The sequence below is a fragment of the Solanum pennellii genome, chromosome 10 (assembly GCF_001406875.1).
Source record: "Solanum pennellii chromosome 10, SPENNV200".
Lineage (NCBI taxonomy): Eukaryota > Viridiplantae > Streptophyta > Magnoliopsida > Solanales > Solanaceae > Solanum > Solanum pennellii.
Window position 1 is genome coordinate 24,911,481 of NC_028646.1, and position 61,003 is coordinate 24,972,483.

A 61,003-nucleotide genomic window follows, 5' to 3' on the forward strand; every position below is an offset into this window, starting at 1 on the left:
TATATATATATATATATATATATTGTGTATGTTTTTATTTCCATATATTGAGTTGTCATCTTATGAGGTGCGTAGAGCGAAGGTAAGTTCATCCTTATTCCATTTCAAGAGTTATAGTTGTGTTTAGCATTCAAAGTCGCAGACTCAAACATTAAACGTACTGATGCCAGTTCTCCTGCATCATTTTATGATGCAGACATAGCTAACCAGGATCAGCACACAACACTTCATTGATCCTGATTAGCTCCAACGTCAGTGGTGAGCCTCATTACATTCCGGAGGACATTATTTTCATTTTCTTTACCAATTTAATTTTTAGGATGTTGTGGGGTCTGTCCCAACATCCATATCAGTCGTTTAGAGGCTTCGGAGACAGTTAGTAGTTCAATTTGGAGTCTACTTTATTTATTGAGACTTAAGTGCCATTTTGGCAAGAATAATACATGAAGTATTTCCTTTAAACATGCTTGATTTCTTGATTCAGTTGAGTTTAGCCTTTGGATGAGTTAAGTAAGCCAGGCCAAGGTTTCGCTTGGTGGCTAGCAATCGTCTTGCATTGCCGACCACATCCAGGGTGTAGGCTCAGGCTGTAAAAAACTTGGTAACAGAGCATAGAGTTCAAGAGTCCTAGGGAGTCTATAAAGTTGTGTCTGTAGAGACTTAGTCATCGCTGTGAAATGCTCCACATCAAGATTAGGTGGCTACAACATTTAATAATGTTTCACTTCTTTCTTATTCTTTTCATGCATTAGAGTTTATCTCTAAATCTCTCTGTCTAATTCGTTCTTACACATATTTTCAGATTCATCATGCCTACATGAAGAGCAGTCATAGGTCGACCAGCCCAAAGAAAGGTTAAGGAACAAGAGGTCCCAAATGCACCAGATGTGCAACCCGAAGTAGAGGTTACCAACGGCAAATTTTGGGAAGCTATCCGGATGTTATGTCGAGTAGTAACTAACCAAGTCAGGCAACAAAAAGAAGCTCGACAAGAAGGGGATGACACCTCGAGGGTTAGTGAGTTTCTTATAATGAATCCTTCTAGCTTCAGCGGATGAAGTACTACTGAGGATCTAGAAAATTTATTGAACAGTTGAAGAAAGTGGTTGAAGTAATGAATGTGGTTGATTTTTAGAGGGCTTGGTTCGACCAATGGAAAGAAGGCAGAGATGAGGATGCACCATATCCATGATGGGATTGCTTTGAAGAATCTTTCTTAGGGAGGTTCTTTCCACGAGAACTGAAGGAAGTAAAGGTCTGGGAGTTCCTCACTTCCATGAGTGTTCATTAATATGGGTTGAAGTTCACCCAACTGTCTCGCTATGCTCCGGAAATGGGGAAGTATATGAGGAGCAGAATGAGATTGTTTGTTGCTAGTTTGGGTCGAGCTTCAAGCAAAGAAGGTAGGGCTGCCATGTTGATAGGTGACATGGACATATATAGGCTTATGGTTTATGTGCAACAAGTTAAGAGGAGAAGATGAGGGACAGAGAGGAGTACCGAACCAAGAACGCAAAGATATGGAATGAGTCATGCCAACAAAAAGGTTGTTCATGTCGACAAAAATTTTAGAAACCAAAGGGGTATGAACCATCATCTTCTAATGCACCTGCACCAAGAAACCAAGGTGATTACTGTAGTCAAAAATCACAAAACTTCAAGGCTAGACCGGCTCAATCTTAAGGTATTGTGGCTCAACGAGGAAGTAGGGATCATGCATGTACTAAGTGTGGTAGAAACCACCCAGGAAATTGTCGTGATGGCTAGACAGGCTGTTACAAGTGTGGTCAAGAAGGTCACTTCATGAGCGAGTGCCCCAAGAATAAGAAAGGTAGTGGAAATCCGAGCAATGGAGCTCAATCTTCATCAGTTGCTCCACCTGACATGGTTGACCCTAGAGGAGACACTTCTTGTACCGGCGAAGGGACAAACCCTCTATATGCAATCACTAGCCACCAATTGCAAGAGAACTCTCTAGATGTTATTGCGGGCATGATCGAAGTCTTTACTTTTGATGTTTATGATTTATTAGACCCAGAATCAGGTTTATCCTTTGTAAATCCTTATGTTGCAAATTAGTTTGAAATTATTCTCAAAAGTCTTTGTTAAGCCTTTTGTGTTTCTACACCTATTGGGGAGTCTTTTCTAGTGGAAAGAGTATACCGTGATTGTCATATTTCCATCAATCACAAGAAAACCATGGTTGATCTAGCAGAATTGGACATGGTATATTTTGATGTCATTCTAGTTATGGACTGGCTCCATGCCTATGATGCATCAATAGATTGAAGAATTCATGTTGTCAAGTTTCAAATTCCAAACAAGTCATTCATAGAGTGGATTAGTAGTTTAGCAGTGCCTAAGGGTCGTTTCATTTCGTACCTTAAGGCGAGGAAAATTAGTTTCTAAGGGGTGTATCTATCACTTAATGCGAGTTAATGACTCAAGTATTTAGGTATTTTCCCTTCATACAGTTCTTATAGTCAGTGAGTTTCAAGAAGTCTCTCCTGATGATCTACCCGGAGTTCCTCCAAAAGAGAGATAGATTTTGGCATAAATATCCTCCCGAATACTCCTCCTATCTCTGTTCCGCCATACAAAATCGCAACAGCGGAGTTAAAAGAGCAATTGAATGATTAGTTAGATAAAGGGTTCATTCGACCAAGTGTATCACATTGGGGCGCTCTTGTCTTGTTTGTTAGAAAGAATGATTGGTCCATTAGGATGTGTATAGACTATTGTCGGTGTAATAAGATGACCATCAAGAATAAATATCCTCTTCCAAGGATAGATGATCTCTTTAATAAACTTCAGGGTGCTTCTTGTTTTTCCAAGATTGAGATCAGATCAAGCTATCATCAGTTGAAAGTTAGGGAATTTGATATTCCATAGACAACTTTAAGAATGAGATATGGGGATTACAAATTTTTGATTATGTCCTTTGGATTGACAAATGCACCTGCAACATTCACAGACCTTATAAATAGACTCTTCAAACCTTATATAGATCTGTTTGTCATTGTCTTCATTGACGACATGCTGGTTTATTCAACGAATGAATAAAATAATGCTAGTCACCTAAGGGTTGTTCTTCGGAATTCGAGAGATAAGAAGCTAGATGCCAAGTTCTCGAAGTGTTAGTTTTGGCTTAAGTATGTGGAATTCTTGGGCCACAGAGTTTCTTGTGATGGGATCAGTGTTGACAATGAGAAGATAGAAGTAGTTCAGAGTTGGTCTAGACCCACATCTCCAATAGATATAAGGAGTTTTTTTGACTTGGATTGCTAGTATAAGACATTTGTTGATGGATTCTCATCTATCTCTTATCCTTTGACCAAGTTAACTCAAAAGACAGTCAAGTTTTAATGGTCTAAATCTTGTGAGAACAACTTTCAATAGTTGAAAAAGAGATTGACCACCGCTCTGGCCTTGACCTTACCAGAGGGTACCCAAGGTTTTGTAGTGTAGTGTGATGCATCAAGAGTCGGGTTGGGCTGTGTCTTAATGCAGAATGGTAATGTTATAGGTTATGCCTCTAGACAATTGAAGTTTCATTAGAAGAATTATCCAACTAATGACTTAGAATTGGCTGCAGTAGTATTTTATTTTAAGATATGGCGCCGTTAATTGTACAATGTCCATGTTGATGTATTCACTTATTACAAGATCCTCCAATATGTGTTCACCCAAAAAGAGCTCAACTCAGATAGAGAAGATGGTTGGAATTACGCAAGGCTTATGACATGCGTATTCTTTACCACCAAGGTAAGGCTAATGTGGTTTTTGATGCCTTAAGCAGGATGTCCATGGGAAGTACTTCCCATGTCGAAGAAGTAAAGAGAGAGTTAGATAAAGATGTGCATACACTTGCACATTTGGGAGTCAGACTTATGGATTTCAAGAAAGGAGTCATAGTGGTGACCAATGGGGCTGAATTATCATTAGTGTCAAAGTTAAAGAGAAGTAAGACTATTACCCTATTTTGCTTGTTTTGAAGGCAAGTGTCCATAAGCAAAACGATATTGACTTTTGAACAAGGTGAAGATGGTGTGCGGAAGTACCATGGTAGATTATGTGTCCCTAAGGTTGATGGACTTGAAGAGAGGATCTTGGAGGCGGCAAATAGCTCCAGATATTCCATTCATCCGGGTTCCACCAAGATGTACCATGATTTGAGAGAGGTCTATTGGTGGAAAGGTATCAAGAACGATATTGCTGAGTTTGTTGCGAAGTGTTCAGATTGTCAACAATTTAATGTGGAGAACCAAAGGCCTCGAGGTTTAGCTCAGAATATAGAAATTCCAGAATGGAAGTGGGAGATGATTAATATGGACTTCATCACAGGCTTGGCAAGATATTGAAGGCAACATGATTCTATTGGGTGATTGTTGACAGAAAGACAAAGCAGCCCATTTCTTGCTAATAAAGACTACCTATTTGGCCGAGGATTACGCTAAGTTGTACCTTTAAGAAGTTATAAGACTTCATGGTGTTCCGGTCTCCATTATTTTAAATAGAGGTGCAAAATTTACTACACAATTCTGGAAATCTTTCTTGAAAGGTTTGGGTTCAAAGGTGAATTTGAGTAATGTTTTTCATCCTCAGAAAGATTGAGAAGCAGAGCGTAGTATCCAGACCTTAGAATATGTTGAAAGCTTGTGTGATCGACTTTAACGGAAATTGGTATGATCATATACCTCTCATGGAGTTTGCTTATAACAACAATTACCATTCGAGCATCCAAATGGCTCCATATGAAGCTCTTTATAGGAGGACATGCAGTTCTCCTATCGAGTGGTTTAAAATTGGGGAAGCAGGGTCGATAGGACCAACTCAAGTTCACCAAGCTATGTATAAGGTGAAAGTGATCCAACAAATACTGAAGACAGCACAAATTCGCCAAAAGTCCTACACAGATGTTCAGAGAAGGCCATTAGAGTTTTAGGTGGACGATTGGGTGTATCTTACGGTTTCACCCATGAAAGGTGTTATGAGTTTTGGTAAGAAGGGGAAACTTATTCCTCGGTATATATGACCTTATAGTATCTCTAAGAAAGTGTGCAATATGGCATATGAGTTGGAGCTACCCCAGCAGTTAGTGGAGGTTCATCCGGTATTCCATAATTCTATGTTGAAGAAGTGATTGGTTATCCTTAATTGATAGTACCAACTGAGATTAATGGGATTAAGTATAACCAATCCTATGAAGAAATTCTGGTTCAGATTTTGATCCTCAAGTTTGCAAGTTGAGTACAAAGAAAGTTAATTCAGTCAAGGTTCTTTGAAGGAACCAATTTGTTGAAGAAGTGACTTAGGAAGCTGAGGAGCTTATGAAGAATATATATCCACATATGTTTGAATCCGAAGAGAATGCAGGTCAAGTTACTAAATTCTCTTCTTAGCAATTTATAAGGCTATGTATAAGAATGTTATTACTTGCTTTTTTTTTAGTGTTGAAACGATGTTCTACCCATAGCTTAGTAAAAGAGTTCTCATTCGAGGACGAATATTCCCATTGGGGACATATTGTAACATCTTGCAACTTGAATTATCAATGAATAAGCAATAAAACCAAGAATAATCATTTTTAGAAATAAGTAGGGAATATGGAAAATTTCAATCTTTCAAAAGTGAGATTTATCATTTCCAAACGACCATAACTTCCAGCTCTGGAAGAGTTCGGATGCGTTCTTTATATGGTTGGAAATTACATGTGAAGATCTTTCTAGAACCACGAAGTTTGTACAATTCCGATGTCGTATGAAGGAGATATGCCTTGATGAAGTTAGGCTATTGGACAGAGGGAAGTCCAATCCGGAATTTAGTCAGGGAAAATTTCTCTTTTCACCCTAGTATTTCCTAATTCATTTTAAGGGTTATTTAGGGGTAAATACAAACTCCCAAATAAGTTATACAAAAATTAAGAACGCTTAGGGCTGGGATGAAAAGAGAAAAGAAGAGGAACATCAAGAATTGTCCAAGAAATGCCAAGATCATTGCGTGGATTTCGTTGTGTGTGTTCCCTATAGAGGTATGCGAGATCATTCGGTGTTGGGTCCTTTAACCCACAACCCAATTTGATTCAATACAGAAAATTAGAGTTTATTTGAATAAAAATCTTGAATTTCTTGATGGAAAGTTGTGAAGTTCTTGTTAGTTGAATTTTAGTTGATCTCTGCTTGGTTTGATTCATGTTTCTGGACTGTTTTCGGGTATAATATATTTGTTAATGATGTATTTAGGTATCCTATGTTTTTAGGCTGGGATCCATCGATTTTTAGGAGGTTTAGAGATGAAAATGGAGAAGAAAAGTTGGAGGTCCGTCAGATAGCCCTTAGGGTGCTGCTAGGGGTGGGCATAAAAACCGGAAAACCGAAACACCGAACCGAACCGAAATATTTCGGTTCGGTATTCGGTACGCAATTTACAAAAACCGAAAAAACCGAATAAAAAAACCGAACTGAACCGAAATACCGAATGCCCACCCCTAGGTGCTGCGCCTGCTAGAGCCCCTTAAGGCAGGATCTAACAAACATCACCTGGTTCTCCGCACCAGCCATAGAGCCCCAGACTACGGTATGTCCAACGGGCCATGGGACCCGCACCTCATAGAGCGCTAAGACCGCGTGGAGACCCCGTTCTTTCCGTATCTTTTTGTATTAGTTCCTAAGTTATGTACCTTGTAACACATCGTAAGTCCAAGACCTAGTCTAGAGCCTCACATGAGTGTCTAAGGTTTGTAACACTATTTTAAGGTCAATAATAAAGTATAAAAGCCATTTAGGATGTTTCAGAGTCTAAAATTCACGGAACAACCATGCCATCCGGAGACTATTTCAAAAGATTCTAGTGTGTTTTAGCCTATTTCATAGAGTTTTAGGAGTCCGAATTTTATGAAATTTGTTTAAAGGGTTTCTAACACATATTATAATATTTTTAGGGTCAAAACGTCAAGGTACGATTTCCTAAAAGCCACCTTAAGGGTCCTTGAGGAGGACCTTTTCATTTTGACCCAAACGTGCCAATTGAGGCAATGCAGGCAGTAGCCATCAATGGTTGCAAGCGATGAGGCGTGGCCTGATCGATGGGGCATTGATGCCTCCGTCGATGGTCACTTAACCATTTTCATTAAAAGTACAAATCACAAACTCTCCTACAAAAACTACGGACATGCAGGACAGTTGGTCCAAAGCCACGTCGACTAACCTACGGATAGTAGGTCGAGGTTCGTAGGTCAACCTCTAAATTTACTGTATTAAAGACTTATTTAAATTAAATTAGTTAGTTACGGGTTTCATTAGTTATTAAGGGGTAATTAATTAGGTTAGTTAATTAACAATATACCTAAAGCCTAAACACAACTTAACACCCTCAAATTCCCAAACCCAAATTGCTCTTCCTTCTGTCTACTTTCTCTCTCTCTCTCTCTCTCTCCTAAATAAACTCCATAGAATACCAAACCCTAAGGGTTATAAGGCAGCAAGAAGTGTGATTTTCTCTATCAACTTCATCAATTAACAAGGTATGGGAACTCTTCACCTTTGGGATTCCTTTCCCCGAAGGGTTCTTCCAAATTTAGTTTTCAAAAAGATGATTTCATATGGATTTCTTTCAAATACGAATTTTATTTTCTAAATACTATTTTTTATGGTTTATTTTTGTTATTATGATTATATTATGTTGTATTATTGTTCAATTGCTGTAGATCGTTATTTCTAACCTAGTATTGTGGAAAAGGGGATGAATTGACCCCAATTCCTTAACCCTAGGTTATTAACTAGAGTAGAATTGAATTGTAATGATGTAGTTGACCTAGCTATTATTGTGCTAATTACTATTGATTGATGATATTAGACCTGTTATTGGAAGGAATTGGTTCGTTGATTGTAAGACCATGATAATGGATTTTGAAGGAGATTGGGGGGTAAGTCTTGATATCCTAAACATTTACTTCAATTATGATGGCTTTTACTTGGTGATGAAGTTGAATTTAAGTATGTCTTATAATTGCATTAAGTATGTGTGATATGATGATGTAATTTAAATGTCTTTATTATGTGATTGTGAGATTATGCTTAAGTTGTAATGATATAAGGTTGATTATGAAGTATCTATGTGCCTTACGATGATAAAATGATGTTAATGTGCAAATCTAACCTATGAGGGTTGTAATGTAAGTTGTTCTCATGCAATTCTTATTGAGATAACTATACAAAGAGCTATTCTCCTATGATCTAAACTAAGTTGTGACTGTTAAAGTAATACATTTTCAAAAGGGACTCTAGCTTAGCACCGAGTGAAATAGTAGTGAGGAGTGTCCCTTCCCAAGTAGGAAGGTAGGTTCACTATTGTACTCATGAGATTAGAGACTATAATTCCAAATGCATAAAGAGGGTCCCAAGAAATATCTCCTAGTTCTTGAACTATGTTGCCCCCATAAGAATACTAGCTTGTGGTTCCACCTATAATGATATGTTCATGTCTTCGTACTACTTTAGAAAGTAGTACACCTTCTTCCCGCGTAGAGTTTCATGACACCAGATTCTACCTTTAGCCCTTGTGTTCTATGTAGGTTAATTCAAATGTTCCCGAAAGTAAAATAAAATAATAAAGTGAACTCAAACAAGGATGACTTAAGGGGTTGGACTTAGTCTAGGTAGGGGTATGGAAATCTACCAATACATTGCACTAGTTGGCCTTGAGGGAAGTCTTAGGAGGATGTTATTATGTTCTTATGCTCTTATTAAGTGAATGATATGCATGTGTTGACTTTACATCTTGATGATACTTTATTATATTAGTTTCACTTATGAACATGCTATTGGTCTATATTGCTAATTATAATTATGACTACTCTTGATGCTATGTTATGTGATGTTAGGCATTGCTTATGGTCCTTTATTGGGTTTACTTAGTTGAGTAAAGTTATGGGGCTTGACTTGATAATTGCACTTGTAGACTTGATAGTAGGTTATGAGTAAGGGTCTTGTCTATGGTTTATGTTATGAACTCTTATACATGTTTTGTTGTCGTAACATGATGTTGGAGTTGCTTTGGCTATGGTCCTAATATACTATTGAACAAGTTGACTTGATTCTTCTTGATGATGTTGGTCTTGTGTTGAATATGTTATGGTCTTAATGAATATATGATTATTGTTTATATGTTTTTTCTTGACTGTACATAAGGCTTTTCAAAGTAGCTTGGCTTGGTTTTGGAACAAATGCCCTTTTTAGCATGATTTCTATATTGTGTGTGTATGTGTTTCCGTAGTTAGTACAAGTGATATATTAACCCCTATTTCTCAATTTTTTTCCAAACATTTTAGGTTCCAGTTGTTGAGGGGTGCGAGACCAATTTGCAAGGAAGGTTGGGTCATTTCTCCAAGTGTGGGTATGTCCTCAAGATCCGAGGATGATGGCTTTTCTCCTTCTATCTATGTGACTTGATATAGTCCAAAGACATTCGTTTCACTCTTATTGTTCAAGACATTGTTGTAAGCCGTAAGTGGCAATTATAAATTTTTGTAAGTACTATGCCCGAATTTCTCTATTTCGACTTAGATGGTTTTTTATGAGACATCTCTATTAGACTTTATGTTGTATAATGTATATATGAAATAAAAGTAGACACGTATGTAGTGCTTCCTGTGTAAGGAGTCTATGTAAACTCCCTATATATATATATATATATATAATGTGTAAGAGAGAGGTCTATGTAAACCTCCCTTTTAGATGTAGATGAAAACTTTTTAATTTTGTGCAATTTAACCTATGATACGTTATAACGAATGCTAAGAGGCTAATATAAATCCTTTCCTAGGATGACGATGCCAGTTACGAGGGGGTTCTCCCCGGATGTGAAAAACTTTGTATCAGAGCATGAGGTTTAATATCCATATGATCGATGTCTCACTAAACCACGTCTATGTAGATTCTTATTCGTAATTGTGAATCATGCCACACTTATGAATGAGAGACTATATTTTGCTTAGAAAATTCTCATCTTTCTAGTAATCCTATGTCATGCCTCTAGAGTCTATTTTATGTGTTCTTTTCACCTAAGCCTTTTATTGTAATTATAGGTATGAATACTCAAAGGGCAGCGGCATGAAGGGGTGAGGAAGGGANAAGTATATGAGAAGTTTTAAACTTTCCTTAGTTTAACCTATAAAATGTAATGACGAATGCTAAGAGGTTAGTATAACACCTCTAGGAGGACGACGACACCAGTTACTTCTAGGGGATGCTCCCCTGATGTGACATACCTTTCATTACTAGTTGATTCCAACACTCTAGAGTACATCCAAACATCATGAAATCATCCATAAACATGAGATAATGTTCCTTCGATCCATAATTCAATTCAAAGGAAGCTAAGATCAAAGTCAAAGAAGTTAAGAGAAAAGTTAAAAATTTGAGAAGCAACTAATAGTGAGTTCTAAAAAATTTTCAAAGAGTGTAACACAATCTTTTTAAATTTGATTTAAGGCTCAAGTTACAAGTCAAGAAAGAGAAAAGAGTTGAGTTAAATTCTCAAAAGCTATTAGGGAACTAAGTATTCCCCAATAGTTAATGCTTCAAGTTAATTAAAGAGCAAGAGTTGAGTTGGTTTCTCTAAAGTTGTAAGGGGGACTATGTATTCCTTAAAGGTTGACAAATATTTCACATTTAAGTAACAAGGAAAATAAGAAGTTCCAAAAGAGTTTTGAACTAAAGAGGGGAAGATTGATTCCAAAAGAAATTTATAAACCTAGAGTGTTTAGTAAATTATCTCAACCCAGAGGAAGGGAGTTTAATTAAAAGTATGAGCTAAAGTATATTTTGGAATTAGTGTTGAGCAACGATATGGGGATAAAGGTTTCACATTAACTTATGTCTCCATGTAAACCTTGTAACCATCATGGGTATTAATGGTTCATACTTTTTAGATGATCACGTGAGTTTAGCCAGTGGATCCACTAGGTTTAGGATGTTCTATGCGACGGCAAAGTATAGGAGAGATCGGGAAGCATGGACGAGATGATGTATCATCACTTAGGCTCATAGTGGTGGTTGACGGCTAGAGATACTACCACATAAACTCTATTACTTTCGTATATAAGTAAAGTTGAGTTTATTATATTTTTATCTTTAATGAACTATGAGTTTGCACTATTTTTACAATATATATATATATATATATATATATAGATATATAGGTATATAGATATTTAAGTAACACGAAAACTAAGAACTTCCAAAAGAGTTTTGAACTAAAGAGGGGAAGATTGATTAAAAAAGGAGCTTATAAAGCTTAAGCGTTCAGTAAATTATCTCAACCCAAAGGAAGTAAGTTTTATATATATATATTGCATATGTTTTAATTGCCATATATTGAGTTGTCTTCTTATAAGTTCAGTAGAGCCAAGGTAAGTTAATCCTTACTCCATTTCAAGCTTTATAGTTGTGTTAAGCAGTCCAACTCGCATACTCGAACATTAAGTATACTGATGCCAGTTGGCCTACATCGTTTTATGATGCAGATACAGGTAACCAAGATTAGCACACTAACACTTCAGTTATCCAGATTGAGCTCCAGAATCAATGGTGAGCCTCCTTGCATTCCACAGGACATCCTTTTCATTTGCTTTACTAGTTTATATTTATTGATGTTGGTGGGTCTATCCCAACATCCATTTCAGTCATTTTAAAGGCTTCATAGATAGTTAGTAGTTATTTTTGGAGTCTATTTTACTTGTTGAGACTTAAGTGCCATTTTGGCCAGAATATTATATGAAGTATCTCTTTTAAACATGCTTTATTTTTTTATTAAGTTGAGTTTAGTCTTCCACGGAGTTAAGTAAGCCAGGCCAAGGGTTCACTTAGGGGCCAACATTGGTCTTCGAGTGTCGACCACCTCCAGGATGTAGGCTATAGGCGTGACAATGTGTCCACTATTAGTCAATGGACTAGGTCCCTGGATACTATAAGAAGAGTAATTCAAGCACAAGTAGTAAAGTAAACAACACAAGAAGTTTACGTGGAAACACCCATGCTCAAGGGCGGTGAAAACCACGAGCTATCCTCAAAGGATATCAAATCAACTCTATACTGAAATGGAGCAACGATTCAGATAACAACTTCTTGCAACCTAGGAATTTACCTCCAAATCCCTTCCCCTCAGTGTAGCAACTCTACTACAAAGAAAGCAACTAAGAATTAACTCTATTACACATTAAGACACCTAAGACTAGATGAATTAGACTTCAACTAAGTAACAACAATGTTTCCCAGTAAACCATATAATTGTAGATGATTTAGACTTCAACTTAGCAACAATAATTATGCCCACTAAACCAGCTACCCTTAACTAACTTAGAATTTTTGTATGAACTTAACAAATATATAATTACTTTGTATCACATGAATCGATTTATAAGATAACTAGTGAAGTTCAAATCCTAAAACAACTAAGACACATGCAGCTCTATGAGGTCCCTGTTTCTCTTGGGGAAGATATTTCTCGAAAGAGTGATATTTGGTTGAGTTCATGAATTTTTCAGGAATGCAAAAATTGAGGTTGTCTTTTCAGAAAAGCCTTATATCTAATACAAACAACCTTGGGAGACATGCTATTGACAGAGGATTTTGTCCCACTCGGGAGCTTTGCACCAACCTCACTAACTTTCTGTACTTTTTCAAGTTTTCATTTATTCACATATTGGAAAAAATGACCACGTCCCCTTACAAGATACCTTTGTTTGTGAAATCATCAAAACTATAGATAACATCATTTCCCCCTTTTTGATAATGACAAACACACACTTCCATATCAATGGTAGTGACTTTCTCCCTTCCCTCTGTACTTTCTCCCTCTGACATGTACATGTGTTCCCCCTGCGAACTAGCAAACTTTCTATAATATGCAATCGATATTTCCCCCTTTTTAAATCATAAAAATGAGAAGTTATAAACTAGGAGTAAAAGTAAGCCTGCAAAGCAAAATCATAGCCTATGGAAACACTTCATATCAGAAAAATATAATGATGGAATTAATCAAAATAAAATAGAAATCCATTTCATTGCATAAGATAAAACATTCAATACATCAAAAATAAACTGCTAAAGAGAACCCAGGGATACTACCCACACAAGAACTAAGGAGAAGACAAGAAGGCGAATATGAGGAGGAGGTCTTTGGAGCGAGGGATTTGACTACAAGAGTAAGTCAATCACTGACAACGTGATGAGCCTTGATAAACTTCTCTTGAAAATCATCGTTCTGAGCCAAGAGAATTGCCTTCTTCATCCTCAATTCATTGAATTATGTTGTACCAGGTCCCTAGGTCTTTTTGTTTTTTGCCCAATTAAGCCTTCAATAAGACAACCTTCTCATACCTTTTGTTTACAAGCGTGGTCATTTCCTCCAGTTCATGCTTGAATTGAATTTGTTCCACCACTAACTAAGTCATCTTGCTCATTTTCTGCCTTCCATGCATTCACATTCAACCAATGTGTTTAGGGAGAAGGACTATTTTTCTGTACCTATGATACATTCTCCCTAGGTAACCCCTAATGCTTGAAAACCTTGGTAAGAAAGTAATCATACCCCATGCCATCCTTTCCTTCCTCAGTTATCACTGTTTGTGCATTTGCTCTAGCATGTGAACTAGAAGATTTAGGGAATTAATCTTGGACAAAGCTTCCATGAGAAACAAATCAGCACTAGAGGCAACAATTCTGTTTTCAAATTGTGGAAGAATCACCTTATTGACAAACTCAAACAAAAATTGATAGTCCAACTTTAAGAGTTCTTTGGAAATACTTGCACACTTCATCTTTGGGATTTTGTCCCACTCATTGGCAAAGCTTTTGGTAAAAACCTTTCTCACCATGAATTTGATCCTTTCTATACGCACCTTTAAGATTTCTCCTATTATTTCTTCATTCAGATGATGAATTTACTCCCCAATTTGAGTTATTAATCATCCATCGTTATCGAACTCGACAATGTAATATAAATCCCTCATTTGTTCCTCATGCATTATTGAGGATGAATTCATGTACTAGTGAGTCCAAGATTGAATTTCAACTATATAACCTTGGTTGCTTATACAAGGATTGGTGAGGATCTCAAAATCAAACACTTCTTCACTCAAGACCTTTTGCAATATAAGATTATCCTCTGTCTCTTTCTTAGTGACCTTCTTTTCATCTTTTTCTTTCCTTCTTTTAGAACCTAGTACCTTTGAAACCTTGGACACCAATTCTTCTATGAGTTCCTCGGTGTCCGATAAATTTTCCCTTCTCCATTCAGAGACTTTCTTCTCATTCTTCTTCTTTGATTCCTTACCTTTACCCTTTTTCGAACAATCTCCACATTTCACCCTCCATTTTCTTGATTTTGGGGTTTTCTTCTTATTTTCTTGAGCCTTATTGTTTCTCTTTTCTACAATGGATATGACATCTTCCAACATTGTGCCACTTTATGACAATTCATTTGAGACTTCTACAACTCCCTCGAGTGGAATCATGATCTCCTCTTAATCAGTCTAGCTTTTCTTTTTTATTTCAGTAGTAATGACTCTGTTTTCCTTGTAATATAAATCTCTCATTTGTTCCTCATGCATTACTAAGGATGAATTCATGAACAAGTGAGTCCAAGACTGAATTTCAACAATATTACCTAGGTTGCTCATACCAGGCTTGGTAAGGATCTCAGGATCAAACACTTCTTCACTCAAGACCTTCTGAAATCTTAGATTATCCATTGTCTCTTTCTTTGTGACATTCTTTTAATCTTTTAGTGTCTTTGTTTTTGAACATGGTCCGTTGGAAACCTTCGAAACAAATTGTACTATGAGTTCCTCAGTGTTCGGCGAATTTTCCCTTCTCCATTTGGAGACTTTCCTATCATTCTTCTTCTCTTATTCCTTACCTTTACCCTTTTTGGAACCATCTCCACATTTCACCCTGCGTTTTCTTGATTATGGGTTTTCTTCTTCTTTTCTTGAGCCTTATTCTTTATCCTTTCTACAGCGGATATGACATCTTCCAACATTGTGTCACTTTCAGACAATTCATTTGAGACTTCTGCAACTCCCTATATTGGAATCATGATCTCCTCTTTATCAGTCTTTCTTTTCCTTCTTATTTCAGTAGTACTGACTTTTTTTCCCTTAATCGCATAACACATAAACTTTTGTGTTGTTGCTTTGGTAGAAGGTTTTCCCTTGTTGTCTCCACTACAACTCTCTCCTTGCCTTTTCTTGTAACATGAAGCATTCTTCTTTGAATGGTCCATCTCAGGGGAATGTCGTTCTCATCAATTTCATCCTCAGCACTGTACCAAAGATGTTGTCTATCTTCAGGAGTTCTATCAAATCTAGGTTCAGTGCTCTCAAGTAAATCCTCTTTGAATCTCCTTCTTCTCTCATTTCTGCCAGACTTTTCAGTAGTACATTCTCCCTTGCATCTAGAATGTTTCATTCAAAATACTTATTCTTTGGAAGATCTCCCTCAAACAAATGTTGTGATAGTACAAATAGAGAAAGACCAGGTTTAGATGAAAGCAGTGGTTTATTTAGATATTGGAGACTCTGAGTGAGAGGACAGGGTTCAATAATGTTGACAGGAGAAATGATCGACATTTTTTTTGGAGAAGGAACAAAAGAAGAATTATAGAAGACTACAATGTCTGTTTTGTTTAAGGAGTTGATTATCTGTTAGATGAAGATGGTGATTGAGACATTGTTCGATAAGATACTCAACAAGAATCGGAGAGAGAGATTGGGATTTTCAGAAATCTTTTGGGAAAGGAGTTTGAAAGTGTAGGAAAATAAAGCGAAAGAAGAAGTACAAAAGAAAGTGCTTATGATTATTAACAGTTCTATGGTTTGTAGGTTAAGAACAAAGAGAAGTTTTAGTGCTTATAATTAGCAAATTGATTTAATAATCGTTTTTAAATATTGAACATGTTGGTCGTACAGTGTGGTGTATTTCTCATTTTTAAGGTGTCATTCAGAGTGTTAATGATGTTGTGCATATTGATTTTATTTTGGTGGTTAATTTTGATTGGTAAATTATTGGGTGAAAATGATCATTTTTAATTAGTGTCATTCAGTTTTTTCTTTTTTTTTTTGGTACATAATGATTGTGTCACATTAATTTTCATTGTTTAAATATTTTCGATTGGTAAGTTATTTGGTGTAATGGATCATTTTTATTTACTAATCATAATTGTCTGTCAGTTTGTTTAGATTCTGATTTTTAAGGTGTTTTTCATAGTGGTGTTTTTTGTACATGATGATGGTGTTCATATTTATTCTTCTTGGTCCATCATTTGGATAACTCAAACATTACTTAATAGTGTAATTTATGAATTTTGTGGTACATATATTGAATAATTACCGGAGAGAACTCTTTAAATCAGTCTATATCAATTTAATACATTGAATTGATCAGACCGATCGATGAGATTGACTTCGAATATGTTTTGATCTTAAATAGGTAGATATGTTGATAGCGATATCGAAGGAGTAATATATGATGCAAACACAAAATATGAAGGATGAATTAATACCATTGTTTCCCAATTAGGTGTTGACGAAAAAAAATTTTAATTTAGAACTAAAATATGTCGTGAATGTGCCATCTCCACCAATGAAGATTCATAACGATATGGGTTATTACAAGGAAAAAACCAGGTAAACCACCAAGCAACGACTGTTAGAAGGGACTCAACGAAGGATAACACAAGAAGAGTAAAGTTACTTGTAGTAAATATGGTATATCAGGGCATACCAAAAAGACTTGTCCCAAATTTACTTATCACAATTAACATTGTTATATTTTAATTATTATTGTGGATGTTTTCTTCCTACAATTATGAATTTCAATAGGACTTATAAAAGCACTTTTATCCAATTTGGTTACTCTTGATTAGTGTATTTATATTAATGATGAATTAATTAACAAATCTTTGGTATTCTCATGTTTGGTATACAGGCTTGGTATTGTCGTGTTTGTCATACAGTGTTGCGTTCTAGGTGACTTAAATAAATGCAACATGTTCAAAAAGTTTGTGATGTAACTAATGAGTGAATGTTAGTGCAGCATTTTCCAAATTCATCAGTGGCCCCCTAAACTTGGCACCAATTTTCACTTAGACACCTCAATTAGACGATGTTCATTTTTGACACCTCATGTAGGGTTCTGTTGTTTCATATTGACATTTTTCTGACAATAAATAAAAAACTAAAGGAGAGTGTATTACACTCGTTAATGACGTGGAAGACAATCAATAAAATAATTATATGTGTTATTTTTAGTTAAAAATAATTACAAAATCTATTTAGTAAAAAAATTTAAAATATTATTCAAAGAAAATTTCTTATTTCATTACACTCAAAATCTCTTCGTGCTTTTTCAAAAAAAATATTGTGTTCTTTTACTATATTTCATGTTTATTCATCTTCTTTCTTTTTAGTATTGTTTTTTTGAAAGAAAAGAGGGAGAGGAAGAAAGAAGGAGAGAATAAAAATGATATATGGTGTTGGTATCCATTTTTTTGTCAAAAAATGGACGGAGGTGATTGTAAATTTAGATAAGTAATACAATGAAGAAGAAGAAAATGACTTAGAAACAAATTTGAATAAAAAATTTGACTTCCATTTAAGGAATTTAAGTTTGAAGAAAAAAGATAGGGGGTGGTGGCTTGAAAAATGGAAAAGAAGAAGAGAAGATAAAATAAAAAATGGCTACATTAAGCCTTTCACGCACTATTGTTGAGTGTATTACACTCACTTTGACATGTCAAAAAAAGTGTCAAAATGACACAACAGAACCCTATATGAGATGTCTAAAATGAACATCGCCTAATTGATGTATCTAAGTGAAAATTGGCGCCAAGTTTTCGGAGCCATCAAAGTATTTGGCCTACAAAAAAATGTTGCATAATTGGTGTGCTCATTGTGAAATAACACAAATATTGATAAAAATTGAATTGAAAACATACTTAGAGTAAATATTTTTTAGTTTGGAAACAAAATTATTACACATCAGTAACATATTTTTTTTGCTATAATTTGGAGTTGTACAAAAAAATGTTAACAATAATGGATGTAGATAATTTGTATAACGTGCCGATTTGGTGTACTTCTGGTGAAATTGGCACAAGTATTTGTAATAATGAGGGGTATGTACTAGATCATATTCTTGTGTAATATACCAACCTGAAACATTGAATACACTTAACACTATTTAAAGTGAAAAGTTTAATTTATATTCGACATCATTAACATAAGAAATTATGTAATAATAATGCTAAAATGTTTAAAATAATTGTTGTACTATAAATACCAAACACGTATACAATTGGCATAGGTGCGTAAACAAAATAAATAAGAAAAATTGGTGTATATAATGATTGATATTCTGTAATGGGAAACTTACATAAATATACTATAATAAAAAAATATTTACCATTTATAGCAATAATATTTTTACCTCACTTGATCACTTTTAATTCATTTATAATACAAGTTTAATACATATTACAAAGAACAATTTATTATTCACATATAATACAAATTTTAATAATGAATAATATATTTATCACACATTTTAATACACTTATAATACAATGTGACAATTTTTTTACCAAACAAACATAATATATTTCAAAAAACAATTATAATTCATATATATTGCATACATAATTCACTTTTAATACATATTACAAATTTAACAAAGCATTGCTATAAATGGTAATAAACAAAAAGTATCGCTAAAATCAGTAATTATTTTTTAAAATGTATTAATTTATGTAATTTTCCTTTAAATTACACCTTCTCTTTGACTGAGAAAGTATTTACGCAAGTTAATAATATTACACCTAATATAAGAATTTGTGACAACAAAAGGTTTTGAATCCCCTTTTCCAACTGTATGAGTAACATCTCTCTTATAGAGACATTTATCAATTTATATATAACTTTTCTTTAAGCAAAAAAGAGGTACTTTCAAAGACATTTCCTCATATTCAACATTATAACACTAATTTGTATTGATATTTCAGATGTTTATGAATAACAACCAAAAATACACTAATAACACAATACAATATAATAATAACAAACATTCGTTACGCATTATATATTATTCACATTTCACAATAAAATAGTAAAATATGTTTTGAATTCAAATGATATAAGAGAATATCAAACAGTGAATTACTTTTTTGTTTTTACGTGACTTGGTAGCAACAAAGCATTTATAAATTTGACCTTTAATGCTTAGGTTCAACGGTCAAATTAAGAAAGTGTGTTGTTGGCAAGTGGGAAGTCAAACCCCATCAACATTGAAATAGTTGATAATTAATCAATAATGCTTCATAATTTCTAAACTCACATAAAAAGTGTTGTACATAAATCATCATATAGTACTATTGCTAAGAATTAACGATCATGGATACAATAATAACTGATTCAGTGTGATTCCCCAATAGAATTTAGAAAGAATATGATATACACAGATTGTTACCCTTAGATTAAGTAAAGGTAGAAGACTCTAATTATATATGAAAATTTATTTTGTTGGTTGACTCAAATTACTTAGAATGGATACTAATTGCAAATTTTTACATCCCATTAAAAGGTATAACTCTTCCCCGCTAATAAAAGATTATCAAAATGCGGAGAACTAGTGGATATAATGAATTATACATTTTGTGTTGATACTAAAATTGACTCTGAATCGTAAGTTTTGTTTTCCCCTTTGAAGTTAACGAAAATAAAAGGAGAACAATTGCATAGACATATAATAGACTAATGCATATCACAAGAAATAAAAACTGACAGAAGAGAGCATAGGATCAAATATCCCTTTGTCATAACCGTTTTAAATGGCTTGCAAAAATATAAACTTCCCAACAACTTTGTAACACCCCAAAAAATTCTAAGATAAAGCACAAACCATTCTTTATTTGCATTTAAAAATCATACTGGGTGATTCTTGAATTGTCCATATGTCTAAAGGTTATTTCTTTGGTCTTCGAATCAATTTGGATATGACTTAAGGTCACAAGAGCCCCCTAGTACAAGTTTGATTTGAAAGCTTTATTATCAATTAATTCTTGACATAAAATTCTACTTAGTTCAACTTGAAACAATTATATCTCATTGCACGTAATGAATTATGTGGTCCATGACCTTAAAATTGAAAACTATCTTTGCAATGCAATAAAGTTTGCCTTATATCGAGTTTGCAGTAAAAAGTTATGGCAAAATTACCAAACTGCCATACAATAGTTTCTTGAGGTTGTGCATGACGGATACTACAAAGTCGTCGGAAAAGTACTGACAGGCAAATTTTGGGACCTAATTCGTACCATCTATCTTACAGGCCGTGAGAACTACGTACTATTGGCCGTCGTTTGGATTTGTAATGGACTTTTGAGGCTTTAAAATTCATTATAAATTCCACGGATGGGATGTACGATCCGTAATCAAACCACAAATGATAGATATTCTAGTAGAAAATCTTCATCTGTTCTTAAGAGGGGTAGTTCAGTCTTTTTTTCACCTCCTCTAAGCGTAAGCCACGGCCCCTTTTCGTAACACCCCAATAAAATTTTTGAACTAAGACTCAAACCATCCTTCGTAGTGAGTGAGATTTTTGCAAGGAATTTAAAATTTCGTGAATCTTAAGGTCACTAGATGTAGCACCTTCAGTTCTAAAAGAACTAAATTGGGAATAAAACAAGTTGAAATTTGGAGAGTTAAGCTAAGTATGAGTTTTGGTTCAACTTCAAACGATCATAATTCCTAGCACAGGATGAGTTAGGTGTGATACAAAATATCTCAGGAAAGATCTTTAAATTATCCTTCCAACTCCACCGAGTTTATTAAGTTTCGCGTTTGGATGAGTGAGATATGACCTTTTGAAGTTAGGATGCCCATTTAAGGAAAGATGGCTAAAAATAGCAAGGGGTATTTTTGTTCTTTTCTTACCCAATCAGATTTAATTTGTTTTTAGTAATAATCATATTACGTTCAGTTTTATAATCCTAGTATACGCCTGCGTTTTTGTTATAAGTTCAAGAAGAGAAAAGAAGACAAAGAAAGGAGAAAAGTGGAGAGGATCAAGCGTTCGTCGAGATTCTTGTGTGTTGTTGCAAATTTCGCCATGGGTATAATCCCTAAGAGGTATATGCTCTTCCATAGTGTTGGATTAGTTCACCCACATACCAAATATTTTATTTTTAGGGCAATTTAATTCTCAAAAGCTGACGGATTTAAGTACGTGAGAGGTGTTCTTGAGGTTTATTATAAATCCTATCTTGTTGGGGTTTTGATGATTTCTTGAGATGAAAGTGATTGTTTGGAGAGTTTTTGAGTGTATTAGTGTGTAATTACATTGGGTAATTTAATCTAAGGAAATTTTGAGAAAAGAAATCTATTTAAAGCGATTTAGAGTAAAAAAATGAGAGGCAAAATTCCTCAAATCTTTGCCTGGGGAGAACTGGCGCGGCGCGCCCCAGATGCACCCAAGGGGATGGGGCAGCGCTCCTGCAGTGCACCCAAATCCAGCTTCTGATTATAAGGGCTGGCTCCCCGCGCGAAACGCGCCAGGGTCGCCTTCCCCCACTCTTTTTCCGCCGGTTTTCCCATTTGAGCTTACTTAAAGTGTATCTTCAGTCCTTTTAATTCTAAGCACTTTAAATTACTTATAAGCAATTCTGAATCATTCATGACATGAATAATAAAATTAAATTAATAATTCAAATTCAGGGTAAAGGTAATATTATGTTTTGAGAGTTCTTCTTTACCTTTTGAGAGAGTCCCTTTGAGTCCTTCCTACAACTTCTAGTAACTTGTTTCAAGACTCAAGCAAGTGAGTATGAGAGTTAGGAGGATTTACTCATGACTCTACAATATCACCTATCTCCTTCATATCATGAACCATAACTCTTGAATTCACAATTCACATTCATGAGACATTTAAGAGTAAAGTTCAAGAAAGCCTCTGAGTTCGATTCTGTATCATTTGAGATCAACTACTATTTGAGATAAGATTTGAAAAATTAAGTAGGAGAACTACAAGAATTTAAAAATTAGGTTGATGTAGTGATGGAGACCTTTGAGTGGAGTCGTTAATTCCCATAAATTCCACATGTACTCCATAATTTTAGTATCATTGATAGAAGTACTATCTTCAAGTTCTAAGTATTGAGTTCCAAATCTTCTTTGAGATTATATTTCTAATCATGAGAATATTACATATTACCCATGAAGTCTTTGAGTTGAATTGTTCATGCACATAATTCTGCATGAACCCTATAAGTCAAAGAGTCTTGAGATGAGAAGTACCTTTGAGTTCCCGAGTATAGTAGTTCACACTCATAATTCTGCATGAAACCTCTAAGTTGAAATTCATTAAATCATCCATAAACATAGGATCTTGAACTTTGAATCCATACTTCAAATCAATGAAAGTTAAGAGCCATGTCTAGAAGTTAAGAAGAAACTCAAAGCAAAGTTTGTAAAGTTGTAAAAAGTCTTTTACAAACGTTTTAACTTTGTATTAAGACTTAAAGTTCAAGTTGAGTAAAGACTAAAAGAGTGTAGTTGAAGTTCATTTCTTCAAAAGTATATTGGGATTAAGTGTTATTTAAGAGATTTAATATATTTTCACATTTAAATAAGGGGAATTTGAGATTTCCAAAGAGCCTTCGGGCTAGTTTTCAAAAAAGAGTACTAGATTTCTAAATGAAGCAAGAAGGGAAACTGAGATTTCCAAGATAGATTTCGAGCTAAGTTCTTCAGCACTAATCTCAAATATCACAGAATAAGTATCTTTTTAGAACATAAGAGCTAGTATATTTTAAGAGTAGTAGTGAGCACCAAATTTGGGATGAGCATGAGTTCAGATGCCTTACGTTTCTATAAAACCATGTAGCCACCATGGGTACAAAAGGTTCATACTTTTTAGAGGAATCCTTTCCACAATAGACTACTGAATCAACTAAGTTAAGTTACGTCCACTACAAATTGCAAGGTATAGGATGGTCCTTGGCAACGTGACGTAAAGTGTTAGTATCATCAATATAGCTCTTATGTGATGGTTTTTTGTTAGAGAATATCCGACATAAAAATATTACTTAATATATGAGTAAAGTTGTGTTTGTTATTCCATTTTCTTTAACAATCTAAGTTGAATTTCATGTTTTATAAATTGTTCGATATAATACATGTGTATTCTTTCTTTATATTGTGTTGAACACCTATAGTCGAATATCATATCTTTGAGTTGAGTATCTAATATTTGATTTGAACATCTAATCTTTGGGTTGCATATCTTAGCCTTGAGTACATCTGAGTTCAGTTCTTTTGAGTATCATTTAAGTACTCCTTGAGTTTACTAAGTTAGAAAATAGGTAAGTATCTTTCCATTTTTATCAAGTTCAAGCTTATGTTATGCTTTGAAATTCATAACTCAAATTCAATGTAAATTTAAGAGTTAAGTCTTGACAGTTCTTCCCATTATTTTGGGAAAGGGTGGAGTGGCTCTCCTCAAATGTGACCAAGGGGCTGGGGCGAAGCCCCTGCAGTGCGCCCATTTGCAGCCTATGATGTTAGGGGTTGGCGGACTATGCCCGGAAAGCGGCAAGGTCACCTGCCCCCACTCCTTTTTCCTTGGTTGTTCAGTTTGAGCCTTTTTAAAGTGTATCTTCATTCCCTTTGATTCTAATCACTCTAAACTACTTCCAAACTCCTAGAAATCCCTTGAATTCATAATTCAAATTCAAGGTGAAGTTCAGAGTTAAGTCTTGAGAGCTCTTCTCATCATTTGGTGAAAGTCTATTTGAGTCGTTTTGAGGAGTCTTGATTTCAAGACACGAGAAAGTGAGTATGTGAGTGAGTGGAATGTATACATGCATCCACTTTATCATCATGGTATGCCTCATATCATGAACCATAAATTTTGAATTCATTATTTATATTCAAGAAAGAAATACGAGTAGAGTTCAAGGAAGCCTTTGAGTTCAATTGTGAATCATTTGAGATCCATCATCGCTTTGAGTGAAGTTTTGAGTAACTAAGTAATAGTATTACAATAGTTGTATACATGATTTTCTTATTGATATCTTGACCCTTGAGTCGTGTTGTTCATGCCCATAACTTCTACATGAATTCCATGTATTGAGTACTATTGAGAGGAGTAGTATCTTCAAGTTCTATGTCTTGAATGTTGAGTTTCTAATCCTCTTTGATATTATATTTATAATCATGAGGCTATTAGATTTTACCTAATAAGTCCTTGAGTTGAACTTCTTATGCCCATAATACTGCATGAACTGTAGAAGTCAAGCAGTCTTGAGATGAGAAGTATCTTCGAGTCCTTGAGTTGAGTAGTTCATGCTCTTACTTCTGCACGAACGCTCTGAGTTATGGGTTCTTGAAATGAGTAGTATAATTGAACTTCTTCAGTTTCAAATATTGATTTTCATTTGTGTTTATTGAAAACCTTGAATTAAATTTTTCACGTCAATATTTAAGCATGAACCATATTTTAAGATGTCATCAACAAAATTTTTAACTTTGTTTAAAGACTTGAGCATTGAATTGAGTAAGAGTAAAAGTGAAGCTCAGTTTGTTCAAAATATTATATGGTAACTAAGTATTCTCAAAGAGTAGATGCTTTCACATTTATATAAGAAATGGAACTGAGATTTCTAAAGAGACTTTGAGCTAGTTATCGGTTAAAGAGTACATGTTTTCATGAATAAGCAAGAGACGAAACTTTGATTTCCAAAATAGGATTTGAGCTATGTTTTTAGCAATTATTTCAAATCAGAGAAAGAAATTTTTTTTTGAACATAAGAGCTAGTATCATATTTTTGGTGAAGTATTGAATACTGATATGAGGCAGAGTTTAGACAACGCACAACCCCCATAAATCATGTAGCCACCATAGGTAGAAAAGGGTCATACTTTTTAGATGATTCCTTAGTGATTTTTATCATAGACTGGTAGATCCACTTAGTAGTTATGTTTCTATACTCATGACAAGGTATAGGACGACCCTAGTTAGTAGTTAAGGTTCTATACTCATGACATGGTACAAAATGACCCTGGCAGCATGCGGAAAAACGTTGTATCATAACGATAGTTCTTAAGTGATGGTTGTCGGTTAGAGAAACTCCCATAACAATATTTTGAGTTGTTATATACATCAGAGATATTTGTATTTTCATTTACAAACAAAGTTTATATTGTATCCTTGATTACAAACTGAATATAATGTATTTTTAAATACACCGAGTCCATTTCTATAATTTTTAAACAATTTCGATAGATTCCATATATTATTGTTGCTTTATACTAGGTTGAATATCTTGTTATTCAGTTGAGCCTTATTTTGTTGAATTGAGTATTTGATCTTTGAGTTTTCTATCTTATTCCCGAGTATATGAGATAATTTAGAAGAGGTAAGTATGTTTCCTTTTTATCAAGTTCAAGCTTATGTTATGCTTTAGAATTCCCTTTACATGTTCGTACATTTCACGTACTGAGCCATTTGTCCTGCATCTTATCATGATGCAGATCCTGGCATTAAGGATCATCAATGGGAGCTTTTTTGATATCTCATGGAATTCAAGCTTGCTTTCGGATGATTTAATTTAATTTTGAGTCATATTAGTTGATAGGATGTCGTGAGTCTTGTCGCGACATCCATCATTTTCTGTTAGAGACTTCATAGATAGACCGTATAGTTTCAGAAAATTGTTTATTTGTTTTATGAAATATTTTAGCGACTTAAGTTTCCGATTTATGGCTAGTTGAATAATTTACTTTTATTCAGTGTTTTTGATATGAGTTAAAGCTTTGTGTTTGAGCTTTCATGAATTTTTAATCACTTCTTAAGCTTTGTAATGCTTGAGTTAGTCTTCTGCTTATAGTTGGCCAGGATGAGGGTTCGTCTGGGGACCAACAATGATTATCGAGTGTCAGCTACGTCCAGGGTGTAGGCTCAGGTCGTGACAATATACAAGTATTATAAAAAGATGAGAAATATGAAAAGTTCACCTAACAAATTGATGTTGTATCAAAAGGAATAACAAAATCAGTTATCTACATCAAAATCTTAGTTTTTAAACATCGTGCTATACCAACCAAAGGAAGATTTTTGTCAAAAAATTTCCTTCCTTCTAAACTGAAATCCTAAAAATCATGCTACATTTTTTGCATATTGGCAGTACTTGACATGAATTAATACAAACATATTGTTGTAATGCAATGAAATTAGAAGAATAAAAGGTAGAGCAATTATCTAAAATATCAGATATATTAAGTGGTATTTTAATCTAAGTAGATAAAATGACTTGGTCGTATAATTATAATGTATTACTCGAAAAAGTACTTCACTTTTCATTTTTATAGGTTTGTCTTTAATTATTCCAATAGGAGTAGATGAAAAGACATGATTACAATATTATTTGTTTATTGCACCATAAAGTACCATTCACTTTCTAAATGTTTGTCTTGAACATTTATGACTATATGGAATAATATTTATTAGTAAGATATACATCATATATTTAAACCAATATATTATAGGTTCAATAACGTACAAAATTAAAAATTGACAGACGAAATTTTTTAATCTGCATTTTTATTAGTTATTGTTTAAGAAATAAGTTAGTCTTAGGGTGTATGTTTTTTAGGACTATGTAATTTAACTTTTTAACTTAATGATTTCTTTCGTAATCACTCTTTATGTAATATATATATTATTGTTAACTATATATTTAATTAGGTATTCATTCAGCTAAGTGAAAAGGTCAATACACATTCATGTAATTAAAATGATATAGTACTTACGAAGAAGGGCCTAAGATGCTCTCAACTATTTTGAATGGTGCAAGATTTCTCTTCATTCACTTTTCGGTCTCCAAGTACCCCTAACGTCAACCTTTGGGCTCAAACATACCTTTATTTCTTATTGCTCCCACTCATAAAGTTGATGAAGGGTAAATTTATACACAGTCTCATAGTTTAAGGGCAATAAAGGCCCTTCTCGATTAAAATAATTTGGAATGACTAAATATATGGGACCGTATATTTGGCCTGATTTTGGGTTCCATGGTATTTTGCTTCTAGGTTTTTGTCCACCATTTTAAATTTTAAATCTTCTTAAACAAAGAACAAAACAAAAAGGGAGAACATAACAATGACATTCATTTATGAATGGTTAATAAGAACATTATTTTAATTGAGCAACTATGTACGTATACTTTAATTTTTCTTTTGCCTATATCAAAAATTCAAAATCAAAGAATGAAAATAATCTTTTTTGCTATTCCAACCAAACATGAAAATAATACGAATTCAAACAATATGAACATGTAGTTCACTTCAAGGTTGAATCCTTGATATCTTTATTAATTGAGAACAAGAGATGAAAAAAGGAATAAAATGAGGAAAATGGATAAGAGAACTAGATAACTGATAGAAAATATAATATTGAATAATACAAGTACCGATTTTAGTTAGATCTCCAAATATGAAATGGTTACGGGTTGATTTAAATACGTCGATGCAAAGATATCATTAAATTAATATTTTCAATATTAGTTTCAAGCTTATTTTGTCAAATATGAATCATATGTAGTTTTTATTATTTATTTGAGAAGGATTTCAATTAAGACCAATCAGACTTTACAACATAATAAAAAAATATTTAATAATTTTACTTTAGACGACTTGTTAAAAATAAGAGAGAATATGAACCAAAGGTATGCATCGAGGATATTATTGAGAAAAAAGGTTAATGTTAGAGATAATTGAAGGTCGAAAGAGGGATGAAGGATAATATGTTTTTAATTTGAGCCAAAAGGTTAAAATTTTAACATATTATTTTATAAAAATTTAATTTATAGAGGGGAAAAAAATATAATCCAACAGTGGCTTCTTGTACAAGGACATAGGAAAAATAAAATTCTCTTGCTACAATAGCAAGCTAAAGAAAATATATGGAGCCCAAGATTAATATCAACGCACGTAGAAATATACCAAATCATATTTATGACGATCGTGTACGGACGAGCTTACACATTCCATTGTGTACTTTTACCTCCCATAAGCATATGGTAATTTTGTGATATACATTCAGACAAATTGGAATCATGCGGTCTCTTTTGGTTCCGACATAGATATTGAACATACAAGGTAGCAGAGTTAGCTGTAATGATCCAGAAGACAACTTCATGAAAATCATCATTCAGAACAAAGAATTAAAAGAATCCTACATGACATTAGAAATAGTGTAGGGTATGAACTACCACAACATTATTTAATAAGAACAAATTGTGCACTAAACCATGATTTTAAAAATATAAAAGATACAATATATAGAATTCATCATTAGTAAAATGTTGGCAAATCAAGCCGAACAAGAAGAATCACAAGAATAATAATGGTAATATCTAGATATATCAGCATAATAGATATGCTCCAGTAAACTCTGAGTTGTATTGCTAAAGGTAGAGAACTAACAACACTTATATTTTCTTCATTAACTTATATTTCCAACTTATGTTTGAACGATGACACTAATTCTAAATGATCCGTGCAACATAAAAATAAAAATGAGATATTCAAAATCTATGAAAAGAAAGGCTTAAAGCTAAACATGAAAATCACACACTGCGAGAATCAAGGAGATTGACACACATAAAGATGAAAACAAGAAGAGGAAGAAGATCCCACTAGGAAATCACACCTTAAAGAATCAAGAAAGAATGGTTAGTTTAGTTGGAACAAGTGTTTTTGGTATTTGTGGACGATAGGAATCACCGAAATAAATGTATATATTTGTATCCTAAAAGAAACAATAGCTAAAGTAAGATTAACCAAAATTTCACATACTAAAATAACTTGCTTAGGTACAGATATTCAAGTCAAAGTGACAGATCAACCAAATAAGATAATAACAAGGTATCGAAGTTACCAAGTCATTCACACAACTTTCCTTTTTAATGCATCTTGAATGCAGATTCCTTATATAAGCTGTTATGGTTATCAAATTCTTCATTCTGGTAACTATAAACTTCCAACAGGAAAGATTGCATTACAAGGAAGCAAAGTATAATTCATCAATTAGCTATAATTTTTCCTTTATTTATTTAATACGATGCAAAAACTCTTTTTCAATCTTTTTTTGTGACCCACACAAAGTACATATGCAAACATTCACCATCTTTTGGAAGTCAACAAAGACAAACAACAAATTTGTAAATTCTATAAAGCTTCACTACTTGTGAAACAAAATCCGTCCTTGAATCACAGTATTGACAAAAATACTCTAGATCCAAATTGATGCTTCATCCGAATGTCCCAGCCATGTAAATTCATTGAGCCTAGTTTAGACGTGAAACATGCCCACATATGTAGCCATCTACTATTGCTTCACATCGAATATAAATGTATCATCATAGTACAAATTGATAAGTTTACAGCTAAGGTTACAACAATAGTCTTGGAAAAACTAGGTTCAATGACACAAATATCAGAGAGCATGGTCTCTAGAGAAGGCTGACACTGCTCCTACATTCCTCGGGCATGCTTAAATTTCGTGCTAATTTGGATTTTGTTTTAATTATTCTTCATCCTCCTTTTATAACAACATTTTTTTCTTCCAGTAAAAGTTATTAAGTACAAGGGAATTGGATTATCTAGAGAAGGTGGTGGTGGTATACCTTCCCTTCTTGTTCGTGATCCACTTCTATTAGATCGTGGGCTAGAGCTAGTACCAAATGAAAGATCTATGGTATTTATGTCGATGCCTCGTGAAATACTACATCTCCCTCCTGGTACATCTAACACCCTCTACATAGAGGGACTTCCTCCGGACAACACCAGAAGAGAATTGGCTTATATCCTTTGAGATGTCATTTAAATAATCATTATATTTGTTGCTTGTTCCGAAATATATTTTAAGTGTAGTAGGGACAAATCAACAAATATTCACAAATTAATAATGATTCAGTAAATGACATATGAATAGATCTGAGCTACTTGTCTTCTCGAGCTGTCCTGAGGAAGTCCACCTTTGTAAAGGGTTTTAAGAGCACCAGGTGGGAAAGGTAGTATTTTACGAGCCCCTAACATAAATACCATAGCTCTTCCAATTGGTCCTAGCTCTAGATCACGAGCTGATTCAAGTGGATCACGAATAGGAAGGAAAGTTTACCACTACGACCTGCTCTATCCAATTCAACTCCTTAGTAGTTATTAACTTCTCTGTTCTGAAAAGAAGAAAGTTTCTACATGAGGAGAATAATATAATCCCAATCGAAATTAGCATGAAATTCAAGAATGAATGAGGAATGTAGCAGAAGTGCCAAATTCAGCTTCAACTTTACCAAACTCTAATTCAGTAATTATCTAACTTCTACAACATGTATGACCATCCTTATAAGTATTGTCTCTGATAGAAGAATCACAGAGTATAAAGTGCATTCGGTCCCGGGAGATGTAGTCATATCTTTCATTTCTTAATCAAAATCGATACGTATATAAAAGAATGGAGTTCCTTTTTAATTTATTTAAACAACCGAATATATCTCTACATGATATCTACAAAAGAGACTTTTCGAAGATAACCTTTTGAGGCCTGTGAGTGCTTAGAAGGAATCACCCAGCTGATTGAGGCAAAGAATTAGTTGACATCCATACCAAAATACTCAAACTTGAAATACTTTTTCACTGAAATCTTACTCCTAAAATCATTTTTCTTTCCATCTTTTGGAGCCTGAAAATGCTTCTGAAGAAATAAATATCTATCCTTCAAGGTGCCTAAACCTGTAGGTCTTTTTCCAGCACCCCAGCCACACTTATCATAAACATTTGGCAATTCTACAGAAGAATATGATAAACTTTCTCCAAATTCATACTCTGATACAGGATAAACTTGAAGCCGAATGTAATTTTTTCTAGATGCACTCCCATTATATACAACAAGTATATGACAGAGACATGACATTTAACTAGTAATATCTAACTCTGTTGATAATGATGAAACCATAGAAAAACAAAGAAGAAACTTCAGAAGTCCACATCAGAAAGCAATCCCGTTTTGGCAATGAAGTAACTCTTAGAGAAAGAAAGAATCAACTAAAGGAGAAAATCCAAAAGTTGGGCATACACCCTGCGAAAACAAGACACATATGCTTTTTTAGATGAAGATAAACGCAATAACTTTCATCATGAACTAAAAAAACGCTCTCCTCACAAGGAAAAAAAGAAAATAAAAAAGAAACATCAAAACTGACCACCAGAATGTGTATGTATAATGGAGCATGCCTACATAAAAGACTAAAGTTCCAAGTAACCTTTGGCGTGTAATTATTATTGTTTTTCAACCTTTATTATTAAGATACTTAGTATAATTATTATTTTTAAATCTATAAAGGTAAAAAACTAAAGAAAATTGAACCTGAAATAAATTAAATACAATAAACAAAACATTTTTCTCAAAGAAGAAAATCGAGCTCATAGAATGTACAATCTCCTTAAGAAAATTCTTCCCCTCAAGTATTGGAGATTAGAATATATCCTCATAGGATAGAATGATATTACTCACACCTGTATTTGTACAAAAACCACGGTGTCGAGAAACCACTCAACAATAGTAAATTACACTTATAATACTAGGTTTAGTAGAAGAGGAAGTTTAAAATTAGTTATTTTTTATTGAAAAATAAGAGGAAAGCCCTTTATATATAGACAAGAGAGGATAGTGTGAGCGAGTGCTTATTTGGTATTATAGGAATGGTCACAACCCTTTGAAAAAGTCAAAACCCTTCAGAAAATTCATAGTTTAATTAAACAAACGTAACTTTACATAGAAGTCACAACTCTTCAGACTAGTCACAACTATTCCTAAAAGTCATAGCTATTCAATAAGGTTCACAACTTTTCATAAAAGTAGCAAATCTTCAAAAAGTCAATTCTTTATAAAAGTCATAACTCTTCATTTTACATATACACCTTTTAAAAACTAACATTACTCGTAGCATTATATAAATTGTGGCCTCGAAGGGTTCTTTATTAATAGATCCTACGGCATGACAATCCTAATGTGCCATCAAATCCTTTCGGTGTGTACAAATCTAAGGTTCTGAGGAGTTCAAAAAGTAAGATAAAACACAAATATCCTTTCAGAAATATCATAACAATCTCAATATCAATCTCACGTACTTATATTTATCTTTCGGAACCATTTCTTTAGAAATCCATTCTCTAGGAGGAAAAAGGTTAACTAATATTTGTTGTGCACATTAGAATTTCAGAATCTATAAAAATTCTACCTCACATTTTTTCTATCATCCCATTAATGCGATGTTTTGAATTTACTTCACCTGTAATTTAAGAACACAATCAGCTTGTCCATATATTTAATTAAATTTATTACTATTCATAGGAAACATATTTATTTAGAATAGGTAGGTTACAATAGCACTATTATTAAGTGACAGATCTAGGTAATTGGAATGTTATTAATTAGAAACCCTTCGCTGAGAAATTATAATGTGCAATTAAGGCAAACCTAATCTTCCTATTTATATGAAAAATGTTGAATCCCCTTGACATAAGGGTAGATACTTTTATAGTGGCAAATGTAATTCAAAATCTATTTGGATCATAAATTCAAGTCTTATGTGTACAATCTAGTATTTATCTCCATCAACCACTGTTGTAATTTCAATTTAGGGCCCTATTTAAACAATCTACAACCCATAGATTAATTGTTTAGAAATAGCAACTAGCACTTGATACGTTCTATAAGTTATTTTGGATCATGGGTTGCTCATGTGAATCTCATGCGACTTAATATAGTTTCTGAAAAAGAAGCTTAATATTATTTTGAAAAGAGTGGGAACAATTACATTGTTTAACGGTAACATACAATCCATTTAAAATAGTTTTTACACTTGAAAAAAGAGAGAACTGTCATAAACAAAAAAAATAAAGAAAAAGAAAAATGATAGACAATTTATTCTTTAACATTGACATCAAACAATCGAAGTGGATACTTTGTTCGTGCCGTTGCATTTTCTTTTCTTGAGATTCAAAGTACGAATCGGAGAAACTCCTCAACAAAGATATCATTGATAATTTTTCCGCTACGGTTAAAAGATACACAATCTTTTTCCTCTTACTGTTAATAGTTACATTGGTATCAGAGCGAAATTAATTGTTCCATTCGTGACATGTTATTTCTTGAAATAAACAATGCTTAAGTGTTTTTTCTAAAAAGTTTCTTATAGGGAAAAAATAATTTGGTTCTAGAGAATACAAAATCTGTGAATATGAAAATAATATTTATTCTTACCTTTAAGACATAGAAGTGGATGAGAATCAAATTTGATATAGATCTGATGAGAATTGAACTCGCCATCTTTTGATCTAAAATCAGATTTATTTCGATTATTCCATGGATCTAATTTGTAAACAAATAATATGTTTATTTTCTTATTTGTTCCTTTGAACAAAAGTTCTGGAAAATATTTTTTTTTCCATGATTTAGTGTGTCCGTTTTTTTTTTTTCTTTTTGGAAATTGTGGGTCTATTTTTCTTTTTTGTGAAAAAGGTTATTGTTCTAATAAAAATTAAAAGAAGAAAGAATATACAAGTACAATGTCTTTCTTGAAGATTGAAAAGTTTTGCACTACATCAACGATTGTTTTTTTAATGAAAAAGGGATAGACTTTATGAATTTTTTTTTAATTCATCAAAAGAAATAAGTGCAGAACTAGTAATAAAAAAGTGTAGTACAAGTTGTACTATTATTATTTTTTTTAATATGGGAAAATGCAAAGTCCTGTATTGCACATATTTGTTGGCTTTAAGATTAACATTATGTTTTTTTTTCTAAATAGATATATTAGGATTTTTTTGATGATAAAATATATGATAAGCATGTCAATAAGATTGGTCTTTATAAATTCATTTAGTCCTTATTCTCTTTAAACATTTAATGGTTCAACAATTCTTATTGTTTTGTTGTTCATATTTGATACATGGCTGAACATGAACAAACTTGAATTGTTCCAAGTGGAAATTCTCGAAGTCTAGTAAAGGGACAATGTAGAAGAGAACAACATCGTAAGACACGTATCTGAGGGCATGAAGTCATCCAGATTAGTAATCAAAGGGCAATACAAACAAGAAAAGAGTTTTACAGAACTTAATTGTTTGAAGATATCCCTTAATGTTTCAGCACATGATTTTATTCACCTCTTTGAATTGAAGTGCGCTAAACAAGCTGGATTTGTGGAAATTTCAAACAGGAGAGTCTCGGCTTATTTAACAGACACTCTCTGTGAACCTTGAATTAATAGATTGACTGTTGTTTATCACGACATTTGATCCTGTCATCTTTTTAAGTTTTATATTATTACTTTGAAGACTTGTGAGAGAATTTTAGATTTAGATTACTTGTAATATGTTATTACTTTTTCGAATTACAATATATAAATATATAGTTTGTTTTTATTTCCAATTTATGTTATTGGACTTAAAAATCTTTGTTATTTAAGTATTCAATACATTGGTATACACCTTAAGAAATTAGTTCAAAATTTGGTTGGATTTTGAATTTGTAGATGATGATTGGATGCTTACATGTCTTTCAAATTTTACATTGAATATGAAACATTTATGAGAATTGATTTGCATGAATATGTATTTCACATGTATGTGTAATTAAAAATTATTGCCTTATTATATCTCAAAATATAGGCATTACATAAAAAATTATCATTGTTGACTTCAACAAATGTGAAAAACTTAATGGGTACAGTTAGGACATTTGGAATCGTAAGTATGATATGTACCGAAAGAGAAAAATAATATCTTGAATCAACAAGAAGAGGGTAACAATGAAAAACAAAGAGGGATCTTGAAGTTTATAAAGCTTGGAGAAAGGCTAATCCCACTTCCTGTGGAATACTAACTAGTTCTGTGGTTGATGACCTCATACATGAATGTGATAAATTCCTTATTCCTCATTCTATGCGTACACATCTGCGAGGAACGTATGGGCTAGGTCAGTGACACCCCTCCGATAGTTGACTATCAAATTTGACACTTACGGGAAGCGTCATGATCAAAATATCAAACAACATCTTATGGTGATGTCAAACATGACCGCTCAACTCAAAAGTATTGGTCATGTTCTTTAAGATGATCAATAAGTTCAGGCAGTGATTTGATGACTTATTAATAATTGGGAACATTTGAAGGTAAATGAAACACATAATGACAGAATCAAAACATTTTATGATGTTGCCCACTATGTTAATGCTGAATATGAGCATCTTGGTGCTACTAAAGTTTCTTATAATACCTTTGTGTCAGAGTCAAGTTGTACATAATCTTCAGTCTTCAAACGCAAAAAAAATTGGAAAATAACTGAGAAAGACAAAAATACCGGAGAAGGACTCTGTAAGAAAAGAAGAACCTAAATTCCAAGAAATAAAAAAAGTTACTCAAAAAAAAAGAGACAATTGAAAAATGAAGTGCTATAATTGCAAAGTATTGGGTATTTTTCTAATGAACATGTTGAGCCAAAAAAGGTAGCATTTCTTAATGCATCTCTAAGTACTACATGTATTTCTAGCACTTCTTTACTAAATGAATCTTATTCTATATGGATTGTAGACTCAAAATCCACCGACCACATGAGTTGAGACAGAGAAGAGTTTGGGGATTTTCATCGAGTTTCATCAAAATCAAAGTGGATCTACGTAGGAAATAATGTTAAACTTTAAGTCAAGAGGAAAGACATTTGCAAAGGACCTTGTGTGGTGGCCGTTCTTTGATGTTGCATGACATCCTTTATGTTCCAGCGATTCGACGAAACTTAGTATCTTTGTATGTTCTTTTAGACGTAGGATTTGATTTATCATTTAGTCTTAATGATTTTAGAATAACTGTAGAAAATTTTTATATGGATTTGGATTTTTTTATGATTGTTTTATCATTTTAGATTGTACTTGAACTTATGACTATTATGTTGACCATTGTGTAATGACATATTATCTAAGTAATAGTGATGTTGATGTTATTAATGACATGCAGGAGTAGGTCATATAGGGAAAGATTGAATAAATATGTTAGCAAAGGAAGGACATTTAAGTTCTTTCACCAAAATTGATATACCAAGTTGTGAAACTATCTTGCTGGAGAGGTTACTCACAAACCATTTGGGAAGACTAAAAAGAGTTGAACTTCAAGCAATCCATTATGATATTTGTCGTTTAATAAATGTGAAGGAATATTGTGGTGCTACATATTTCATTACATTTATTAATGATTCACGTGCTTTATTTATGTCCATTTGATTTATCATAAATCTAAAGGACTTTAGTGCTTTAAAGATATATAATTGAAGTAGAAAGGCAATCAAAATAAAAGCATAAAGACTTAATGAAACGGTCGAGGAAATGAATATTTTTCAAAATAATTTGACGAATTATGTACTGAAAAAGGTATTATCAGGCAGTGAACTAAACCTTTTACACCTCAACAAAATGGTGTAGCTCAACTATTGAATAAAAAATTACTGGATATTTGTTTATCTCTTTTGAGGGAGATGAATTATTGATCACGGCCTACATATCGAACAAAGTGTCTTTCAAATCAGTATCTTTCACTCCTTATAAACTTTGGACTGCTCGTAAAACAATCCTGATCTATAATCGTTGAGTTGTGCAATGTATATTAACGATAGTTTTTATGAGTTTGATAAACTGGTCCAGATTAAAGAAAAGAAATATATATTTATAAGATACTGTGAACACTCCAAAAGTATGTATTCAATGATGAATTGGAGGATAGAAGTATTATTGAAATTGTATTATGAGATGTTAGTTTTTGGAAAATAATTGTCCCAAGATGGATGAATAAGATGAAAGAAAGCCTCTATATGAAATGTTGAATTCAAAATACCAAGTATTGTTGTCAGGCATACTTGATAACTCAATGGATCAAGTAATGATTCCTTATCTAAGTAGGATTTGTGGATCCAAAAATACTATAAAGAAATCTAAACTTCAATTGCATAAGTATACAAAAAATGATGTACCTTAACAATCTTATGAGATTAAGGAATATGTTTTCTTGTTATCTCCTATAGAGTTGGATGAGCCTAATTACATTCTATGGATCAAAAAATTATTCGGGAAGTGAAAACCTTATCTTTAGCCTTAAGAATGGTGAACAACCGTCAAGAACACACATGGGGTCGTTCCTTAGATGTTAAAGACGAGAACTGCAGAATAAAATGTTTTTGGGGTTTTATTTCCGACTTAAGTCGCGTCTGTCTCGTTATGACGCCCCAAGCCACCACTATGGCCCCGCCCTGGAAAGAATAATCTCTCCATAGTGTCCTACAGGGGAACAATGAGCAAATTTAAGAATATTAAACCCCATTTAACAACACACCATCATCCCAGGACACTTAAAAAATACCTGTTCACGCTAAGATTAGTTTCGAGAGTTTTTCTCGCCCGAATTTAGTTACCTAAAATTATACGGGTTCCTTAACGTCTTAGCTATCACCTCATGTAATCGAATTCTTTAATAGATCTCTCATTTTTTAGAGAATTTCCCTTGACCTTACTGAGTCTGATTGTTTCCAAATCTAGACTAGGCTAGGATATCTCAAGTTACTAAGAAAAAGTTTTCTAGACCCAATTGTTCCTTATTGTGTTTTCCCTATCGACAAATATTAGGTCGTTACAGTAGATACCAACGCACTCATCACTCTTCCCCGAGTGATAAACTAGGAAAGGCTGGCTAAAGTATGGTAGAGTAGTATCTAGAACGTTGAATTATTGGGAATAATTATCTTGCATGTCCTTAGCTTTCGGATGTCGTGATCAATAATTTCAACCGGTTCTTACTCATACAAGAGGTATTGTTTAAGAACACTACGTCTAACTTTGTGAAATACTCCTCGTCCATACTCAAACAATGGAATAACTATACCTCCTCTCATAAAATATCTTAATGAAGTCATCACAATACTCGAGTGATTATTATTGTTGTAGGTACACATAGCTATCCACAAATCTATTTTCAATAACCACCAAAGTTGATCGCACACATGTCAATAACATGATATCAAGTACTTTGATACAAACATCAGGACAAATCCTTTCTAACATACAATGAATCAATCCTAAATAATAACCTGCCACAATTAGAGGTGAACTTGATCCAACCAGCACACAATCATAATACCCAAAAAAATCCTAGTTCTTATCAACATCTCCATCTCACAACCCAGTTTCCAATAAGTTTAAGTTATAAAAGTTTGGTCTTTAGAAATCAGATACTCATCGAGGGATATGTCCAAGCATACAAACCATCCAATAACACTATAAAATTCTTGATTGAGTCATTACAGATTACCTCTTAAGAACAATAAAAATTGAATAGAATGATCCCCACATTCAACAATTCACACTCGATACATTACCTGGACGACAAGTTGAAACATTAAATTGTCGAACAGCCATAGATAAGCATAGTAGATCTTCTATAAATCAAGTTGGTACATCTAGAACCACCAAAATACTTTAACAACTTCAAGAAAACAACAATTATGTCATTCGAAATAACAAACTCTTCCAGTCTTCCCAATCTTCCCACTCAACCAAGAGTATATCCCAAGATTTGGTACCCCCGATCAACCACTAGAGATCCACAAATAAAAGTGAAAACACATGAGAGAATAACTAGTGAGTAATATTCACAAAACTAACAACAATAATAAGCACTCCAATCATTCACCTTATTAGAAACCATCATTTTTTTGATAGATACCTTTCTTAGATACTTAACAATCAATGGTAATAAGCTTTATGACTTTACCCAGGTGTATGTCTTTTCAAAGGTTTAGTTTTTATACAAATGATCACTTCTCACCTTTACAATTCATACCTTAAAAAAATATATTACCACGAATGTAGACTTACAATGAAAAATCTGAATTGTAAATTGAACCGTAGAACACAATTCCTTTATCTATCCACATTAGCTTATACCTTGAAGATTCTTATGAATTCATGGGTTCTTCATTGTCGTTTATCTTATCTCCATCAATCTTACAATTTCCATCACTAAAATTTCCATCGTATTCATTACTAAACTCAATACAAAACCAAAGTACTTACCATCATATTCAAACTAATGTTTGTACACTTCTTTTCAATTCCTTTCCAATAGTTTTTAACGAATCTGACGGACTTGTAACACTATTACCATAACCACAAAAAATAAAATGAAATTGTGCATCTCCGAACCCGATTATATACACCCCTTTGAAGATATCTCTTTATCATTTAAATTAAATAAAATATTCATGCTCTCGCCTTTCTCTAAAGGTTTGTACTACATCCAACTATTTTTCTTCATTATGACTCTTGCTCTTTAATTTCAATTTGAATAGTGTCCCTCCATATCTTAAAATTTTCCATATGACCACGTTACACACTAAATATTAGAAAACCACAACCTTACATAATCGCAAGTCATAATTACTGTATAATTTTCCCTTAACCAACAATCTCATAATATATTTGCATCCCGTGAAAATCCTTCACGAAGTCTCATTATCATTATGCTCAATCATCCTTTACTACCACTCCGATGACAACCTTATCAACAAGATGCCTCAAACTCAGGTAAACTCATCAAATCAAGGGACTAACCCAATTTTTATAGGCATTTTCATGCTAAAATACTTCAATTTTCTTCACCCAGGTATACTCATTAGGACTTTCTTAATCCATAGCTATGTCATTCTTGTACTAATCCACTCATTTATGGCTTAGATAAAATCCTTCGTCCTTGTACTACCCTCTTTCTTCTTAACAAACAAGATAGGAGCACCCCACGAGAAGAACTAGGGCGGATAAAACCTTCATCAAGAAGCTCTTGGGTTTAAGATTAAACTCAATAGAGGGAGCATTCAATCTCAACATCCGGAATATGAACCAATTACGCCAAACAATCCTGCCCCACCAGTTTCCTAGCCTGAATGGAAGATATGATATTAGCTAGGTTAGTCTTGTACACCCCTTCCCACTCTAATATTTCCCTGTCGGGGATCTCTAGAGTTACCAACTTAACATTACAATTATGACCAATAAAATAGGGGGACAACCAAGTCATGCATAAGTTTATATCAATTTAGTCAAATCCAACACAACCAATTCAATCCAAGTCTGAAAATCTATAAACATAATAGGGCAAACACGATATTAAAAGGTGACTATGACTTACTATTCAACTAAGGTAGACACATAGATGAGGGAATCAATATATCACAATCCACATCAAATCCCAAGGCAATTTAACTGACACTAACGAATAAGTAGAACCCATAAAACACAACATAATACCCATCTAGGCACAGAAAAGAGTAGCATTAGTGACCACTACATTAAACTTCAAAATCGATCTTACCCGGAAAATCATATAACTAAGCCTTGTCATATTGAAGGGAAATCTTCTTGCTTGGCTGCACTATTCCTCTACTTGCATTACCATTTCCCCAGTTTTCACGACCTCGCTTATTTCCTCCTCACATGCCCAGGTTCTCCAAAATTTAACACACTTTATTACTTATATTCTATTGTTGAACACTGAATTAGATAACGGGGTTAAGTTCGGGTATGATTCGGGGTCCATGATTGTGACTATGGAAAGTAGGTGCGAAAGGGCTGGATTCTGTCTCGCAATGTCCCACTCTGCCAGGAGAATCCTTCACTGGCGGTCTCATTGTCGTAAGGAAAATTCCACCCCAGCGTCCCTCATGGTAACAATCCAACTCATTTCTCATTAATTAAACACCATAACCCACACATCCCCAACATACACCCAAACACTCACGTGGTTATTACTAAAGCGCAAGACACTTACAGATCATTTCTACGAATCACATCTTGCATTATCTAGACTCTTGCATCGAACTTAGTTGTGACCTTCTATTATTACCAAGTTTCTCGATACTCAATAAATACAACTTGCATAGTTTTAATCAATTCAAACACTATATTGCACATATCAAAATTCAGAACTACACTTATTATGCACATAATCATATCATCGCCTCCAAAAAAATACAACTCCCAAATTCATAGTTAATTTGGGCAACAAGGATTACACATTCACAGTTTCCAAGTTACAACTCACAGACAAGCCTAGTTTCTAAATTAGTTTGTTTCATAGATGACAAGTACAAGAGCCAAATGTAAAAAGATGCACCCTACAACTAGTCAAAAGATTATTTATCTGGGTCAGTGGATACTTGTAAAGAATGGTGAGTAATTCAACTATCAGTAGTCTATACACCTCATCTCTTGTTAGTGGTGGTGTTACCACTTGTTTCTCTATTTTACACCATAGAGTGAAGGAGGAAATATACCAATTTGTAACACGCAGATACCATTGAGATACAAGTCGTAAAACGGAGGAGTAGAAAGAATTGAGTTTTCTCTAAAGTTCTATTGCCTCTCGGAGAAAAGTACGAACTTCATCATACCGTTCCGCAAGACTATACTAGACTCATTTTTGTACGATGAGATCAACAAGCCTAGAGCTCTAATACCTAATTTTTCATGACCCATAACTCAACCAAAAACTTTGCATTTAATGTATGCAAGTTTGTTTAAATTAAAATAAATGTATGGAGTTCCCAATAACTTCAAAGGTTTAAAAAATAATGTAACCAAAACTAATGCGAAAGAATAACCCCTAGAACTTGAAAGTCATAGAAGAAAAACTCGACTAACGACAAGTCTAAGAGAAAATGGTACAATACCGAAACTAAATAACACCTTAAACAAGTAGTCTTAGTACGAAAAGAGTGAACTTAAACAAGAATGATCCATGGCACCCTGAAAGAACTAGCTTACCCTTGAATCTAGCCACGCTGTATAGTAACCTAGATGAGGTCTATCAATCGCCGCCTCAAGATGTCTTGTAATCAACAAAGAACAAGCAAGTGCAGTTCAGTACAAAACCACAATATCCTGGCATGATTACAAAGCTATACAAAAAGGTGATAAATATGCATATACCTAACATATACAATATTAGTCATCATTTACGAATATCGCACAACTTCACAATTCTCAAGAAATATAGTTATGTCAATTCAATGTTCCTATCATAGAAACAAATTCAATAGTCCTCTCATGGCATCCATACCCAAACTGTTAGAATAACGGAACAGGGTACATAATCCAATGTTTATATCAGAACATGGCAATCGATCCCATATTCATGCTAGAGCGTCTCAACTGATAACATATTTATGATGGAACGTGGCAACCGATCCAAGTTAGTGTGCCGTAATGCAACACCTGATCTATTCAACAAGCCACAATCACAATCACTATGTACCTGCTCATAGTCCTATATCAATTCATGATTTCATGGCATACAATTATTCAATCATCCTTATTTAAGAGTAGAGTGATCAATAACACAACATTCACATACATACATGCATTATAATGTAGTAACTGAACACATATATCACGCCAACATGAAATCACAACCATAACCTACTCCGAATTCAAGCTTGACTCCCCTAAGACATTTGAATCTTCCTTTTCCAGATTCTTCCGGCTTGGTCGTGGTCAAAAAACATCACTGTAAAGCGAAGATCAATAAACAAGACCCAACTACATGAATCATAATCAATAAGATCAAACCTAGATCAAACCCTTGATCCCTATACCCAAGGAAGGGCTTTTTCCGCCATAGTTCCCATATAAAATCCCCCTATCAATAACTACACATGGATTTACACTCTACGGATCAAAAAACAAATTTGGGGAGTGAAAACCTTAGCTTTATCCTTAAAAATGGTGGAAACCCATCAAGAAAACACATGGGTCGTTCCTTACCTTCCAAATTTGGAAAGTGTAGAATAAACCATTATTGGGTTTTATTTATTACTTATGTCTTGTTTGTCCTAGCGAGAACAATCCCACCATAGCCGCTTGTATAGAAATATTGAACAAATTTAAGAGTTCAAAACACACATTTCATAACACACGATAATCAATTAAATTCAGAAAATACCTAGTCACGTTAAGATCAGTTTCGGGAGTCCTTGTCGCCCGAATTCAATTATGTACAGTCGTACATGCGCCTTAATGTCTTAGTTATCCACTCATGTAATCAAATTCACAAATAGATATCTCATTTTGTTACCAGATTATCCTAGACCTCACTGACTCCAATTTTCTAAAAATCTGGACTACGCTAGGAAATCTCTAGTTAATACTTAAAAGTATTTTGGCCCCAATTCTTTCCCATTTTCTTTTACTCGATGTCGAAAATATGGTCGTTACAGTAGGTTATTTATGTAGTTAGAAACTTCATATGATAGTAATAATGCTCCAAATATTATATGGAAAAATAATAAAACTTATCTAAATTTGTGTTTATGGTAATAAACACATATTTCTTTACTTAAATTTGATATTCGTCTACAAGAAGATACCCAATATACTTATGAGCTTATTCTTTAAGTAAATAGCTATCAATGTTTTCTTTTCACTTTAGGTTCACAAAAAACTATGCTGAAAACTTGATTACAAAAAAAAAATGCATTTAGTATACAAACCTTGAAGCATTAGAAAAAAAGCTATATACAACAAATTGAGAAAGTATGAAGGAATTTATATATTATTTTGACCTAGTAAAGTATTCACACTGAAAATCAATGGTCTTTCCTTTTAGATACCTACAAAAATAACAAAAAATAAGCCCTAACACATCTGCTACCACCTAATGTTGACATCCATTTTCACTTGGACACCTCAAGTAGTCCTTATTCATTTTGAAAAACTTAAGTAGGGGACCGCAGTTTTATGTTGAAACTTTTTTGATATCTAGCCAAATATATAAGATGTGTGTATTGAACTTGTGTCACGCCCCGAGCCTACACCCCGAGCGGGACTGGCACTCGAAGAACATTGCTGGCCTCAAGCGACCCTTGGCTTGACTTAGTTAACTTAGCAGAAGACTTAACTCTTTAAAACAGTGTCATTTAATAACTATAAGACTAAAAAGTTGGCCAAAATGACACTTATGTCTCATAGAGAAATATCTGCAACACAAAGATAAGAGACTCAAAACTAATTGTTTGATTGTCTAAGAAGCCTCTATAATACTAAGGTGGATGTTGGGACCGACCCCACAACCTCCTATACTAAGATGGATGTTGGGACCGTCCCCCAGAATGCAAGGAGGATCACCACTGACTCTGAGTGCTCAATTGGATCAACGAGGAGCTGGATGATGCTTATCTTGGTTACCTACATCTGCATCTTAAGACCATGCAGGCCAACTGGCATTAGTACATTGAATGTACGAGTATGCAAGTTGGAATTCTAACAACAACTTAAGTATGAAAAAACTAAGAAGGAACAGTTACCTTGGCTCTGCTCAACTCAAGGATAACTTATTTGAATATAAAGCAGAAAGACACATGTAGTATATATAAAGCTTGTAAAAAAGTGTAAACAACTTTGATCGTTAAAGAAATGCAATAAAAAACTCAACTTTACTTATATATGAAGTAATATAGTTTCTCTAGGAGATTCTCTAAGTGACAACCATTACTATGAACCTAAGTGATGGTACAACATCTGACCTCACGTTGCAAGAGGACCGTCCTATACCTTGCAGTCGGAATAGAACCCGAACTACTAAGTGGATCCACTAGTGTTTCCTATGAAGCACCAAGAAAACATTTAAAAAGCATGACCCTGCTTCTGTCCATGTTAGCTACATCGTTTATGGGGGGTTTGAGTTAATATGAACTCGTGTCCCCATATCGGTGCGCAATACTACTCCCAAAAATACTTAGCTCATTTGTACTTTTTTTAAAAAAAAAATCTTCTATTGTTTGAGGTAATTTCTCAAACTTAGGTTTAAAATATATCTTGGAAATTATAGTTTCCTCTTTATCAAAACTAGCCCAAAGGCTCTATTAGAAGTCTGAGCTTCCTTTCTTGCTCAACATGTGAAAACATTTGTAACTCTTAGGGAATACATAGTTCCCTTATAACTTTTGAGATATGACCTCAACTTTTTACTCTTTTCTTAACTTGCAACTTGCACCTTAAAAAGAATTTAAAACATTTGTAAAAGACTCTTAAAAACTTTAAGAACTTACTTTTACTTGCTTCTTAACTTTTTCACTTTACTATTAACTTCTTTGACTTTGATCTTAACTTTAGACTTAACTCTTGAATCTCCTTGAATGAAATTATGTATTCAAGGTTATGGTTTGAATTTTGGGTGATTACACGTTTTTTGGAAATCATTGGAAGTAGTTACAATCACTAGAGAGGGTTAATACACAGTTAAAAGATTCAAACAGGCTAAGCGATGAAAACTAGCGAAAAACGCCGATTCAAGCGCATCAAGGGCGCGCCGCAGCAGCCCCAAAGTTCTGGGGCTCATTTTGAGCGCATTGCAGGCGCACCACCCCAGCCTTGATGGTCCTATGGGGGCGCGACATGCATAGCCCTCCCCAGGTGCGTCTAACGAACTTCTTCTCTCATGTTTCAACGATAAATGCTCTAAATTTCTGTAGTTCATTCCCAAAATACTTAGGATCATTAGTACCCTCAATACCCAATTAAATTCACTCTTAAATAACATGGAACATGAATCAATTAAATATTAGGGATTCAACAACTCAATCAACAAGAATTCAACAAAGTTCTTTAAGATATTCACTTTTATCATTCAACAAAGTCGATAACCACTGAATTGAAACAAGTTTTTGTGTGTGGGTGAACTGACCAACACTAAATGATCTCACATACCTTAATAGGGATCACCCCCGATTAATTTCACTCGCAAACTTGACGTTCTTGGAAAAATTCGTGAATTCTCTCTACGATCGTCTTCTTTTCTCTCCTCTCCGAGCCCTAAGAGTAGTCTTAAATTTCAAAAACTGAATTAAGACTTGTTTTTTCCTGATAAACCCCTAAAACAAATATAGGAAATTAATTGGTGAAAAGACTAGTTTGCCCTTTCCTATATCCGGATAGGGACATTTCTCAATCCAACAACCAAACTTTCGAAAGATATAACTCACTGATATGATATCGAAATCGTGCAAAATTGGCGGATTTATATGGATTATTCCAAGATCTTTTCACCCATATCCAGAAGCACCTCTAAATCATTCTCGATTAGAAAATATGGATGTTTGAAAATGACAAAAACTCACTCTCTTAACTTAGAAATTGATTCCAAATTTTCCCTTTTTCTTTCCAAATGGATCATTTTTAGATCCTTAGCTTATTCTTAATTGTTTCAAGTTGCAAGATATTACAACTTGTCGATGATGTATCAAAATAGCGAGTTAAATATATATGTATGTATGTATATATGTATATGTACGTATGTATGTATAAATGTATATGTATGTATATGCATATACATTACTACCATCTCTTTCTTCAAATCTACCTATTATTAATTTGGGTCATAAACAAATAAACATATTAAAACTATCATACATTATGCATGTATATATGTATATATATATGTATGTATGTATGTATGTATGTATATATATGTATGTATGTATGTATGTATATATGTATATGTATGTATATACATATACATTACTACCATCTCTTTCTTCAAATCTACCTATTATTAATTTGGGTCATAAACAAATAGAAATAATCAAACTATCATACAACTACCATCTCTTTGATCTTCTAATCCATCATTTTTTCTTCAATCGTCTCCATCATTGGAACTACTCATTTTAAAATTTTGAAAACACTAACGAAAAATTGATCCATGATAAAAATCATATCTATTCATGATTTTATTCAAAATGTTGAAAGTTTTGAGAAGTAGAAAATAGCATTTCAAAAATTTAAGCTTAAAAAAAGAATTAGACAAACAAAGGTGAAAATAGACCAACGAACATTTGAAGGATTCGCTAAATTTTCCGTCAATGGAATAATGGAAACTTAGGTGGATAAATTTGATATCATGAAGAAGATATATGTTGTAGGAAAATTGTTTTCCTTTGTTAAATTATTTTTGTTGCTATATATTATTAATTTAATCTTCTATATCAAGAAATGACAAAAGAGGAGAAAGTTGAATATACAATGGTGGCAAAATGATTAAAGGTAGTGGTGGATGGTTTAAGAAGTGTGGTGAGGAGAGAGAAGGAAGAAGAAGATATAAATAAATCACTAAACTTATGCATTTCACGCGCTCAAAGTGAGTGCAACACACTTAATTCTGCCAACTTAGCAAAAAATATCAAAATGACATAATAGGACCCTACTTAAAGTGGTTAAAATGAACATCATCCAGTTGAAGTGTCTAAGTGATATTTGGTTGACATTTTAGGGGGACACCGTTGGGTTAGGCCAGTAAATAAAATAATAATATTATAATGACTTCAAAAATTATAAATCCATGCTGAAATGGAGTAAATAGAGTTAGAAATGAAGCAACAACACTACATCAAAATATTAAAAAAGGCACATATAGGACTACATCAATAGTCTCAAAGATAAAGGAATGAAATATTGTCTTTAGACATAACAACTTCATAGCTAGAATAGTGAAATGGTAACATCCCCTAACATTGAGCATCTACCAAATACATAGGGAAAAGTCCTGAATTAAGTTTAGGGGTGGTTAATAAGTTATTTGAGGGACTATATAAGACCTAAACATCATTAAGCTACCCTAACACCCCACAATTCCCAAACTCAAATTCAATCCAATTTCTCTCTTCTTTCTCTCTCTATTGCAAGACCCTATTGAAGAATAATTCAAAGCTTGAATAGTACTTCAAGAATTCACCTTTTATCAATCAAATAGTAAGGAATCCTAAGGTATGGATCTCTTCACTCTTGGCATCTCTTTCCCCAAGACGCTCTTCAAATTGATTTTAAGAAGATGTCAAAACATGGATTTCATTCTAATTACGAACTTTATCTTTAAAACTGAGTTGATATTTGTTTCTTTTGATTATTAGTGGTAGAGTATTATTATATATTGACTATTGTTGTAGTTTTATAATAAAATCTATTAATTGAATCATTTACCCTAACTCTAGCTATGAATTGGACTTGTAGATGATTAGGGTTGTTGGGATTGGTTATATTATTGTTTAATTCACTATATTATGATTATGATGATGAGTGGGATATTGGATAATTTTTATGAATTGAGGGTGAGATTCTTGATGATCTCCACGGAGGCTTTTTGGTAGGACTTTGTAATCTTGAATTCTTTACTTCAATAAGGATGGATTATATATGGTGATAATGTTGTGTAATTGAAGTAATATATGTGATTAGATTAATAAGATGATGATATGATGAAATTTCTCGATTATATGAATTGTGAGATCATGTTAAGGGTATGTTCATACAAGGTTGAATGTGAACCACTTTTGTGGCTTACTATGATATGATTATGATGTGTTGACCTCACGAATAAAATGTTGTTATGCAAGGACATTCTCATGAAATACCTAATGATATAATGACATAATATACAAGGGGTTAGTCTCTTATGTCCTATACTAAGCTATGATTATTAAGAATGACTTAAAGACATATCAAAAAGGGACATTAGCTTAACACCGAGTGAACTTGGCAATGATAGGTTTTGACTCAATATAGAAGGGAGATTCACCAATCATTCTCATGAGATGAGGGATCCAATTGCTAATGGCAAGTAGAGGGTTCAATACATACCTCCTAGTTCCTCAACTAGGTTGCCTCCATATGAATACTAGCTAGTTGATCCACCTAGAATGTTATGTTAATGTTTTGGTCTACCTTGGTAAGTAGACAACCTTACTTTTGTTTAGGTTTTCATGACACCGGATACCATGTTTATCTCTCATGGTCTATGTCTGTTAAGGCGATTGTTCTCGAAAGTAAAAATTAAAGTAATGAAGTGAACACTAACTAGGGTAACTTAAGGGTTCTACTTAGTGTAGGTAGAGGTATGGGACTCTACTTTTATATGGCACAAGTTGACCTTAAGGGAAGTCATGGGAAGTTGTTCTTATTTACTTGTCGCATGCATGAATTGTATATGATGATTTAATATGTTGACGATGCTATATGATGTTAATCTCATTAATGAATATGATATTTGTCTAAAGTGATATACATGATGAAGCACGTGTATGATATGAAGATATATGAAATGTTGACATTGCTTATGATCGTTTACTTGGTTTACTTGACTATGTGGGGTTATGGGGCTTCACATAAGAAATGCACTTGTAGGCTTTGGAAGGGGTTGTGAATAAGAGTCTTATATTATGTGATGTTATGAACTTTTGTACATGAGTTGTTGCTATGACATTATGTTGTAGTTTTTATGCTTATATGATCTTGATATGATTCCACTCGTGTTGATATGACCTTATGTTAATAATATCCACGTTGACTTGACTTTGTCTTGATATTGGATTGTGTTGAATATGGACTTGCCTTGAGTGTTGTCATGTCTAATTGTTTCTATCGACGACATTAGTTTTGATCTCCAACCCACTCGGCAACACGCCGAGTAGGACCTTACCTTACAAAATTTTACAAGACCTCCAGCTAATATGGGGGTACAAACGGTGGACAAAATCTTGATCGCCGATCCGTTCTGCGACACTCCAATTTTATCCTAGGCCCACCAAATTTAATTGAATCAAACCTTGAAAGTTCTCGAGTCAAACAATGGTCCAAGTTAGGCTCACCGACCTCTTTGTTGAGTCGTCAACTGGGCCTTTTGCTTGCCAAACTCCATATTTTTTCACATTCTACACTTTAACCTACAAAATCAACACACAATTATTTCAAAAACAGAAAGAAAGAAAATAAAACTTGGGTTGCCTCCCATAAAGCGCCTTAACTTCATGTTGCGGCACGACTCAAGTCCTCATTTAGGTTTCATTCGTGGGGTTTGCATCAATGTCACTAGGCAACCTTTTCCTTGCTTTGGGTAGAGACAAGACAACACCTGACCCATTTGGGTCTTCAGTAGCTCAATGAACATGGAATGAGAGGTTTTCATTTGATTTAGCATCTATACATCCTCTCTTATCTCTCTCAACAGTCTGTCGTGTTCTTTAACTTTCTGATGAATGAGTAAGTGTACCTCTTGTATTTGCCCATCCTCATACTCCTTTTCCTCTGAAGCTCGTGAGTGGGAATTTACATATCCTTTCTTAGTCACACTACTTCTAGCTCCATGACCTTTTTATCCAAGAGATCTAGTTTACCCAACAATTTGGCCAAGTCTTGGTCCTTATCTTTCTCCTTCTTGATCTAAGCCACACAATCAAGGAGAGGCTACTGTCTCATAGGGCTGTCATATCAAACAACTCGAAGAGAGTTTCTCCGCTAATATTCTATTTCAGGACTAAGATCTCTGTAGAAACATTCCAGTAGCATCTTATATGGTATTCCATGAGTTGGGCATTACTACAATTTTTCCTTAAATATTGGCCACAATTCATGCATAGTCTCACCCTCCAATTGCTTGAAAGTAACGATGTCATCCTTAAGAACCATCAATCTCAAAAGAGGGTGGTCCATTGATTTAGCATTGTTACAAGATATGCTTATCTCCTCTATTCCAAAACAAGAACAGACAAAGTATAACTAAAAGTAAGTAGATTCAACTATAACTAAAAAGACCAAAATTCAACTTGACCGAAATACACTTAAACAACATCACTCTACAGCTGCAGCGCAATTTTGATTAATGTTTCAAGGATACTTCATTCAATTCTAATTGTGAATGATCTTCGGTCAGTATACAATCCAACTTAATGAGTTGGGGTTGGATCCCACATGGAGTGAAACATGTTCAAGATTCAATAACAAAGAATGAATATGCTCAAATAAGTCATAGGAATAGACATTATCAAATAAAAAAATTATCCAAATCAGGTGGTCACACGAAAGTCAAAATGGGGGTTTTGGTTTAAAACTATCAACTACAAGTGCAAACAATAAAAAATACAACAGTGAGATGCGTTATTGGGATGTGATTCGATTATAAGATAATATAGACAAATGGGTGATTGCAAGTGTTAGGAAATAGTTAAACATGAATGAGTAAGCTAAGTCATAAAGAGAATAAACATTCTCTCAAAAAATTTACCCCGAATCAAGTTGGTTTTTCTCGAACACCAATAAACAGGCTTGATAAGACTAGTGTACGCCTTAGTCTATTCACTTTTTCAAGCTGAATATGTCAAACTGGGTTTAGCTTTCACTCACTCGAGTTGAACTTATGTCAATCCAATACCCACTACCCATCAATCAATAATCTAGGTTTTAAAACCTTTCTTTCGACAAAACCAAAAACACGAAGTACAACTTAATTTGCACCTACAATTCTTAAATTAAACTGCTATTACTGATTAAACACACTTCTAAAAATCATTTAAACTAACAGTTAGAAATACCCATCAATTAAATCAACCCATAATCACATCATCACACCTCCAAGAATTGGGGTTTTATCTAGACATCATCAAAAGATATAAATCGTTACAAAATTGAGTTTCCATCAACTAGGTAAGATCTATTTCGTCCTTACAATGTTTCAATTCGAATAATATCAAATACTTACTTCCAATTTCAAGAAAGTGAACAACTTCAATCCTTCAGATGTCTCAATACTCTGAGTTCATAATTCTATTAAGAAAATAAAATCAATAGTAATTTTATTCATTGATACTAAACTAAATTTTATTCATTGACATAAAAATCCGTTGTCTCAACTCACCAACATTTGGAATACATAATCGACCCTGATAGCAGAGCATGCCATCTCCCCCTTGGGAGAAAACCTCAACTCTATGCTAATGGATTCAACCTTTCAGTTGAAGTAATAACGTATCACTTTCTTTCTTTTCCTCAACCTTCACTACGAATTAGGATTCTGACCCATTCGAAATTGTTACACCACCATATGATATGTTCATAACACGAACTCCTAAGAGAGCAAGACTTTGAAAATACTTTGCTATTTCTTTTCTTTCTTCCTCTACATGTGCTACACTATCAATCGATAGTTTGGTATGAGAATCTTTTACTACATTGGCCTTATCATGATGATAATGCACACTCATATCATAATCTTTGAGGAACTCAAGCCATATTTTTTGTCGAAGATTCAACTCTTTCAAGGTCATAAGTTAGATAGTTCTTATCATGTTCCTTGACCTGTCTAGAAGCATATGTTGTAACCTTAGCTCGTTGTTATAGCACACAACCTAGGCCGACTTTGGATGCATAACATATATGATATAACCATCTGACCCCTCTAGAAGATTCAAAACAACATTTGTAGTCAACCAGTTTTCAATTTGGCAAAGCCTTTCTCACATTCATTTGACCACTGAAACATAACTTCTTATGTGTCAACTTAGTCATGGAGAGGCTATGGATAAAAATCCTTCCTCGAACTTTCTGTAATAGCCAGTCAAACCCTAGAAACTTATGATATTCGTAGGAGAGGTTCCATTATTTCACTATTCTATTTTCTTTGAATCCACTTAAATCCCTTTGCTAGACAAAATATGCCCAGGGAAAGCAACTGACTGCAACCAAAACTCGCACTTGTTAAATTTAGCAAATAATTAGTGATCTTTGAGAGCTTGTTGAACAATCCTAAGATGATTTGCATGTTTTTCCTCATTTCTATAGTAAATGATATATCATCAATAAAGACGATAACGAACAAATCCGAATATTGATTGAAAATTTTGTTCATCTAGTCCATGAAAGTTGTGGGAGAATTTATTATTCCAAATGACATAACTACAAATTCATAATGATCATACCGAGTTCTGAAGCCTATTTTTAAGATGTCACTATCTTTGACTTTGAGTCAATGGTAACCGGATTTGACGTCTATCTTTCTAAAATGACTAGCACCCTAAATTTAGTCAAACAAATCATCAATCATGTGGATGGGATACTCATTTATTTATTCTAACCTTGTTCAAATGTCTATAATTGATGCACATTTAGAGAGACCCGTTTTTTTTCACGATAGCACTGGTGCACCCCATGGAAAAATACTAAGCCTTATGAAGCCCTTACTTAGAAGGTCTTTCAACTACTCTTTCAATTACATAAGCTCTGTTGGAGACATTCAGTAAGGAGTAATATAATCCATGTTGGGTATCTGGGAGGAAATCAATTCCAAAGTAGATTTCCCTTTGGGAGGAACTCCAAGAAGATCTTCTAGAAACACTATTGGGAACTCATTTACTGCTGGAATTGCCTCAAGACATGGGGTTTAAGATCTTGAATCCTGAACCCTAACTAGATGATAGAGATAACCCTTATAAAATATCTTTCTAGACTTTTGTATATAAATAGAAAAATGAACAATTCTAGTTCTACAATCGATTGAAGCATAACAAGAATGTAACCAATCCATTCCTAGAGTGATATCAAAATCTAAAAGATCTATTGAAGTGACTTTCTGGGAGATTGCGACAGTGTAATTTCTTTATACCCATGTAGCTATTACTGGGTAACTGACTAAAGTAGAGACTGAGAAGGTTTCTAAGAGAGTATTTGTACTAACATCGAATTTGACTGCTATATAAGGAGTTATAAAGGAAAGAGTAGCCCCTGGATCTGAAAATGCGTAAACATCTATGACACGACCGGGCAGCACCCCCTAGAAGTAACATGACGGACTTAACCTTTCGGAGGTCTTATGCAAGCCCATAGTCATCATTAATCGCATTGTCATAGGTAGATTTAGCGGATAAATTAAAACTTTTCATAGCACATCATATGCTAGAAACATCACTTCCATTAATATAAAATATCACGAGTGCATACTTAGACTCTAAGTCTCTTTTTCCATTTTAGACTCAACATTAATAGAATAGACTAGGAACACGGCCCTTATCAACATATAATCATAACTAAACTTATTACATAACTATAAAGAAGAACTTTGACATAGGCAATCCTTGAATCTTAAGGACTCCTTTTCTTGATCTTTGGAAACATATATCAAGCCCCTCACCTTAGAGACATACTTTAATAATCCATAACCTACACTTTGCGTTAAAAGGTGAAGAAGAATGGTGTGAGTAAAAGAATGCACTAAGTATGGCAACCATGCAAAAACATGCATTTAAAGAGGGCATTTATTTTGAAACCATGCATCATGCCTATTTGTAAAACTTCTTAAAACTTGATACAATAAGCATCATACAATTAACATACTTCATATAGACATATACAATTGTCATAACATCACATAAGCCATATATTTCATTTAAGGCACATTTACATTTCATTCACAGTAACCTCATTTCATTCACAGTAACCTCATTCTTTCCTTAACTCCTTAACTTCCCAAGTAACCCTCTAGTGATACTTGGTGCATTGTATGAATAGTGTCTAATTCCACTATCCATACTCACGCATCACCTTAAAGACACAACGTAAACATACATACAACCTTCAGTAACCCAACACATATATTCATAGAAGCGTAACATATCATAAAACACATACATCACATTTTACCCAACATACTTTATGAACCACATTGAAGTACTCATTACAAAACCACATACAAGTCAAGACTCCCAATATCATTATAGAAAGAAAAAAGTCAACATTAACATACTTTATTTCACTTCACATAAAACATCATAGAACTCCACTCGTAATCCCAATCTAAGCCTACTAGTGCAATGTACATGTGAAAACCCATAACCACACATATACTATGTAGACTCACAAGATCTTTCCACTGCGCCGAGTTGCAAATTTTAGATGTCGTGTGAGGGAGATATGCCTTTCGAAAGTTGGGTGGCTGGACTGAGGAAAGTGCGGTCCGGATTTTAGTAAGGGTAAAGTAGTAATTTTACCCTACAATTTCCTAATTTGTTTTAAGGGTATAATTGGGGTAAAACAAAGTTTTAGTTCAGATTAGAAAATACATTTTACTCTTAGGGTTTGGGAGAAAAGAGAAGAGAAGAAGGACAAGGGAGAAAAGAACAAGATTTCAGCAAGAATGCTAAGAGATTCTAGTAGAATTCATCGAGGGTGATCCCTATCGAGGTACGTGAGCTTTATCTGTGTTGGGTTCGTTCAACCACAAACCAAAATGTTTAATTCAGTGAGCATTGATTATATTAAAGGAAGAATATTGATGTTCTTGATGAACAATTGTTGAATTCTTGTTGTTTGGGTTATTGCATATCTTTAGTTGTTTTGATTCGTGTTTCCGGGATGTTTTACGAGTCTAAACTACTGGGTATTGAGGTATTTAGTGATACTAAGTGTTTGGGGTACTATCCATTGGAGTTTATAAAGTTTGGAGTTGAAATCAAAGAAGAAAAGTCGAAAATCTCGTCTAACAACTCCTGGGGCACCGCCCCGGCCAGAGCCCCTCAGGGCAGACTCTGTCTGACAGTCCCTGGCGCGCTGCGCCAGCCAGACGCCTCAGACAAGAGTGTTCGTCAGGCACTAGCGCTCCGCACCTCTCAGAGAGCCAAGGTCACCTGGACACCCCATTTTTCCTATCTTTCCATACGAGTTCCTAAGTGATGTACCTATTATTCCTAGTTGATTCCAACACTCTAAAGTACATATAAACATCATAAAATCATCCATAAACATGAGATCATGATTCTTGAATCCATAATCCAATTCAATTGACGTTAAGATCAAAGTAAAGATGTTAAGAGTCAAGTCTAAAAGTTAAGAAGCAAGTCAAAGTAAGTTCTTAAAGCATTTAAGTGTCTTAAACAAACATTTTAACTTTGTTTTAAGGTTGAAGATATGAGTTGACCAAAGAGTAAAAGAGTTGAATTAAGTTCTCAAAATCTATAAGAGAACTAAGTATTCCCTAAGAGTTATGTTTCAAATTAAGCAAAGAGTAAGACCTGAGTTCATTTCTCATAAGTTATAAGGTAACTAAGTACTCCCTAAAAGTTTATAAACGTTCACATTTAATTTGAAGAGGAACTAAGATTTCCAAAAGAGTTTTGAGAAATAAAAAGGGGAACATTGATTCCAAGAGGGCTTTTTCAAAACCTAAAAAGGGTTGAGCAAATTATCTCAACCCAAGTGGAAAGAGGATATTTTAAAAGCATGAGTTGAAGTATATTTTGGAAGTAGTATTGAGCACCGATATGGCGACGAGAGTTCATATTAACTCAAGTCTCTATGTAAACCATGTATCCATCATGGGTATTAATGGGTCATACTTTTTAGATGATCACGTGAGTTGAGCAGTGGATCCACTAGGTTCAGAATGTTCTATGCGACGGCAAAGTATTGGATAGTTCTAGCAGCGTGGACGAGACGTTGTATCACCAGAGTGGTATTTTTCGTTTACATAAACTCCCACAAAACTACATTACTTTCATATATAAGTAAAGTTGAGTTTGTTATTGCATTTTGTTTGATGAGCCGAGTTGCTTTACTCTCTTACAAACTTTATATGTATTGCATGTGTTTTAAATTTATTTACATATATTCGATGAGTAGAGTAAGTCTTGAGTTGAGAAGAGCCAAGGTAAGTTCATCTTATTCCCATCAAGCTTAAGTCGTTGTTTAGCATTCCAACTCACATACTCGTACATTCAATTTAGTAATGCGAGTTGGCATGCATCATTTCATGATGAAGATGTAGGTAACCAGGATTAGCACGCAGCGCTTCATTTATCCAGTTTGAGCTCTAGTGTCAATGGTGAGCCTCCTTGCATTCCGAAGGATTTTTTATAATCTTTCGAGTCTTTATATTTAAGAATATTGTGGGGTCTATCCCAACATTCACCAAATTAGTTTTAGAGGCTTCATACACAGATAGTTGGTAGTTCAGTTGTGTCTCTTATTTCAGATTCTATTATTTGAGACTTAAGTGCCGTTTTGGTAAATTTATTTATGAGAAGTTTTTCCAATTCTATAACTAAGTTAAGTTTAGTCTTCCGCTGAGTCAAGTAAGTAAGGCCAAGGGTTCGTTCGAGCCCAGCAATGGTCACGAGTGCCAGTCCCGCCAGGGGTGCAGGCCCGGGGCATGACAATAGATTATTCAAATAATGAACAAACTTGGGCTCTTTTTTTAGCACACGGTGATAATGTATAAATCACTGCAACTAAAAAAAAAACTTTTAGTGGCGATAAATAGACACATTAATAAAGAGTGCTAAAGTCTTTACCGGTATTAGTTAAGTATCATTAGATCCAATGGGTCTAAAGCCTTAATGGACATATACAAAGAGCATTAATTGTCTCTAAAAAAGCATATATAGCGTCAATTGCTAATTAATTGTCCCTAAAGATCTATATTGATGTAGTGCATGTACAAGTATGGTCGAATGAGATAGTACTTTTTTATTTGTTTCTTTTTTCTGTTATACCCCTGACCAGAAGTGAAGGAGCATATACGAAAAACAAAAATGCAAATGATATAGGGTTCTACTTTTAAAGTTTTAATTATGTTATTCTCTTGATCCAATAGCAAGCTAAACAAGCGCATTCCACAGAGTATTTGTTACCTCCCATCAGCATAGGGTAACTTTGCGACCAACGTTTTGGCAGATCAGAAGATATCATCTAGCGCCTTTTCTTCTAGATGAGATTTAGAACTTGCAATGCACCAGATTTAGTTATAATGATCAAGAGAACAGCTTCATGAAAACCATTGTCCATAAATATGACATTATTGTTAATAATAGCATTAGACGAATTGAAGGAACACTATATAACATTAGAGATAGAGTAGGGTATGAACTGCCACAAGATTTGTTGATAATAGCAAATTGAGCACTGAACCAGGATTCCAGAAAAACGAAAGACAACATATAGACATCATCATTAAAAAATATGGTTGAAATTCTTTGTATCAATTGTGTCTTTTATCTCTTTACTTGTTATACAATAGGTTGTAATATCTAATCGTCTAAACCGTAGGGTAGTCGACTTGAAGATATCAACAGTAAACCAATAACTTGATTATTGTTGTGACACATATCATGGATGTGACGTTCAATTCTATGTCGTAGGGGCTAAGAAGAACTTTTTATGCTAGGATACATTATTGTTGCAATTGGCCAAAGCAGCATGTTACAACATATCCATGAGTGATTACACCAATGCTAAAAACTCTTAATAAGGAAGATATTCATTTCCTTCATATGCTAAGGACAAAGGAGCAGTTGGATAGCATTGATGCATTGGTTATACAACAAATAACTCCTCTTCTATACTCTTTCCAAGCCTCTCCGATTTTATTTTCTTTTACAAAAATCTAGCTGATTATTTTATGGTAATATTGCATTTTAGTAGCACCAAGTGTTTTATGGTATTTGTGGACAACGGAAGCACTAAAATAGACGAAACTCACAATGAACGAGAACCACATTTGTACACACTAAAATATCTTGCAAAAATACATATATACAAGTCAAAGTGACAGATAAACATAAAGAAGACAATGAGAATGCAGAGAAGTTACCAGTGTTATCCACACAACTTACATTTTTGAATGCATCTGGAATGTGGACTCCTTTTGTAAGTTGATATGATTATCAAATAGATCATTCTAGTAACTGTAAACCTCAAGTGGAAAAAAAGATAGAATCATAAGGAAATAAAGTACAATTCATCAATTAACTATACATTTGCCTTGATTAATTCAATAAGATGCAACAACTCGTTTCCACTCCTTTTTTTTAGCCACGCAAAACACAAATGCCAATATTCAATATCTATTCTGTGTCAACATGAGAAGCAACAGATATTACAAAGCATGGTCTCCGAAAAAGAATTTTATGTTGTTAGAATGCTACAAATTTTGTTACCAGACAAGTAATGGTTTTGATAGGAGAATCAGCCTGTGAAGGTTGCATTTTTCGTTCTTGAATATGTATTCCTCTCTTTAATAATTGAGTTTAAATTTGGTGTCATGTTCAATAAAAAGATGTGGTAAGTGTTTTTGTTCGTTAATGCAATAAATAAAATAAATTTCTACATGCTATACACCAAAAAGTCTTGTCAATGCTAACCTTTTGAGCTTGGCGACTGCCTCGAAGGAATCATTCAACTTAATGCGGAAAAGAATTGGTTTATATCCATATCAGGATAACTGGAGATACTTTTTAAGTGAAATCCTACTTTGAAAAAAAATTTATTTCCATCTTTCAAAGCTTGAAAATGCTTCAGAAGATACATATGTCTATCTTTAGAGGTGTCTGCTCTGAAAATGCTTCAGAAGATACAGATGTCTATCTTTAGAGGTGCCTAAACCTATAACTTTTTTCCTTGCATGTCATCCCCCTTATCACCAATATTGGTCAATCTACAGGAGCATATGGTAAACCTACACCCAAGTCATACTCCGAAACTTGATAAATTTAAAGTTCACTTTCATTGATACTAGATGCACTCTCATTATATTTAACAAGTGCACGACTCTCCTCAATCTCCTCTTTGGCTGACATTTAGTTGGAAACCATTAACTATGTTATTGAAGTCAGAAACTATTGGAAATAATGAAACATCATATTAAGAAAGTCCACAGCAGAAATCAAACTAGTTTTTGCTATAAAAGAACTATTGGAGAAAAAAGCAGCTAAAGTAGAACAAGACAATTAATTTATCAACCTGAAGAAGCTATACTTCAGATGAAGATAAATGTAAGACCTTTTAACATGAACTACAAAAAAAACTCTCCTCCCAAATAAATAAGAATAACAAAAAAGAAACATCAAACAATCTCAATCTCATGTGATTATTTTTAACTTTCGAAACAATTTTTTTAGAAGTTAAATTCCTCAGAGGAAATAAAATTACCCAATATTTATCGTGCACATTAGCATTTGAGACTCTGTCAATAATTATACAACACATTTTTTGTTTCCTCCAATTAATTTTATTATTTGAAAAATAATCTAAGTTATATATTTTATTTAACTCATTATTATTTATAAGTGACATTCTGATTTAGAATAGGTAGTTACCAGTAAATACTATTATTAAGTGGCGGAAATAGGTATTGATAATGTTGTTATCTGTATCCCCTTTGCTGAAAAAATTATGTTATGCAATTCAGGAAAACCTAATCTTCCTAGTTGTATGTATATTGTTGAATCCCCTTGATATAAGGGAAGATATCGCCAAAAACCTCTAACTAGTCATGCCTATCATAAGCTTGCACTAAAATATAATGTGTTTCATGTACGCTTTTTAAGTAATTCAAGGGTGAGATACCTGCACCTCCCTTTCTCTTCCGCCAGTACAAGAAGAACGTGTTGTTTCCACCCTTTTATATGTGTTCTGATCACGTATTAATCATAGTAATTGGGAAATCTAGTTCAGTGGTATGGCCTATCCATTGGGGTGTCTACTTGAGAAAGGCATCATTTTAAATCTGTCTTTCCACACTTCAAGCTCGAGTATTGATGCATTTCTGAGAAAACAATATTACAGACACAAGAATAATTAATATTTCTAAATTATTGATTTAGTCTAACAAAACTTTTTGGATGGATTAGGATTCTTATCATTTTAGTTTTATAGGACTTTGTTACTTCTAATTTATTAGGACTCTTGCTATTATAAACCTCTATAAGAGTGTTTACATTCTTAATAAAATAAGGTGGATTTTATCAAGTTTCAGAGATTCACAACTTTTTCAAATAAGTCCTCAAATTTGTAATTCCCGAAATAAAATGCAAATTTCAGCAATTATGGGCAAGTCAAGGGAAACGGGACAAATATAATAAAACAATAATTTTATTATACTCCATAATTATTTGAATATAATTAGTTCAACCAAAGTAATTTTATTACATCACTCTTTGAATATAATTAATTCAAGGAAAACATGACAAATATACCCCCCCCCCCC

General features: G+C 33.7%; 1 protein-coding gene across 1 annotated transcript; it reads left to right on the forward strand.

The window, feature by feature from the left end:
- Positions 1-1,803: 1,803 nt before the first annotated feature.
- On the forward strand, positions 1,804-29,930 carry LOC107001155. The gene is made up of 2 exons (XM_015199309.1): positions 1,804-2,044; positions 29,686-29,930. The coding sequence occupies exons 1-2, from the start codon at positions 1,804-1,806 to the stop codon at positions 29,928-29,930; spliced, it is 486 nt and encodes a 161-aa protein (XP_015054795.1).
- The last annotated feature ends 31,073 nt before the right edge of the window (positions 29,931-61,003 follow it).

Coding starts and splice junctions, on each gene's coding strand:
- LOC107001155 (XM_015199309.1), top strand. CDS start 1,804: ATGAGCGAGTGCCCCAAGAATAAGAAAGGTAGTGGAAATCCGAGCAAT. Junction 2,045..29,685: donor TTTATTAGACCCAGAATCAG/GTTTATCCTTTG, acceptor TTTTTCTTCCAG/TAAAAGTTATTAAGTACAAG.